Genomic DNA, 70,784 nt, shown 5'->3' on the forward strand with positions numbered 1-70,784 from the left:
CCCCACTGGTACTGTGCAACTCACAAAATATTGTAAAAATGCCCACTCTCTACACTGCTCACTCCTCTAGTCACCACCATCAGCCTTGCAGAAGTCAGGGGCCATGCTGTGCCTCTTGATGTAGGTTTTCCTTCAGGTACATAAGCTTTATCTTGGCTATGGGTTTCAGGACAGGACTAAACTAAAAGCAGGAGCCAGCAGCTTTTGCAGAGAGCCCCTCCTGATGGCAATGCCTTTGTGTCACCTCACGCACCTCACTGGGCTGCGCGCTCTTGGACTAGTCTGATGCTTTCAAACACAGATTGCTTCCCCTTTTTTTGTGCGGGAAAACAGAGTTCTCCCGTGTGAGAACTTAAATATTTTACCCTCCTGCTTTTGTCCTGACTGACTGCTGTTTACACAGGGGTGAAGAGGCCAGGAGGAAGCAAAGCGCTGTGGCTGCTGTGGTTTCAGTTCTCACTCCACCTCGCTACTGAGAAACTGGACCCGTGGTTTGGTTTGTGGCTGGGGGGAGGAGGAATGGTCCTTGGATCTGATCCCTGCTGGGAAGGCTCTTTCAGTCCCACAGAGACACCAGCAACACCAATAGGGGCTGGAGGAAGAAGAGAAGAGGAGAGGAGAGGAGAGGAGAGGAGAGGAGAGGAGAGGAGAGGAGAGGAGAGGAGAGGAGAGGAGAGGAGAGGAGAGGAGAGGAGAGGAGAGGAGAGGAGAGGAGAGGAGAGGAGAGGAGAGGAGAGGAGAGGAGAGGAGAGGAGAGGAGAGGAGAGGAGAGGAGAGGAGAGGAGAGGAGAGGAGAGGAGAGAAGACCCCCCAAAAAGCCCCACTCCAGCAGCTCACTGCTGGTGCATTAATATTCACCACAGAGCCAGGGTGTAAATTCACTGCTATCTCCTCGGAGTTTGCAGTTTATGCCGTTCATTTCACATAGATGTCACTACTGCCTTATGAGCCCTCCTCTGAGCCAGCCGCTTAAATGGACCCAGTGCATTATAGTAATGGAGTAACTGTATAGAAACAATGAAATCCAATCTCTTTAAACTGATTTGATGTCTGCCTGAACCACAACATTTCCTGCTAATGGCTTCCTTCATTTTGTAACCGTGATCTCCACCTGATCAGATTACAGCTGTTTTTAATTACAAAGCTAATAGAGTTTGTAGGCAGTGTCAGGCAGACAGCGCATGCCTGGGGTGGGCACAGGGTGAGTGGAGCTGGCAGGGGCTCTGGGTGACTGTTAACACACTCAGCTCATCAAGCTGACTGTCAAAGCACTGGAAGCAGGGGGTAACTAGGAGGGACAGTGATATATTTCAGCATGGAGCTAACATGCTGCTCTCCAGGTCAGTCTCTGTGACAGCAGACAGCCTTGGGTTGTGCTCCTGCTCCATGTTCTTGCCACCAGGCTGGGCAGCTGGTGATGCACAGAAGATTCATGACACGTGTTGGTGCTCCTGCAAGGCAGGTGGCAGGGTCACAGGGAGGCATGAGAAGGGCAGAAAGAGCTCTTGATGATGGAGTATAGAAAGAGAAAAGAAAGAGAAAGACAAAAGAAAAAGAACCAGACCAGAATAGGAATGCATGGTGCCATCTGACTTTTGCAACTGATGGGGCAGGAAGGAGCATTGCAGATAACTGACAGTGGAAAAAGCCCCCAAGATTGATGTCTTTCTTATGGGTTAGTGCAGTCAGCTGCTGGGTCTGCATCCTTTTCCTCAGCCCAGGCAGAGAAACCCCAGGGATTGTGTCCACAGCACAGCCCTGTCCCGACGGGCTTTGTTCAGCGCAGCAGTTTGTTTGTGTATTGATCACTCCATCCCTCTGGGTTAGGGACATGGGTCAGCATAGCTGCAGGGAAAGGAGCAGTTTGAAAAAATTGCTCCCAAGCAGTACTGGGCAGGGATGTTTGTATCCAGCAGATCATGTGCATGCACTGGCAGGCAAGCTCCAGTTTGACTCCCTAGTGGTGGAAAAAACTCCGTGCGTGTTACAGTAGTCCTGAATATCTTGTGTTGATGTGTAAGATTCAGCTGAGGTTGCTCTCAGTTGAAGCTGGGTGAAAAGTTTTGGCAAAGAAACAGCAGCATCTCCTTCTCACAGCCCTCTGTCCTGCCATGTGACCCTCTCCCAGGCTGGTGGAGCTACTCCTGTCTACCAGAGCATAAGGCCAGGCAAGTGGGATGGCTCGACAGTAAGGTACCTGATTACAGAGCTGGAGAAGTGGGGAGCAGGTAGGTGCAGAACCCCGAGGCAGCCCAGCCCCTGGGAGTGTGTTCCTGGGCAGTGAGCCACACCAGAAGTGCCCTGCTCAGTTCACTCTGCTGCAGGAGGTGCTCATCCCTTGCTCTTGCCATACCAGAGCTGCACATGTTGGGTGATGCACCAGCTTTGTAAATGATTTAGGGTCCACATCAAGAGCCCATCAATTATGTACCCTGGCACTTAATTATTTAGCTTGACAGGAGTCTCTCCCCTTAATTTCATTGTCTTCTCAGTCTCCCGTTTTACAAGAGAGCTGTGGATGCTCTGCTGGGAAGGGTGCACAGTCACATGTTTCTGCTTCTTCTCTATATTGCCCAAACTCATCTGTTTCCCCCTTCCCTCAGCAGATGAGGAAAACGAGACCCAGACACGATTCCAGAGCAAGGTGAGGGTCTGGGCCCTTGCACCATCACTGCTGTACTCTGTCCCTGAGTCATGTCAGGTACTAGGCTCTGACACTGGTCTAAATGAGCAATTTTAGGAGTTTTTTAGGGGGATGCTGTGGGTGAGATGGATGCTGGGATGAATTTCTGTGATTTCTGAAGTCCTTTCTGACAGCTGATCATCTACCAGCAGCCATTCCAGCAGCCCTTCCAAGTGTTCCCTGGCAGCACTGGGAATCCTGCCTGGGGTGATTCCTGCCTGTTACACTGAGAGCCATCAGCAAACGCCATCATTAGCTCCTCTCTTCCTCCCTGTTCTTTTCTCCCCTTCCATCTCTTCCTTTACCTGAACTTTTAAACTTCACTCTCTGTCTGGTGCAGATTTTTACAGTAACTCAAGCCTTTGAGAATTGTTAATGCTGGGCTGTTTTCACAGTGACAATATGCACTCTAAAAATGCCAAGTATCAGAAGACGGTCACTGCTGCTGGGTCATGACAGCAACAGAGCAGAGGTGAGAGCAGTGGTCATGCTGGAGGGGCACAGCTCAGGCAGGCAAGGCCCTGGATTTGACAGGATTTCCTCTCTGCACCATCTCTTTACCGTATCTTGGTATGTTTTTAAGCATGTTTATTTTTTGACCCTCAAAAACTACCTTTCCCTAAAATAAATGAAATTAAGACCAGGAGTCTAGGATTTTAAAGCAACCCTACAATAACAAAGCAGTGTGTGAAGATCAGTTGTCACCAGCAACCCTACGAAAACAAAATAATACACGCAACCCTATACAACGCTGAAACAACCGCTACAGGCATGCGAGGAAGGAAATACATTTTCTAGTGTCAAGCTTAACAGGACTTTGTTCTGCAGTAAACTCAGGGGTCAGAAGGGGGATGTAAGGACCAAAACACCTTGAGCAGTGTATCTTGAATGTCACGCAGCAGGCAGGGTTGTGGGACATGCGGCAAGCACCACTTCGTTAGCGAAGGGTTTAATAGTCTGGAAAAGGAAAAGAAAGCGAGGGTTTGTGATGAAACAGGAAGTTCCCTCAAATCCTAGAGCCTTTGAAGAATTGTCAAAGGAATGAGAAGTCTGAATGTTTAAAAAGGCTCCGGATTGTGGAGCCAGAGGGGGCAGGGGAACACAGAGAAGGAGGCATCGAGCACAGACCTTCTCCAGACCCACACTCTGCTCTTTGTTCCCCTTTCCTTTTTTCCTTAAATTATTAGCTGTTTTTTTTTTTTTTTCTCTCTCTCTCACACACATGGATTTTCTGAGGCCAGCAAGATTTTTTTTACAGTTTGAGCAAAGCCCCAGTCCTACAACGTGGCATTGCTGGTGTGTCATTCCCCACACCTTGCTGCAGAACAGCACGTGGAAGTAGCTCTGTGATCCAGGCTCTGCTCACGCATGACGCACAAACCAATTTTTTGAGGAAGTGTTTAGGGAGTTGAAAAGTCCTGGTTACCTACCTTTTTTATATTTTTAAATTAATTTTTTTCTGCTTCTTCTATTTTTAGGGTGTAGCATTTCTGTGTGGCTGCAGGAGCACACAGACAATGCCTCCACTTTCTGCTCATGCCTGGTCAGCCAAGAGCAATCAAAGAAAATTCCAGTATGATTTCTGAGACATTTTCTCAGCATTTGAAATGCATACATGCTGAAAAAGAGTAGTTGAGCGGCTTAACTATTACTAGAGGGCATCTGGTTGCAAAACTGGTGATAGTGATGATAATGATGATGAAAGGCTGGTTCAGGGTTGAATTTAATGACCTGTGGTGTGCTAGTAAGAGGGCCTGGAGACTAGACCTGAGAGAGTTTTTCAGCCAGCTGAAGGCATTAGGAGGATGCCCAGTGCTGGAAGGATACCTGCAGGCACATCTTCACAGGGTATGGGTTTCATTTCCTTTGAAGCCCAAGGTGAGGAAGATGAGCTTTTTCTTCCTATATACTGAGGGAAACAGGATCAGCCCTTCCCAGGCAAAAACTGCTGGTGATGAGTTGCCTTTTCCCCTTGCAGAGTGTCCTCCCCAGTGCCCAGAAATGGCAAGACATGACCAGTGATGTGGCTGAGAGGGAGCACCCAGCTGCTCTGCAGAGAGGGCAAGCCTGGTGAAGGAAGCCTGGAGTGACTGCTGGGACACTGTCATGAAACTGTGCTTTCCTCTATGCTAATTGTACACTTGGGACCAAATTTAGACTGGTGTAACTCTGCTGAAGTCACCAGGGATTAATTTGGCCTCTGGTGGCTCCATTGTTTTAGCTAAATGAGTCAGAAGAGGCAGCCTATTCTTATCTGTGCACAGTGGGGCAGTGGCAGTCATGGCTCAGCGAGGCAGACCCCAAAAGCAGCATGACTGGGACCTGGGATTGGGGCTTCCACGAGACGAATGGGGCTGCAAGAGGAAATGTTTTGACATTTGGGTTATAGATGGAGGCAGGCTCAGCGTGGGTGCGAGTGGTGCTCACCGCTGCTGCAGGCAGAGGGGAAGGGGGCTGGCAGGTTCCCTGAATATTCAGCGGTGCCGTTTGGAGTTCCTCAATTCTTCGGCCATCGGAGAGGGAAGCTGTGGCTCTGGAAGGGGCACGTGGTGTCAAAGGGGACTTCACACCACTTCCCGGCCTGGCGAGAAAGGGAGCCCAGGCTGGAAACGTTCAAAAAGCACCAGCTGCATCCCAGGCTGCTCGTGCTCCTGCCAGCGGCTGGGTGTGGGGAAGGAGTGATGGGACAGAGCACGAGCTTGCACAGGGCTGGAGTCGATGTTTTGGGCAAAAGTTTTTGACTGCTAGCTCAAGGCAGTGTGCTGGTTTAGCATGTTATGAATGCCCTCAAACTTCTGGGAAATTGAGGATGATCTGGAAAACCGCGATTTTTCCAGCCCAGGTCAGTACAAGCTGTTTCCAAGCAGAGAGGTGTTTGCTGGAGGGTCTGCAGGAACTGCGTGCCTCACCCAGCCAGCATCCAGCCTTGTGGCAGGCAGTTTTGGAGGGGAAATGGAGCAGGCAATGGAGATGACACGTTTCCCTTCCCATGCCTGTTGCTGCACCCCAACTCCCCTTTTCCTGCTGTACCCACTGGACAGATGAGCACAAGATTTCAGTCTCCAAGTCTGTCAACCTGGCACTTTTTGCCATGACCAAACACTCTTTAAAGCAAGTACAAAGGCAGATCTTCTTCTGAGGAAGGAGATAACAATAGGTAGGAAGGATGGGGGAGAGCAGACCTGGAGCCTTGCTGCTCCCACTGCTCCTGTACCTCCACAGCTTGAACTGGCGCATTCCCAGCGTCCAGAGCCGGATAATAAGCAGAGCCACAACAGCTATTCAGGAGGCTCTGACCCTGGCTAGGTAACTACATAATGAGCCTGTTTGAATTGCTCCCGTCCCTGCCAAAGGGGTGGGATCGGGGGATGCTTTTGTTTGCAATAATGAACCTGTAATTATGCTACATTTCTTGGTTTTAGCCACATTTTGTGTGTGTGTTGTTCTCTTTGTATTGACAGATTTATGGCCAGGATACGCTGCTGAACCAGAAGCTGTACAGCACCGTGTGGAGACTGTCTGACTGTCGTCTCAGAAAGGTGTGGGGAGAGGAGAAGGAGGGGGGTCTTTGCATTACCTCAGTCCCTGAAGGGTTAAATAAATGTATTAAAAATAATACAGATGGCACAGGTGCTGCCTTTCCAAAAGTCACAGGGCAGGGGGGGAAAAAAATCTTTTGGGCTCCAGGTGAATTTAAATTAAAAAAAAAAAAAATAGGGAACAAAATAAATAAATAGCACATACCAGACTTCAGCTCCAAGGCGCTCAATAAAATTACACTTTGAAATGCAAGGATTAAGTAGAGTAGGTGACAAGGTGACTTTGTTAACAGGCTAATCTCTTGCCTTAACAGAGACAGGGGATTTACATGTGACTGCACAAAACTGCTTTATGGTCTTTTCTCCAGCTGGAGAATGTAGGAAGGGGGAAGGAGCAGATGGGACAGGGTTGGATGTTTTAGAGCCATTCGTAAAATGGGTTTAAACTATGGGGGTTTTTATTCTTTTAGGTTTGTTTGTGGGTTTTTTTAGCAAGTCTGCATGGAAATAAGTCATCAATAATAAGCTGTTTCCAAATGGTCTAGGTAGCAGATGATGAGGATGTCACAGAATAATGAATAATTAGGTAAAACAAATTGTGGTGTGATTTCTTCCTAAATGGTTTTATTTGCTTTCTTACAAAAAGCCAACCATGGCCTATTCAAAATGCTATGTCAGGACTACTTTTCCCTGAGTCTTTCTCCAGATTTCAGCACTTCTTCACCAAGGAATGTGTGAATTCTAAATCCAGGGTACCTTTTTCAAATGGCTCCTCTGTTCTTGGCCAGGGAAGGGGAGAAAGAAATTTTTTTTAAAAATATTTTTAAAATTAGAGCTTTAGGTCTTTACTTTTCTGTCCATTTCTAAGAAGAGACAGTGATGAGCAAATGAACATGAAATCAGATGCCCCTGTGAGGATTTGTATCATACAGTACCCACTTCTTCGTGCCCAGGGTCCAGCCACTCCTGCTATGCCTCCCTCTGCAGCAGGCAGAGTGCCCTTGGCTTTTCCACTTAACTCCTTCAAGTGTCAGTGTGGATCTCCATGGTGAACCACGGGAAATCTGGGGAAGCAATCAGTTCAAACCTTACTCAGGCTTCTTTGTCTCTAGATAAAAATTGCAATGAGAAAACCAACTCCTGCATAGGGCTCATCTGAAATTCAACAAAAACCAGGCTGAGTATGTTCTCTGGTTTTAAATAGATCTGGTGAAAGTATTTATCTTGTTGTATTTGTTGCAGCATATCTGGGGTATTTGTGGTGACTGCAGACAGAGGAACAGATTCTGTATGGAAACTTACTGTCAGATCACCAGGCCATTTACAGATTCATTTGCTGGACCATTTCTGGATGAGATTTCAGCTTTTTCAAGTGGGTGAAGATGATCTCATCTATGAGGGCATGGAAACAGACATCCTAGTGAGGGAGGGGAAAGCTGCTTTTCCCTTTGCTTTGATGCTGGGGTAGCAGGAGGGAAGACAGTTTCATTCAGAAGAGTGGTGCACCTCACTTGAGTATGACTGTTTAAACATTTCCAAACAATCATCCCAAAGAGATGATTTGCTGAAGTTTGTTGTTTTGTTTTTTTTTTTTAATTATGCGGTGGAGCATTACCCCTCCAGGTATATCCAGTCTTGCATTTCAAGCTACCTTTTCAGAAAGGGAGTGTAAAGGCACAGCAGTCCATCTGCCAAAACAGCCATGGCCAGCCTGTCCATGGATGTGCCAGGAGGTCATGGAGCCAACAGGAATACAGGCAGAGGTCAGAACTGCAGTGGTGTGGTGGGAGGGGAAGTGGAGGGATGGGACAGGGCTGACACCCAGCATGGCTGTCACTGTTTCCCTTGGGGAGCCATCCGACTCCTCCAAGAAAATATTCAGCTTTGCATTCAATTCAACAAACTTGATGAAACAGCTGGTCGAAGCCACAGCAGTAACTTGGCCAGTGAGGACCTGCAGTATTGCTCTGAGTCCCCTCTGCCCCTCTGGATATCAGAGGCACATCCTCCACACAGCTTTTGGGTGACAATGGAACTCCTCTGCTCACCACTGCCCAAGGGTTTGAGATTGCACGGGGCCGTGCAGGCAGCCATGTGCCGGGTCCTAGCAGGGCTCATCAGAGATGGACTGCAGGCTGTGAGCACACCAAGCACTTTCTCGAGCATGGATGGAAAGGAAAGTAAAAATTACCCACTTTAAAAATCAGGCACAACCTCAACTCTAAAGTTTATCCACAGTTTGGGTGCTAAAACATAACCTAACCTAGCAGCAGACGCTTATTCTGTGCAGGAATCTGACCAATTGTTTCCCTTCTCTCTGTCCTTACACCTTAAATCATTTTGACCTTTAATTGGCCCTAATTTGCCCACAGACGGCCCTGGGACCCTTCAACACATTTGCTTGTAATTGGGTCTCTTTGTTATTTTTCTAGAGAGCCACTGTTGGTTGTTTCTTTTTGAAAACACTGTGGCATATCATTGAGAAGCCGCTTTTAAATGAGCCCTGCTGGAGGCCAGGAGAGCCCTGTGAAAGCCCAGCAGAGAGAGACAGGGCTATCTAAACGCAATTATCATATCACTGTGAAAATGTGAAACCAGCCTGAGCTTAAGCAAACATCACCCGCCCCTGGGCTGAGGGTGGTAAAAGCTTTGCTGGGAGGTGCGGGGTTGAACCCTTGGGAGAGGTTATCCTGCCATCACACCTTTCACCCAGCAAAGCAGGGAATGTCTCTCTGCCTGTTGCTTACTGCGGGTGGGCGTGTAACTGGGCCCTGTGTTTCCCTTGGTGGTTTTATTTAAATTCGCCTTATTTCAGTGTGATGGCTTGCGAGGAATTGCTCTGGTACAGCAACGGGGCACTACTCTGCACAGCAGGAATGGGACAGCCCAGGAAAGGACCAGCAACAGAAGCAAGATCCTGCCAGCAGACTGCATTTCCCCAGCCAGGCTCTGTGTGTGCCACTAATCTGACTGTGGCCACAGTTTGCCCTTAGCCCTGCTCATAATGTCATCAAGATCTTAACTGTCCAAAGCTAAGTTAGGACAGCGAGGGATAATACTGCAGCCAGATAACATCTGCACTGCCTCCTGCACTAATGGACACTTGCTCTGTAACCCAGCCCTGTAGCATGGAGACCTCTTCTTACTATTTGGTCCATGCAGATCTTCCAATCAAGTTAAACTACAGGGCTGCTGAGCCTCTGACCACAGGTTGTTGTGCCTCTTGGAGATTGAGGCTGGTGCCCAAGAACAGGGGAACTGCAGTGTGTTTCATAAAGCTGTTCTAGGGCCAGATCCCAACTAAATTTGCATCCACAGACTCCATTGCCTTGGAATAGGTTGGTGAACTACATCTCACATTGTACAGAAAGTGAGCCATAGATGGCAAGGCTGGAGCTAAGGCTGGATTTCTGCCCTTTGGAGGGCAGTTTTTGTATTGTGTCAGTCTGTTCATGACACTGCTGTTGTCACCTCACTTGTGGAGGTCAAATGCAATTGAGGAGGACGTGCTGCTCTGCAGAAGTATCAGGGATGATGATGCCTCCTGTTCCTCGAGGTCATGCAATGAGACAGGCAGGGCAAGATGGTGTAAAATGTAAGAGGCACATGTTCAGAAGGAAGAGAGTCCTGCTCTACCAGCATGGCTGTTAAACGTAGCTGAAACCATCAGAGACTGACCTTTAGAAAAAGGAAAACCTCAAAAGTCCTCCATTGCCCCTGGACAATTCTTGATCTGTGGGGCTGGCAGCCATAGTTTCTAATGGTCAAAGCATTTAACTGGAGTTAGACATCTAATTACATGAATAGAATTAGCTCAGTAAAGTGTGTATTAATAGTTGGCAGCATGACTCCTAGTTATTTAAATTTCCTACCATAGTTTGCCAGCACATAATTGGCTTTCAGGCGCTGGGGGAAGAAGCCCATCAAAGTGTTCCCCTTCCCTCCCCAGGTCAGATAATGCCCAGCCAGAACGGTCCTTTGCCCAAATCTCCACCAGCTGGAGCAGCTCACCCAAAATACCAAAGCTCCAAATGCAGCCGGCACAGAGAGACTCCAGGTGTGACCAAAGTGCTGGTTTCAGCTCAGGGATCAACTGTAGTCCTGCAAATGCAGGCAAGGAAATTGCTCTTCTAAAGGTAGCACGGAGCCAACAGGCCTGAGGGTGAAGTTTGGGATCCACACAAAGCACCCAGCCATGGCTGGGTCCTTCCTTGGAGGACAGACTGGGTATAGAGAGCACCATGCTGCCAAAGCAGGGCCGGACACTCTTGAGTCTGCAACAATGAAGCTGGGAAGCATTTTGTAGTTGTCTTCAAAATCTGCATCTCTCTCCTGACTTTACTGTAATATTTTTCCTACTGTTTTTCTGACCTTCTGTCCACGTTGCTTAAAATCCAATACATTTTATTTCTGCTAATGAGGTTCTGGTCAGATCTGGGTTCTAGCTGGGGTTCACCAGTGGATCCCTGCTGTAACACCCCAAAGCCTTTACAGTGTCCTGGCAGTTGATGATCCTCATAAGTATATTTAGATATGGGATCCTTGCCCTTGAGCTCCAGGTGCCCAGGGTTTTCGCATATGCAAATATTTTCAAAGTCAGGGCTCCATTTGTATTGTCTACTTAATAATTTAAGTTCATGTTTAAGTTTGTATTTAAGTTTCTGATGCTCATTGTTTTAAATCCAGCCATAATTTTAAGGAAAGAGGTTTCTTGCTTTGCTTTTTAAGCAGATGTCTGAAGTGTCACTTGTGAGTTCAGCATGTTGCTGCAGTGGGTCCAGTGGTTTGAGTTGGTGTCTCTAGTTTTGAGCAATAATGAAGGACTGTACAAAGTTAAATTGTCCCATCACCATTCCTGATATTCTTTTGTCCCAGTGACTGCTAGGACATGGTTTCTGCTATCAGAAAGGTCTGTGCTTGGTGCTGAGTCAGAAACCTGGTCAGATGTCCTGCCTCTAAGCAAGACAAACACACCAGGACATACCTGCACATGCCAGCTCCTCTAATAAGCCAACATCTCTCAGGGGGCATGGATACCATCCCTGGCATAGGAAGGAGATGTTCATGTCATGGACATCCTTTGCACCACCTGGGTCAGATGGAGAAAAAACACAGTGGGAACAGTGGCATAGGAGTTTGTTCTTGCTATTCTCTGATAGCAGTGCCTAGAGCAGCAGAGGGTAATGGTTTCAGGGCTGCTGCTCAGCACTAGAAAATTCCCCTTTCAACAATTCTCTGTTTTATTAGAACAAAAAACATTGAATGCTCAGGCAGGAAGAAGTCATTTTTCCAAAATAGACAGTGATGAATTTGGGAAAATTGGAGGGACGCCAAGGAATTACAGCAGACTGAAAGCTGGGTGACTTTCCTGGGAGTGACCAGAGAAGATTTCAAAGCCACCAACCCCCCTTTCCCCACCACTGCCACAGGAGAGCTGAAACCTTGGCGAGCAGAGGAGTGACTGCCACCACTGCTGCTTCCTTTTCTTGCTGCCAGATAAAGAGGACAGACTCTCCTTTTTCACTCCATTCTGCTCACACAATGGGCAAAGGGGATCAGCGCCAAAATTACAAGTGTGAGCCCTTAATGCATCAGGTTGAACAATGGGCTTTGGAGGAGTCTGCCTTGTCGGGAGAAGCAGTACAGCTAGTTCTGACTACCCAGTGCCATGGAAAAAAAACTCATTGTCCTGGCAAAATGCTCCCCAGAATGAAAACACCCTCCTCCTTCTTTCTTCAGCTTCCTAATGGGAAGCAAAATAACAAACCAGGCCCACAATTAAACAAACATGCCACTAGTACTGAGCCGAGCTCAAGTGTAACAGATGTTGTTGCAGTTGGACCAGGCTGGAGGCCTGGAGCAAGCCACGCTGGCTGGCTGCTGCTCCTGGGATGCTGTTGCTGAAGGGGTTTCTTTGCCACACTACAGCCTTCTCCTTCCAGCAATCTTTCTTCCTTTTATTCTGGTGTGCTTTTTTCCTTGCTCTCCTCCTTGTCATGGTGTATCCCCAACTGCTCCACCTCATCACATTTCATTCATCACTTCACCAGTTTCACTTTTCAGCACTCAAAAGCACAGGTTTTATTTCAGAAAAGCTCAAGAGATGGGGAAAAGCCATGCCAATTAACTTTTTAGGCCATGTTAGTATAGGAGAATAAAACAATTCTTTTTCTCCATTTCATTTTTCTTGATCTGTCTCCTCACTGGCACAATGCCACCTCCCAGTTTCTGCAGTCCCTCCCTCAAGTTTGATGGCTGTGGTGCAGGTGACTGTGAGGCTGTAGCTCACCACACCTGAGATTCCCACCCCAAAAGTGCTTCTCCTCCAAATATCACAGGCACCTCTGTAACACAAGAAATTTGGTGTTTGAGAGTTGACAGAGATGGCTAAAGAAGGGCAAACAAAAGGAAAATTATGTCCTCTTCATATCTGGCTGTATCCATTTTCTCTGCAGTTTCAGAGCTCTGGTGCAGTCCATGAGGGGAGTCTTGCTATCTCCAAGGCTTAAAGTCCCTGACTCCCCACCTAGCAGTGACTGATGTTTCTGATAGCCCATGCACCCCCTCATCTACAGGGATCCGTTCCTTCCAACTTCATGTCAAAATAATTTGGCACAAGGCAGACTCAGAGGCTGCTTGGCCTTGCTTCTTCCCCAGCAAAGCTGTTCCAGGCTTCTATTACTGCTAGAGGAGCAAGAGGGACTCAGGGCTGGGTGACAGCCCAGTGGCACTCCAGGGCTGGGGACAGATTTCACAGGCCTTTGGGTCATTCTCTGGAGCAGTCTCCTCTCATCCGAGAGCCATGGTCACCATTACCTTCCTGAGGTGTTTGGAGGAGGAATGCAGGGCTGTACATTGGAGCATCTGTGCCCACACACACCTTTGGCTTGTCTTTTGTTCTACTTGCTCTTCCAGTTACAGGGCCTTGTGCAGTGGGGTTTTGCTTTGCCCCAGGTTGCTGTAGCACTGCAACTTCTGTGACTATTAACAGAAGTCTAAGGAAGTAAGAAAAGTTAACCTCTCTTTCTCCTTCAAGCAGGGAAGCTGGAAGATTCCTGAAATCTTTCCTGAGGTGTCTCAGAACAGGGACTGTGCCAGCACAGAGGCCCTCAGAGTCACGTGTCACCAGCACAGCTTGGGACGGGAGCATCCCCCACCTGCCATGCTCAGAAATTCTATACAGTGTAAGGTAAGCAGCTCAGAATGAAACCTTGCTTGGTTTACCCTGTTTGTTGGGCAAGACAGGCTGGATATGCTGCGCACTGGCAATATTAAGCCAACACCACCTCTCAATGCTCTGCTGTGGTGAGAAACCAGCCAAATGTACAATGGTCATGAACCAGGGCTGCTAGTTCAGCACTCTGATGGTCAGGGTGAGAACAGCCCAGACACAGAGAGCTCCAGCCAGAGCAAGCTTTTATTGCTCCCAGTGCAGTGCTGAGCAGTATTTCCATTCAAACGACAAATTTATGAACAAGCAACAAGGAGCCTTTGGCAGAAAGAATCCCTGTTGTCAAAACCCCCTTCCAGGTGAAAATGAAAATCAGTTTCAGGTGAACATCCAGGTATTCCAGACCAGGAGAGTACTGGAAGTAAATCACAGCCAGCCAACCAACCACCTATCCCTTTACTTATCACCTAAGATTTGGGGATTTTATACTTTTGAACTGCTTACACTGAGATAAAGCACCTCAGATGGAAAATTTGATTAAGGTATTGGGTTTTAATTCCTTTTTCCAGTTGATAGACATAATGTATGCACATAATGTGACTGCACTTTGATAAATACAGCAGCAATTTTACAAGGTTGGCTCTTTTAGAACGGTTAATGACGTTAGCTAAAACAACTAGGAATTACCATCCAGAAGCGGATGTAAAATTACCAGACTTCAAGTAACTCAGGAGGTACCCTGTCCTATAAAAGTGGTGCTTTTTTCAAAAAATACATCCTTACTGTTCTTTATTCTTCACCCCACCCCCCTTCTCTCATTTAAAACACAAACTTACATCTGTTCAGTCCCATCCCCCCCACCCCTGTTGCCCACAGCATCTTTTATTTCACAGTAGCTTGGAAATGCAGATTTTGTGACTAAGACCTAGAGAGACACACCTTGTTACAGCAATGTATCTGGGATGTGGTTGCAGAGCAGCCTCCCTCCTCTCACCATCTCTGGGGCTCACTGGATGCTGCTCTGAGCCTGTTCAGGAAGCTGAGCAGCAAAATGAAAACAGTTTTTGGTTTCATTAGATTTTATGGCCAGCTCAGTGTACTGAAGCAGCTCTTTACAGCATCAAGTGAAAAGGAGGGGAAAAGAGGGAGACCAAGTAGGAGGGTGTGCTCAGCAGAGAGATTGGCTGGGATGCTGCAGAGCTGCTGCCTCCAACCCTGTTTCTTTAATGCTGGTACATCATACATCTTGTATGGATGCTTGCTTTGGTTCTTGCTCAACATATTGACCAGAACATGCTGTTTCACAGCAGTTCTTCCCTTAACCCCATCCCAGCAAAGACCTATGTGGTATCTGTATTTAAAGCCCATTAAATTTCAGTCTTCTGTATACAGGACTATTTTGGTAGAGCTGGGCAAGCAATGACACAAATAGCTGATAGCACAAATAGTTGTGCTGGCAGATCAGAAGAGGTGGCAACCTCTGGACGGGAGCCATGAAAAGCAGCTGTGGACAGACACCTCCACATGGAGTTTGGCTGCAGCTGGAACAGGATGCACAGCCTAGAGCTTTAGTTACCGTTCCATCAGGTCAAAGGAAGGGGAAGGGTGAATCAGTCCAGAACAAATGAAAACTATTCTGAATGCTGGCTCATAAAATTCAAGGCAACTTTTAAAATCTCAGAAAAAAAAAAAAACAGATTTGGCTAATCTTCCACCACTCTCTTATTTCTGTTGTCAATCCAGCACCTGGTTTAATTCCCATCCCAGACAAAAGTAGAAGTACCAGGATACCACAAGAAATTGTTGGTCCTTTAGCTCTTCAGGTTGGGAAGAAGCAGAAATAGTGGAGATTTCTCATTCATTATCCTATCAATTTCTAAAACTGTATCTGTACTGTCTTGAGTGTCTCAGCCTCTTCTACAGCAGACACTGTAAGGCACCAGCAATAGCACCATCTCTGATTGTGACTCGGTCCAGTATGGCTGCAGTATCTCAGATGCCTCATCCCATGATCTCTGGAGCTCTACACACATTGCTTCATGTCCAAGTGAGCATTTACTGGAAAGAGAAAGTAAAGTAAAGGGGTAGCACCCTCTGTGACACAGAGCAAGAAATGAAGGCAGGACTGAGCAAGACTAAAAATGCTGTCTGGTGGCAATTTTCAACCATTGTAACGGCCCTCAAGAGAGCTACTACAAACCAGAATAGCTTGTAACAGCCCGGTGGGGCTAGACCCAGAGTAAGGAAAGTATCAGCCACCTCTGTCCCCATCACAGAACTGAAGTTTAGCATGACTGGGAAAGGATCTGTTTTCTCTCTCTTGGAAATGGGGATTAATCGATGCCAGATGATTAGGGCTCTTCTAACAGAAAATTCAAAATAGAAGTATCGCATAACCCTGCAATCTGCTCACCTTTCAGCCAGTGATTACTTTCTCTTTTAGATCCTTCTTCTGTCCCTCCTGGATGGAGCATTCACTTTTGCAGAGCATTGGCAATGTGATGCCATGCTCATGCAGGCCTGGAGGAGCCTTACTTTTTCCATTGCCACCATCAGGACAAAAATGTGACTTTTTGCTGCAACCAGACCTGCCCATAATCCTCAGGTCAGTGGTGACAGCATGCTTGACATCCTTAGGCCTACAAACATTCCAGGAGATCTCTCTGATGCAAAGCCCCTTCGGCCATGCGCTGCTACCTAAGGCAGCCTCCATCTCTTTGCATTTCAATCCCATCCATCTACAGCCAATCATCTGGGAATCTTGGCACTTGGAAGTCCCCTCTGCTCCATAATTACAAGGGCTAAACTAAGGTCTTTAAATGGCTTGTGTGGTGATCCAGGTGATGAGGATGTGACCTAAGGTATCAAAACTTCCAGCAATAAAGGGGGCATCATCGTTAGCCCCCTTCAGGGGCTGGTATGTGGCAAGCACTGGAATGCACCACTTTTCTTCCTCTGGCTTGATATAATTACTTTCAGTGTTATTTAAAGCTCTGACTAATCACAGGCAATGGCCAGGTTTATAATGCAACAGTGTGTAGCCTGGAGCAAATTCTGACATAATTACATTGTATAAATTCCCCCATTAGAAATGACACTGCATTGGCATTGTGTACAAAGCAGCCATGGTCCAGTCAACTGGCTCTGTGAAAATTTGTCTGACAATTGTTTACCCTGTTGATATCTTATTGACACTTCTTACAATGATGAGACTGTTACATGACAGCAAATGGAAACCAAAGGCTGAAGAGTCTCTCTCCTTTTTTCTTTATGGCTTCAACTGTGGTTGTTTTCTTGCCTGGTTTTCTCTGGATGAGGCCTTGCTCAGTTCTGATCACTCTGAAGTAGAAAAAGAAGCATGTGGTTATGATACAAATCACAAAAGCCATAGAAATCCTGACCGGGGTTGCATCATCTGCTTCAAGGAGCAATTACTCCCCTAGGTCCTATCCCTTCCCTGCAGTGGGATTATGGGCCATATTAGGATTTGTTCCGACCTGGCATTGCCTTGCTCCATGGCAGGGTAGCGAGAGCCAAGCTGCTTTCCTGCTGGTTTTAGCTCATGCCAATGGAGCAGCAGGGTGTTGTGATGGGCTAATTTGTCAGATCCTGGTATGTTACTCTGCAAAGTGATTGCACGATATATTTGTTTCCCACTGCAGTGTTAGTGCTGTCACACATTCGGACAGCCTGAGAAGAGGAAGACTGCACCCTTGGTTGGGAAGACAATGATAGAACCCCCAGGACTGTGGCCAGTACCATTTGGGCAAAGGAAAGCAAACATATTTCCAGATTTGGAGCACTGATTCAATTTAGGTCAAGGAACGATTTTGACCTTTTTAGCCATTATCTTACATAAGGATCACAAAATAAAATATAATAATCTGAATAAATTCAATGAATATTGGTTATAAAAACAAAATCTTGTAGAGAACTTCAAAGCAGTTTTATCACCTCCCTGAGGAAGGTTCAGGAGGGACCCACTGAAAATGTATCTTAAAAAACAGGCTTTCTAGCAGCAGAGTAGCAACAAACGGTGATATGGTTCAGAAGTTGGGATAGGGCAGTATGATCCCAGCTTCCCTCTAACCTGGAACACCTGAGCTAATTTCAAGTATGGGGAATGGGATCTGGAGCCTTTTCAGATCTTCAGTTTCAAGCGGGCTCAGGAGACCAGCAGGTCTCCAACACTAGCAAACTTAAGAGATAAGTGGAGGGAGTTTTTTAGTTATAGCTGGAAAAAAAATCCTACCTGTAGAGGATTATCCCTTGCAGCATGTTGTCTATACCAATTAATTTACAAAATCCCAACAACTAAGTTTCATTGTGAAGAAAGTGAGAAAGACTATTCTTTAAGGGTGTTATTGACACAACATTTTGGGAATCTTTTGGGCTTCATGCAATACAAATAACATTGGTGGCATTTGTCCCTTTTCACCAGATAAGAGATTAACTCATTAAGCCCCACCCCAAAATCTGATGCAATAATGCCTTTTTTTGTTTGTTTGTTTTCAGCATCTTCAGGAAAGCTGTGATCTGGATGCACACAGTCTCCTTCTTAAGCAGTAAGTCATCTCTAAGAGATTCTTCTTAATGGTATTCAGAGGCTGGAGCAATGTACTGAGATGCTGTTGCATGTATGGAGACAGTGGGGTGGTCCCCTGCTGGTGTTTCCCAATCCCAATGTCCCCACACTGAGCTGGGTCCATATGGGAATAGAGTGTTTTCCCCAGTCCTCCCCTCTCTGGCATGCATACCCTTGCCTGGGCCAACATCAGCATGGAAGTTAGCACTGCTGTTCCCTATGGCAGACCAAGCTGTGGCTAAAGGAGTATTTGGATACCCTGGGCTGCCAATTCAGAACTTTCCCAAAACCAGCAGTAAAACTTGCCTCCGATTCCTTTTTAGGAAAGAAGGCTGTAATATAAAGTCTCATTTTCTAGGCATTAAAAGTTTACAACCCACACCATCAAAAGCAACATTCTGTGTCAAACTTAATGTTTGGTCTTCAGGAACAGCTAGGAGGAAAAGAGAAGGTTCCCTGTTTGTTCCACAAAATAGGAAAGTGGTTACTTTCTATACTGTAAATATGCATTAGAAAGCTCTTATAGGCTCGTGCTGGGGATTTGATGTTTTTAACTGACTGCATTCCTCACATTTTTGTATAACTGCCAAGAAAGCTAAATAAAATGGCTTTTTTAGTGTTTTCTCTAAGAATAGCCCCACTTCTTTGTAAATATAGCAAAGGAATTGTTGATAATAATTCTTCAGGAGAATAACTGGTGTTATTGATGTTAAAAGTAGAAAGATTGCTGTTTCTCTGTCTCAGAAGCAGAGCTAACCAAGCAGGCTGGGACTTCAGAAAGCCTGAGCATTCCTTGCCCAGTTACTGAAATTAGACTGGTTTCATTCCTGTGCCAGAAGGTGTAGAATCAGAGAAGTCCAACACTGAAGCTCAAGTAGAAACAAAAAACACAAACCCTAAGATTTGCATTTTCTTTCAGGATGCAAAACTGAACCTTTTTCCTCCTTGTTTGCACTTCTCCATTTGCAGATGGTTCTGCCTTATGCCAGCTTACCCTGAAAAACTGGAGTTAATTTACTCAGCTTGATTCAAATGTGCACAATTAACACTTGGGCACCCTTAAACCTCTGCAGTGTTAGGGGAAGTCCAACCCTCCTGAGATACCAACATGCAAAGACCAACATTCTCAAGCTGAGCAAAAGTTTAGACTACAGAACCCTGGCTATTGCTCGATTGACATCCATCATATATATGCCAAGACTTTAGATGTGTTTTGTGATGCCATGCAATTAACTGGGGGTAAAACCAAGACTGCAGCATGAGAATTTGAACCAGCCTGTGCCATGCTTTGACTGCTAAATATTCCTGCCATCCAGGATTACGAGAAGGTGGAAGACTCTTAATCCACTTGTATGTCACCTCCAGGGGAAAAAAAAGCTACAATTATTTTTTTAGGGTTGACTGAAAGCATCTGTCTTCCCTGTGGTTTGAGACAACCCCTCACAAAGGCTCCCTGTCATTTACCAGACCTGCCCTTCAGTTGAGCATGCAGAGATTTGGTGCTTGTTCAGCCCGGCTTCGTCAGGGCTGGTAGCCCCATCAGGATTATTTTTCAAAACAGAGACTCAGTGGGGCCAGGCTGTAGCACACAGTGCCCAGACTCTGCCTTCTGTTTGTTCTTTTGTCAGTGAGATTTCCACTGTGCTAGATGGCATTTGAGGGCAAGTATCCTGGCATCTTTTGAGCCAAAAGAAAGGGTCTGTGTTTCACCTACAAGCCTGTGCTTGTGCCACAGCTTTGATGATATCCAAAGCTAAAATATCTCAAATAACAACAATATTCATGCAGTCTGTAGCAGAAAGGCTTCTCATCATCTCTACAAATGACTTGTGAATGTGAGGTGGTGAAGGATGGAAGGCAGAGCTCCCACCCCATAAGGACTTTCAAGATTAAAAAGTTAAAACAGCTCCTAGTGGTCCCTGTATCTACCAATTAAAGCAAATAAAAACCCAACCAACTAAAAACCAACGCCACCAAAACCCACTTTGTTTTTATCAAGATTGAGAGATGACACAAGGGCTGACTACAGCATTTATAAGCTTGTCTGTGGTTTAGGAAGATTCAGATCCTTCTGCTGTTGTTTCCAGTATGCATCTGGGCTGGTGACTGCTCTGCTTGTGCTCTTCGATTTCGTGTTACCACTACTAGTTCCAAACTTGGGTGGATGTTAGCAGGTAGGACTTTGTTTGGGTCTAAATAGCAGCTAATTTAGCAGGTTTACAGAACTTCAATTCCAAATGAGGACAGAATTATGAAACCTGACTGTCTTATGAGATTTCTGCCATTCAAAGTCAAATTCACATGCTAAACTTGATTTGTCTATGCCTTTTACTACTTTTCAGAAAAGTCTGAGCACTGTGATAAGGACTGTGTGGAGTAGAATGAGAGCAGAATAGGTTAAATATTGCAGATGTGCTCAAATTGGGGTTAAGGAGAGACCCCAACCTTGGATCCAAACCACTTTATGACTTCTGCATAACTGGATAATTAAGCTGTAATGGGATGCAGAGTGTTTGCATGTTTGTCTGCCCATGAGAGACACAGCTTCTTTTAAGTTGCCTGGACTACAGGCCCCAAAAGATCTTGTACTAACTATAGGATAAAGTATCTATTGCCTCCCTGAATCCATCCGTGTGCCTTAGTAAGAGGGATGTGAGTGAGGGCTGAGTTCCCAGAGTGGGTGCAGGGAGCACAGTGTGAGAGCGTGCGATGCTGTTCAGAAACATGGCTTAAGGTCAGACTCCACTCTAAAGCTTCCCCAGAATCCCAAATCCTCTTTTTATATGAGTTTCACTCAAACACAAACAATTAAAGAATTTCATCTTCTCCTGCTACGGTGGGAAAGCTTGGATGCTTCTCTGGTCTCTTTATTAAACAGCCCCAGAGTATTCCCTAGATGAGGGTCCTGCCTGTCTTCAGACAACCCAAATCTTTGTGTTTGCTGTGGATAAGCTGGTCTCTGATGCCAGTTGGCAGTAGGGAAGAGAAACAACACAGCTTGTTGCAAAGAAGAAAAATAATGAGGGGCAGCTACAAGCCTGGTGTCTGCTCATATGATTGGAACGATTTGACAAGGACTCCCATCAATGGCAGCATTTCAGAGACCTCAGCATGGGCCATTGCACATCTCCACTATCTGTTTCCCCTCCTAAAGACAGCACCAGCCAGATTTAGAGCTTAAGCACCATATGTTCTGACCCCTGCCTGGAGCACAGGAAGGTGCTTTTTGTAGTTTTAATTTTGGAATTTGCCCCATTAATAGGCACGGTCTGGTGCAATGGAGAGAAACATTCCTCCTGGGCCAGATTGCTCTGGTCTCCATCAGCTCTCTCATCACCAGGGGTTTGTCAAAGCGTGCAGTATGCTAACATCCTGCCGGCTCACCTTTCGCAAGCTGTCTCAAAAGCATTAGTCCCACCAGTGCAAATAAGGTGTCTGCCACATGTCTGCTGGTTTCTTCCTGGTGCACTGAGGCAAAGCAGCCTTTCCTTGTCAGTCATTGACCAAAACTGTTGATTCTGGAACAACTGACTGTGCTGGTTGTAGAGGATGCCAAAACCTCTTGAAAGCTGGGAGGCAAAGGTGTTCTCTTTTTTAATTAATTGAGCTATAGAAGGAATTTTCCTGAGAGATTGTTTGATAACTGGAATAGAAATGGCTTTCCTTCTCCAACTCTACCTACTCAACATTGTGAGTCACATCCAGAGAGCCTTTTGACACATTTCTCCTCTCCAGACTACCAGCATTGGAGTTCCACTGCATTTATTTCTAGACAACTGACAAATATTCCAGGTGAGTCCAACTTGAATTTGCTTGCTGAGTTAGTGTAGTGGACTTAGTTCAGTCTAGGGAGAATGTAGCAGTTGGAGGGCATTTTCTGGTCTATCAGACACTTCTATTAGGCCTGAGCTGGAGGAAGTTTGGTCCAGTTTGGTTAAACAATTAAAATCACAGCCAGTTCCTGAACTGCTGGTTAAAGAGCAGGTCTGCTACATCCTACTCAGTGTAGATGTTTTCTAGGGACCCGTGCCCCCTCTGTTCAGCAGACAGTTCCCCCCTTCCATTCCCCAAGAACAGGCTGAGAGGGATTTCTGGGTAGCTCCAGGTCCCTGGATCACCCAGATACCTCATGACCTCCCTGCCTCCCACGAGAAACACAGCTGTGCCAAAGGAAAGCACAGCCCAACATCTGCACACGCCCAAAGCAGCATGGAACTATCACTGCTAAATGCTGTCACAGGTTTTGTGGCTGAGGAAGGACCTTGTATTGCAAAAAGTACACATAGCGAGCAACCCCATGATAAAGACTTTTAAAAAAAGAATTCTTATAGGGAGGAGCGGTAAGCCCAGCTCTATCTGTATCTAAAGACACAGATCCTGGTGGTACTGATAAACTGCTGCAGTGAGAGCCTAATGCCTATTGGCTTCTGTAGGAAATAGGACCTCTACTAACATCTGTAAATAAATATCCCCCTGTGTCTTTACACACTTAAATACCTTTGCAAACCTGGCTCCTTGCCTGTTTCCCATACTTGGCTGCTGCTTCTTAATCTTTGCAGGGTAACAGGAGCAAGAGCTCAGCTGTAATTTGGGATTGCATTTTGCAAAATGCTGTACAGGCACAAAACAGAAGACCTCTGACCACTTCCCAGCATCTTGTTGTTTTAAAAACAACCTCCTGTGTTTTGTGTTTTGTTTGTATGGGTTTTTAATATCTTTTATTCATTCTTTTCTTGTTTCCTTTGTATTTCTCATGCCTTCAAGCTAGAATATCTTTGCTGAGCTTCTGACTGAGCCAGGCCAAGGCTGTCACATGCAAATGACTTTTTACCTGTGTCCTGTTTATCTGCAAGTGGTGAGTGTGGCTGGAGTGAAGTTGCAAGGGTTGAAATGAAGGGTCTTAGGGGTAATAACTGCACAACACTATTTGTGCTTCAAGATTCCCACTGGGATTAGGGATTATTCACTGCTGGAATAAAAAGCAAAAGTTTAGATCACAGAGAACTGAGAAGATGCAAACATGTGATACAAAACTGAAAAACTGTGCTCCAAGAGAGGCAAATGCACTCCAGCTGTGCCTGGAGTGGGTGGGTCATGCTTTTCCTGTGCCCAGGCTGTTTATTCGACAGCAACTACCAGGATGGGATTTCCTCCAGGTTTATGTCAAGGAGCATGTCATGTCTCTTGACCCTTAACTAGGTAAAAGTTATTGTATTAATAATCAACCAACCTGCGGTTCCAGGCTGAGTGACAATTTGCATCTATTCCTAACTTACATAAACCTAAACCACCATAATTTAAAGAAAAACTTCTTCAGCTGGTGTTTCCTGCGAAATCTCAATAGAAGAAGTGTATCCTCTGGGTGCTTTGATGCACTTCAGGTTCATTTTGGGGCTCTGTAATTCATGGCAGCTGGTTCTCTGATTATTTTATATTAAGGACCAACTTCCAGTAACATCAGTGGGAGCAGGATTTCAGCTCTAAAGCTATTATTAACTAATGCAGCACAACAATGCCTGGCTTTCGTTCTGTTTTGTTTTCTCCCAGGGTCGGAACGTGTGTGTATCCCATTAACTCTGTCCTCACTGCTCTCAAGATGTTCCGCGCAAATGATTTTTTTTTTTGTAAGAAAATATATTTTACTAGGCAGTTTTATGAGAACTGACAAAATGCCTCGTAAATAACCCAGCAGGAAATATGGGGTAAATAAAATTTTTACAGCTTTATCATAAACCTGAGAAGTCTTTGGTTCCTTTTCGAATGGAATGAGCAAGGTATTTCATTAAAGGAAAAGACATGCTCTCTAAAGCCCAACAATTATAGACACAATGCCTTTTTAACCTGCAATTCAGTCAAACAGGTTTGGTGGCAGTGGAAAATGTTAAAGGCCCTGTTTTGACACTTTGGGTCATGCTCCCCACAGATCAATTTGTGCTGTAGGTTCCCTACACAGCAGACCTGGAGAACTGGTGTGCCTGACCTGTCCCCAAGTTATCCAGGACCTCTAAGGAAACATGTATCTGGGAGAACCTGCTCAGCACAGGCTGAGCCCTTCTGTTGCCTTTGTATATTTCTGAGTATGGGGCTGTGCATGGACCCTAAATGCAAAGGGAATCTAAACAAATATGGTCCTCAGGTCTTCAGCACAAGCCTGAAATGCAATGATTTGGTCAAAGACCAAGAGTCTGAAATAGAAGTGCTTGGAACAAGCCTGAGTCCTTTGTGTGAAGGGGGAGTTCAACTCTCAGAAGGAGGACCTTTGAGTGTGATATTTTGGTAGGGTGGGAAGACAGAAGGGGTTGTCACTTTTAAGTCCTTTTCACTTGTAAAAACTCATTGGCATACATTACTATTTTCTACTTACAGTAAAGCACAAATTGAGCAAAACAGTACCTGTTCCTGGGCGCATAAAAGTTAGGGAAACTATCTCCCCAAAGAAGTGATAAGGTGCCATTGTAGGCCTGAGGAGGTGATCTACAGTGAACACCTTTGCCATTTCTCTTGCCTCTTGTTCTCTGATCCCCACCCTATTTGCACCTCCAGCCTGGCTAAAAACCTGAGAGAGAGCAATCCTGGAAAGGCTGGGTTTCACAGAAGCATTGGAGATGTTCAGATACCTTTGTTATCTTCCCTGCACTGAGAGGACACCAGAGCTGACACCACCGCCCAGGCCTCACCTTGATGGCACCACAGGCTGCTCTCCACAGCCATGGTCCCACCTCTCCTCTGGGGCATTCTTGCATAAAGCCCACCACTCAGGGTGGTATGGGCCCCACCTTCCCTTGGAGGCACTGCTGCATTCCCTGCCTGTCCCTCCCTGCTGGATAGTCCTTCCGCACCTGTTCACCAGATTGCCTGGCTGCTCAGGACATCTACAGCACCTTCCTAGGGCAATGTCATGTGAGGAAAGCAGCTAAACCTTTTGCAGCTAAAATGCCAAGTAAACAAAGAGGTGGGCTCACCCCACCCCACACTCCAAAGCTCTTGTGATGTTGATTTTTTTAATGGTCAGGAACAGGACACCCACAGGAGAGCTGGTCCCTGCACCATTATGTGCAGTCCTTCAGCCTGAGCCTCCATAATGCTGAGTACTCGAGCCCCAGCTGGCTTCCAGGCCAAGGCAAGGTGTTCCTGGGAGATTTGCCTCTGTAGGGGCTCCAGTGTGTGGCACGTTGTCTGGAAAGCGCCGTGCAGAGAGACAATCACCCCAGCCCCTTCCCTAAAGGAAATCCTATCTTGGCACTAAGCAGCACGGTGGTATGGCAGAGCACAGCCCCGGCCGAGCAGGCTGGGCTGTGTGCGCGGCTCTGCCCTCCCCCAGCAGCGGCTGACGGCATGTCAAGGGAAATTGGCTTTTCGGTGGGACACAGTGCTTTAGCGAGAGCCCATATGTTCCTGAGTTATCTGTTGCGAATTCCCCTTATTATCCCAAAGCCTCGGCCGCCACGCCCCCGCCTCTTCTCAGGCCTCCACCGCGATGCAGAGGTTAAATGAAATATCATTTCCTTCTAATTTAGCCTTTGTCTTTGGGAATCAAAATGCCCTTCAGGCCCCTGTGGATTCAACCTTCCAGGTCAGGGTAGGACATGGGAAACCCCTTCCCAGGCATTTCACTGTAGATAATGTGGTTGATTCATGAGATCATTCCAAGCGCTGCCTTCCGCTGTGGCTGCTGCTTTTGGTGCCTGGGCTCTACCTCCTTTCCCCTCCCCACAACACCTCTCTCCTGGCCAGATTTTGCAAATCATCTCCTGGGAAATTGGGAGCCAGAGGACAATAAGAAAAATAAGAGCAGGTTAGAACTACTGCAGCTAACTCACTGTGCACAGGAGAAAAAAGCTGTGAGAATCCAGAGAGAACTCTGTCCCTGCTCTAGGAGGGGCTGAGCCAGGGAAGCATCAATACTTTGCAATTCTGCCCTTCATGTTTGAGCCCTTGAGTGCCAGCACGGACAGAAGTGGTAGGACTCAAGCTGTGATACTGCTGGGCAAATATAGCAAGAGATGGGAGAACACAGGCAAATCTGCCTCTAGAAGCATCACCTCTATGTTATTTGTTAGGTTGAGAGTGCAATACAAAGCAGCAGCATATATTTTTTTTAATATAAAATCCAGTATCCTATTCAGCATCTTCCTGGAGACTCCCTCTGACATAACACCTGACAGAGATAATGCTGGTAAAAGAACTAATGGTGTAAAGGGAATACCTATAAAGGACAGTATATAATTTATAATGGAGTGTTGTTATTTTAACCTTTCCTTCCCTGTTCAGTTTTATGTATTTGAGTTGAAAGTGCAGAGGCAGCAGGGAGATAGAGAGCATTAACTTCACCCTATAACGTGCAACACAAGTAAAAAGGGGGAAGGCTGACTTGTTCTGTCACTTGTGTGGTCTCCAATGTAAGTAGGATGAGTATGGAAGAAAAGCCTCTAGTGCTGGTGTCCCACGCATTTTCCTGGCAGTGTTTGTCCATTTCTGACATGGTCGAGTGCGCAGATGTGTGGCTGGGGAACAGATATGATTGTCATATGTCCTAGGACTTGGCCCCAGCTATCTCCTCACTGTCTACTCTCAGCAGGAGATGCAGTAGGGATGCTGAAAAAGGTAAGCACTGAGTAAAGGACAAGATACGAGTTTTGTGTGCGGCCATGGTTATCCATGGATTAAGAACCCTGTATCACTGCTTGATGGAGCTTAGGGAATTAGATCACAGGACCCTTTCAGAAACAGAATGAATCTATCTATCTGTCTATCTATCTGTCTGTCTGTCCGTCCATCCATCCGTCTGTCTATCCATCCATCTTAAAGCAGCAGCATCCTAAATATCTATTTAAAACATTTCAAAAAGTCAAGCTGGCAAGACATGAAAATCAGAGGGAGACCGCAGGGTGGGGAAAGCGCCTGAGAGCCCGGAACAGAGGACAAATGGTCCCCACCCCTGCAGTGGTCCCAGCCCCCATTCTCACCCTGCTAGCATCCCTCCCTTTGGTAAACAGAGACAGGCAGGTTTTCACCTTGTCTCCTCAGACAAAGGAGCTGGCCCTTTGTTTCACTGTGTGACTCCCTGGTAGATGGAAGGTGCCTGAGGGGTCTTGTTCAAGGAAAGGCTCCAGTGTGCAAAACGCGCCCACAGGCAGACAGGAGAGGGGTGTGTTTCCTCCTGTGAAAGAACTGGGTGAAACAGTTTTTGTCTCCTGATGGTTCTCTTTTGACTTTGAGAAGACATAAGTAGCCTGTAGTTTTACTGAGTCTTTTGTTTTAATAGGAACTGAGAGGGAAACCTGGGGGTTAGAGCAAAGTTTAGTTGTAAAGGGGGAGAAAGCCAAAATACTGATGTCGGAAGTGTGTGCATATTTCAAATATTTAAAATTCTTGTGCAAAATTTCTTAGGAGGTGAGAATCTGACCCATAAATCAGTTCAATGCAAGCTTTTCAAAGTCCTAATATTTACCAATCCTTGCTTTCAACCCCAGGGGATTTACTGGTTTTGATTCTTGTTGCTTTCAGTGGAAGTAAGAGAGGCAGACAGAGGAAATAGCCAAGCAAAGGAACAAGAGTTGATGAGAAGCCCATAGTTAGTTGGTCATTCAGTGCTGTGTTTTACCAGGTCTTCTTCCAAGGCCATTGCACCACATCTGTGGCCTAAGCTGGATGTATGTGCTTTCTCCAGCCTCCCACAAAACAAAAAGCCACGCTGAGGCAATTATATCTCTGAAAACATACTGATTTCTGCACTGCATGGGGAGATTCATTTAAATACCCAGCTCTCTTGTGATGGCAGCTCAAATCTGCCGCTGTAGATGAGCAGTCTCTGGGTTGAAACCAGTCACCAGAAATGGATCTGTTCTGCTGGTTTGGAGGGTATCAGACTAGCTGGTAGCAGGAAGATGCCAACAGTGCTGGTGGCATTATTTGACCCCTTTTTCATTATTTTCCTTCCCTACTCTGACCTATTATTAACAGACCCACCTTCTACCTAGTGTTTCTGTTTCTCCTGATATATTTGTAAAAGGCCTCTTATTCTCCTTAATCCCTTTGGCTATAATTAACTCATTCTGCATTTTTGCTAGCCTTATCTTTTCCCTGCAAGCCTTAACTGACTGAATATTCTTGTTTGGTTGCCTCCCTGTTTTCCATTTCTACTAAAGGTTTTCTTTTTAAGCCTCTGAGCAGGCTTATTTCTTGCATTTTTCTTCTTTATTTACAATTCTTTTCCTCTCACACCTTGCTGTGTAAGGTAGACTCCATCTACTTACACACATCTCAGTACGTGCAGATCTCAGGACTGCCTCACGTGGCACATTACTTGCTCCATTTCTTAATTCACTTCAACTCATTCACCTTTTTCCTTTGGCACTATGCTATTATTTTTTTTTTTTTTCAGTGCTGGATTTGCCCTTCCTGCTTGGGAGATTCCTACATTCTCAGTTTCCTTCTTTCACCCAATACCTTTTGTTCTACAGAAAACATGCAAAGTAAAAATTATTTCTTTTTCATAAAATATTATTTATGCAGGGTTTATTTTTGACCCAGAAAACCAGAAGGGTGAATGTGGATTCAGAGCTTTCCATCACTGTGTGGCTGTGGATTGGGGTGCTAAAAGCCCACAAGGGATGGTGCAGAGCTGTTCACCATCGCCATGCTGAGGCAGCCTGTCCTGCCTGCTATTTTAGGGTGCAGAAGGAAGGGACTTGGGCCACCCTCTCATTCTTCACCCCACTGCTACCACCTCCCTCAGGAGCAAGCACATCGAGAGGATGATTTCACTGCTAACAGAGATATAAACAGAACTGTGATCTCCAGCCATGCTTTACCTCCCCCTTCCAAGGACGCCTGAAGGAGAGGCCACCAGGCCATGCAGGTACACGTGTAATGAATGCAGTGAGTGGCAATGGGGATGAACAGCCCATTCGTTTGTTCCTGTTATTGTGGAAACAGAGGCTAAAGCAGATGCCCTTGGTGGAGAGGGCTGGCTGCCTGTTCCACTCTATGCTCAGTCCTGGGTAAGGGAAGCAGCAGCTACCCATGGCCATGCCCACAGCCAGTCTTGCTGGCCTTGGTCCCTGTCATCACTCTTAACAAAGCCCATGGCCACTTTTTTACCCTTCACTTTCCTCCAGTTTCAGGCTTTGCTGCTCTAGCACTGTGGTTCGGCAACGTAGAGTGGGTGAGGGAATGAGGAAGAAGTTTCGGGGGGGGGGGGGGGGGGGTTATTTTACAGAAAAAAAAAAGAAAACAAAAAGTGAAAAGGCAGTCCTCCGGGGCCTGGGCATGTTGGTGTTTTTGCTACTTCTGTTGCCTGACCCACCTTTTCAGATGGATGAGGAAACTTCTGAGAACAGCCCTGAGCCAACCCAGAGAAATCCAGCACAAGAGGTGCCCAGCATGCCAGGAAGGGGAGCAGCGAGGCCAGGCTGCTCCCAAACACACACTCACGCATGCACACCTACCAGCCTCCTTCCACAAAAGAGGCTTCTTTCATTTCCTGCGAGAGGAGGAGGCGGGAGAGAGGGAACTTGAAGGCTGCAAATTCCTCAGCCACATATCTCGCCTCCCTCTCCTTTCCTATGCTGCCTGCCAGCTCCACGTTCAGGAGCTGCAGCTCCTGCTTCCCATACACATAGGCAAGGCTCAACAACTGTGCTTTTAAACCTTGTGAGACATTCTGTTGCTTTGGGGGCTGTTTTCTTATCACAGCATTTGTATGCTTTGCCTGTCAGAGCCACCTCAAGGCTGGTCTAACTCCAAAGGTCCAAGTTGCCAGGTGGCTGGTTTGGAGCTCAAGCATGCCTTGTACTGTGGTTTAAGCATTTTTTACACCGGAGCTGCCCCCTTCTTGCCCCCAGCCAGCCTTAGGAAGCTTGTCTCCATGCATATGGACGATTACCCTGTGCTGGAGCAATGCTTGTCCAAACCTTCAGCTCTGTACCTGCCGTTTCAAAGGGATATTGTCAAGCACCCAGCTTGTCACAAAACTGTGAGCTGGAGACTCTAAAGCAGCAGGTGGCACCCAGGTGTGTTGGGCTAATCCTCGGCTTTTCTAAGGCAGGGTTACTTTTCATGAGTCATGAGTAACTAGGACAAGCACAGGAGAGGCAGACAGTGTTTCTGTTTCAGTTATGTGGCGCTTGCAGGTTTTCCCCTATTTTTTTAAGAGGTAGGCTTTATTGCTTCTCCTGTGTCAGGGACAGACATTAATGGGTGAGATCTTATTCTCTCCAAAGCTGTGGCAAAGCAGCTCACACCAGCCACCCCTGGGCTGCTGTGGCTGTGAGGAGGTGGTGGTTTTTAGCCTGTTCAGAGCATCCTGATGCTGTGCTGTGGCTCTGTTAGACCAACTGCTGATGCAGGAGGGAGTCAGCTGCCTCTTCTGCTTCTTTGCCTGACCCTGGAGGCATAAATGAGTGGTGTCAATCAGAAACAATGCCTGAAAGTCAAGTAGATTTGGTGTTCATCTAAATAGGGGAAATCCTGTGCACCGAGATTTCAGGACCTGGTGGCTGGAGTGCAAAACGCATGGAGAGAAAGCACACTTCTGCAGAACATTTCCTAAGGCATCCAAGGACTCTCTGAAACCCACAAAGCCTGCCCTAAAACCACAGCTGCAGCAAAAGAGGAAGAGTCCACAGCAGAACTGGGAGCATATTAAACCTTGCAAAATCGTTCTCTTTCTGTGGTGGGGAGCATGTGTATAAATACATACATACATATACACGAAGAGAGAGCTGTGCTTTTTCAGCATCAGGGCTAAAAGTGAAGGCAGGATGTAGGAATACTGAGCAGCAGGGGTAGTGATTTCAGGCAGGGCTGGATCAGGTGCAGTGATGGCTTCACAAGGAGAATGACCAGTCTTCCCAGGACCTAGTGCAGTGCATTGAAAGGATTCTAGGTGGTTTGTAAGCCACAGAGGCAAATTCAGCAAAGATGTAAATGGGAGAGTGAACCATCAGAAAGAGAGCAGCAAGGATGAGGGTGCAGATGAAAAGATGTCCAAGTGGTGCAGAGTGCATAGGGCAAAAGGAGTGTAATTTCCAAGTGACACTAAGGAAGAACATAGGAAAAGAAAGTTAAAAGACTTTGTTAAAATATAGCCAGCTGTCTAACATTCAGTACTATCTCTGCCCTTGTCCCAACACCACTGAGTGCAGTTGCTGCTGAGTTCCAAGTTGTGCAAGGTCCTAAGAAGGCAGTGTTCAAAGCTGACCCCAGTGAGGCCGCCTCAGGAGATCCTTGCTACTGTCTTAGTTCTGAGCACAAGGTCAGCAGAAAAACAGCTACTCCATGCTATGTCTGGACTGCAGGCAGACAGGCTCCACTGGGCAAGCCATAGCCCTGTTTCCCTGACCACCTCATCCAGGCCAGGGATGTGGTTGGAGCTCCCTGACCTCCTTTAGCCCACACACGCAATCTTTCCTCCCAGGAAGTCAGATCACAGCTGCTGTAACCCTCAAGATGGAAGATCCAAGGAGTGGCTGAGACCAGGGGTTACAGCAGTGTTTCTGTCTTGGGGATTATCCATGTCTTGCCTTCCACTGGAGCAAAATTCACTTTCATGTCTCTCAAAGTCAGCTTGCTGTAGAATTAGTGGAGAAAGAGAGGAAAGCCAGAAGATAATGCAGTGGGGGAGCATTTCTTTGCATCTTTCCTGGGTAGAGGCATCGTCCCTGTTCCCATCACTTGCAGGACCAGCTGTGATTTCTGGCAATGCCAGACACAGCCATCACTCTCTGGGTTCCTTTCCCTTTCATTGTCCCTCTGGAGAACAGGACTCTTGTTAAAAACCCTGCAAGTATCATTGAGAGCCAGCTCTATTATTCCCTAGCCAGTGAAGCAAGACAGGCATACTCTCCCACAACCTAGGGATGCCCCTCTGATCTATTACTAATGGGGCTATCTTTAATGGGATCAGAGCCTGCCCTTTTTCACATCCCACAGGGACAACACCTGCCCACCAGAGAACAAAGAAGAAACCTGTTGTGATGGGAAAAAAGACAGAGTTCTCTCCAGAGAGGCAGCAATGCTGTTTGATTAAGAGCATCTTTCTTCCAGCCAGCTGGTTTGCTAGCAAAACAACCAACTAGACTTCATCTTTATGCAAGAGAGAAAATCTCTGTGGAGCAAATGCCACGGGCTCCATTTTATCCACCTATATAAACCACAAGAAAGAAGAGAAAATCTTTGCAGAAAAAGACTATAGAAGCAAGATGGAAAATATTTCTGCCTACACCCAATATTTAAAAAATATTTTAAAGGGTAATTTCAGTGCAGTATTTGAAATTCTGCAGCAAAAAGATCTATCTAGAAGCTTTATCTCTAGAGCTTGTCTTCCTCAAAAGACACAACAGTTACCATTGCTGTACATTTCTCTGCAGCCCCTGTCTTCACAGAGGTGCAGCATCCCAGTCAGGCAGGGATTCAGTTCCAATTCCAGCTGTGTTTTCTGCGTGAATGTCCTGTGGACACTGTCCCATGTGTGTACATTTGCCCAGGAGTGCCCTTTATCTGTAGCACTTCCAGTCCTGGGACAAGAAACCAGAACAGGACCAAACAACCCCCATCTCCTTGACAGTGATGCCAAACTCCAAACCAAACCATGCCTTTTATTTCTCTGCCTCTTTCTCTAATTGGAGACCAGGCTTCATTGCTGGTGCTTATCTCATAAGCTGCCCAGAGGAAAACTGGCATGTGAGCACAGGTGCAGGTTCCAAGGTGGTCAGAAGAAGGTTGCCTATGACACAGGGGCCTTTGTGGTACATGGTTCATTAGCCCAGTCCAGAATTGGAATAGAAGGACTTAGGCATGCTTGGGTGTGTTTGTGCATTCCTAGTTTCTTTGGCAGTTTGGTGACACTTGCAGAAGTGTAATTGTGAGCAAAGTTTTATTCCACTGGATGCAGCATGTAGCAAGAAGTTCACCTTCAGTTAGAGAGGATCTTAATATGACCTTCGTGAAAAAAGGGGCATTGTTTTGAGTTGTTAAACAGCTGCTGTGTTCCACCCCACTAATGGTTGCAATTCAGGAGTGAAAAATATAGGCCTTAGATAAACACCCGGTAAAATAATTGGGATCTTTCCTGGAGGGGGGAAGCAAGCAAGTTACTCAACAAAAAGAAATTATTATTCTCACTGGGTAGGAAATGAAGTACTCTCCTTTTCATCATCAAGTGGGCTGTCACACGAAATCTCTCCCCGCCCTTCTGGAAGCAGCCCAATACCATTTGCTCTCTTGCCATCTTCACTCTCATAGGAAGCAAGAGACCGTTTTAGTTTGGATTCTTGTATCTTCTCTGTTTTCCCTTCCGACCTTTGTCTCCTTCTCCGTCCCATCCCCTGTCTTCTTAAAAATAACCCTTGCAAGTGCCCTTCCAGTGTTGTGTGTGGGAGCAGACGCCTTCTCGTTTCTTGAGGCATCCGCGACATGACTGCAAGAGGAGCACAGGTTTTCCCCGGCCGCTCCCTCCTGCCAAAGTCCGTGTGTCTGTCCGCTGGGTACGCTCTGTGTCTGCTGGGCTGGGGCAGGACTGCAAAGCACCGGGCCTTGGGTCTTGGCCTCCATCGGATGAACAATTTCCCGTTGAAGGTTACTCACTTCCTGTTTTCCGTATTTAGACAATCTGGGCCTGTTGGGAACTTTGATTTGTTGTAAACTTCATCTGTTTTGAACGTTAAGTCGCAGGAGACTGAGGTAAGGGGAAGGAGGGGGAAAGGCCTGGAGACAAATTAGGGTTATTTCATAGCAGGACTGTGTTCTCTCTGCAGTGTTCTAGTGACCATTAGAGCATGTGAAAGGAAGGTCAGGGGCTGACAGCATGGGAGATGGCGAAAGGGCTGCTTCACAAGGGGCCAGGGCTGGAGGTGCTGCGTGCAGCTCTGCGTGCGCGTGGGGCTCTCCCTGAGCGCGTGTGGCCAGCGCTTGGAAACAGCCGGGGGGGGATGCACTCCAATGACTAATGTCTCCAGTGTGTCATTTGTGCCACAAACAGCTGTGTGGAGGTGGTAAGAGCAGTGCAGCAGCTCTGCAGCAAAGGTAGGGAGGAGCTTCTAACCCAGAGAATGCTGTGCCCTTTCCCTGTGCCTATCAGTACACACCACATACTGACATTTGTTAGAACTTGCCCTGAAGTTTGCTAGGCTGGAGCAAGTTAACTCTTGTATGTAGCTGATAGGGCAGGTCATGTCTTCTTTATGCCTGCTTTGCAAGGGTAAACTGAGGCACGGAGCGCTGTAATTCTGCTCGTTATCAAAAAGTGAGTGTGTGAGGGAATGGGATGAGCTTAGCACCAGTCAGGCAGTGGTCTGCCTCCAGAGATGTGCTTTTTCATCAAGAACATCTTTCCTATGCTGCTGGGAGTAATGCTTGGAAAGAAGACAATAGCATGCAGTCTAGAGTACCAGTGGGCTCAAAGGTTATGTGAACAATTTTGATCTGTTCCTTTTTGCTCATCTAGTTCTCTTATATCTATGGTTAACTCTCAACATGGGGTGTTTTTACTTCCAAATTTTTCAAGGATGCACAAAAAAGAAAACAAAAATAAAATACAATAATGGATGTGCTGAATTAAAGCAGAAGATGGTAAAATAATCTGTATTTTACAGCAAAATCCAGTAGTGATTGCCTTGAGATCATCCTAGCAGTATAACCTGCTGCCAGAATGCCAATGTGGGCAAGTGGGAGTGAACCAAAGAAGCAGAGATAAAAAATCATAACCAAATAGACAGCAAAATGTCCCAGATCAAGAAATCTGCCATGTACTCTCTGCCTGACAGAGCAGGCAGGAGCTGAATCAAGAGCCAGAGGAAACTAAAATTGGGGAAGACTTTGGTGAAGCAGGTGTTAGAAGAAACAAAGGTCCATCTTCACACTCTGGCATTGATAGGCCCAACTCCAAATGATTTACACAGGCTCTTGACCCTCCTGAGCTAGAGTCAACTTTCCCCTAAATAACTCCCTACAGCCCAAAGTGCAGAACCACAGAGGGAGGTGCATGCAGGATACAGGCAAGTGGCTGTTTTCTGCCTGGTGCTGCTGTATAGGCTGGGTTAACGTTATACTTCCCTGATTCAGGTTTTTATAGACCAAACAGTAGCCGTTCCCTCCCTCAGTGGTATGTGGAAGCCTTTCCCTGAAGGAGGAGTTAGTTTGCTATTGTCTTTCTACCTCCTGGATGTTTTCTCTGCTGTCTCTCTCACCCTGCAACCACGTATTGTTCAGATGCGCTTTCGGTGCTCAGAAATGCAACTTAGTTCTTACTGCAAATGCAGGGCAGTTCTGCAGTGTCTCCCATAAGTTTCCTCTGATGAGAGTCCTAGACCCTCCCAGCAGCACCTTGGTGCAATGTGAGCCCTGGATTTAGGACAAGCTCTGGGTCTGACAGGGACGCATCAGACTGAACTACCAGGGTTGACTGCAAAGCTGGCACCACAGAGAATTGCACCCAAAGCTGTTCAAGCAAATGGTGTCTCTGAACTGGCACCAGCAGGTTGCCCTGATGCTGAGGTTTGATCTGTTAGACCCAGAGAAGCCTGGTTTGCACTCATATCATAATGCTTAAAGAACAGTCACTTACCCTCACTTAGAAATGTTTACTTGCAAGGACCAGATGGCCCAGGGAACTGGGCTAAACAAAGCATTTTACTTCTAGGTCATGCATTCTAATCCAGTCCAGGTTGGTGATTAATGAACATACTTACCTGATAGCCACTTTTGGCTTCATTTTTGGTTGTTTTTCAGGCTAATTTCCAAGAGGAGATGCCTCACCACACAGTCTCCCTCTCTGCCCTGCCACAGTTGGTACTGATTTGACTGTCTCTGTGGAGAAGCCAAGGATCAAATGCTCCATGGCGCCAGACTGTTTTCTTTTGCAGCCTGCAGGTAAGGGGAAGTTGTCCTGTGTCTGGCTGTGTCACGCCTGCACTGTGGATGGGCAGGAGTTCAGTTTGTAAATCTGCCACCCCAACCCCCTCCACCAACATGATTTTTTTTTTTAATGGGAAAATGTTTAATTGCAGTTGACATATAGGCACTCTGCTATGAACTTTACATGCAATCACAGATAACAGCATCAAAATTAATGCCTGTTTCCCACTTGTCCTTCTATAAGCAATAAACGTTTGGCAAGTCAGTAAATAACAAAATTCTCATGTGGCCATCTACAGGTCACCAGGATACTTAAGAAGTTTGCGTTAATTATACCATGTTTGCCATCAAAGAGGGGATATTAACCCTTTCAAGCTGTTGCAGGAAAGCAGTGGAGTCATTTGAAAGTAAGTAAATAAAATCTTGTCACTAAAAGCGCAACCTTTGCAAAATAATAATAAAAAGGGATGTTTGAAGCAAAAATCTCAGTAGACATCATGGAAAATACAGTACCTTTTCAGCTTCCCTTTTATTTATTTTGTATTTTGACATCAAACACTCCCTGTAACCTAATCTTGGCTTTTGATGTGGCCGTGGAGACATGACAATTAAGCACCGCTTAAAACAATAATCCCAACAACAGGAACCAAAGGCAAGTAATGTCAGGGTTCCCCCCTCACAAAAATCCTGTCCCCCAGTGTTTGGTGGTAGTGAAAGGACTATAAATCCAAATTTGTTGCCTTGATATCTGCTCTGTGCTTACACTTTACATTGAACTTTACACACTTGCTCCATTTCCATTCCCTGCTGTTTGTTTTTCTTCTGCTATGCGAAATGTCTGGAGACAAACACAGTACACATATTGCAGAGAGATGGTTTGATCTTTCACAGATTAGTGCCACCTGACAAATACGGGATTACTTATTATCTGTGTTGCAGGAACTGCTGAAGCCCCTGCTCAGAGAAGCACGCTCCTCGGGGCACTGGGGGATGCAGCACCCCTCCTGACAGCCTGATGGATTATGGCCCCAGTTCTGTCAGCAGATCCAACCAAACCAGCACAATGACGGCAGGGAGACAGCCCCCAGGTAAGCCACCATCACAGCCTGAACGGGATGGGTACTGTGCAACCAAAGCAAACAGCTTGATTATTCCATATTTTAAAGAGATGTTGCTAGTTCTCTTTTCTCAGCTATTCAAAGATGGAGGGAGACTGAGTTTAGTTATAATCCTGTCGTAAACCTGCCTGAAAAAGAACATGTTTCTTTTTAAATGAAGCTTGCACAGTATGCTATAAACTGCCTCATTTTTCCTTTTTTTTTTTTTTAATGGGTGTTTGCACTAAGCCTTGCTGAACAAGTTAGAGAGATGATTAACTCGTCTGAAATTATGCAGGAAGGCCTTGTCCCAGCTGGATGTTCTTCCTTCAGCACATGGAGAGCTGCTGCGACTCTGTGGTATTCACAGGCAGGGCTTGCAATAAGGGCTGGGCTGGAGGCTGCAGGGGGAAAGAGAAGCACAGCTAGAAAGGGCTGGAATTTACACACACACACACACACACACACACACATACACACACACACATGGAAAAAGGAACCCAGGTTATTTTTTTCCTTAGTGAGTAAAGAGTTATCCCCAAGCTGGTTTCCACAGGGGATCAAAGGAGGAAACCCAAAATTCCTTAGCAGTTTTCTTGAAAATTTTGTTGCAGCAGCAGCAATGCCCATCCATCCCTACACATGGCATTGCAAGACTTTAGTCCCAAGGGTTTCCTTGTGTGGGTCAAACTCCCGTGTGATGAAAGCAGCTGCAAAGCTTTGCTCATGGAAGATCTGCTTGTCCATGTGCATGGCTCCCTGAACCCAGGGCTGCAGCCCTCATTCCCAGGGCAGCACTGAGCAGCTCCAGGCTGGCCATCCCCCCTTGCTCCCTTCACGCCACTGATAAAGACAAACAGCAAGGAACAGGTTTTCAGGTGGAGAGTGTTCCTTTGGAGAACTTTCCCTGGTCTAATCCAGGTCCTGCCTTGAAATTAATTAAGCAGCTGGCCACTTTTCTACATTTACAGTACTTTAAAAATGAGTTTTAAATGTAAAAGTATTTCTCCAAACACTTTAATAAAAGAATCAACACCAAAAAAAATTCAAAAGAAACCACAGTTCACCAGCTACAGTGCAGCTGCTGCCTCAAAATTTAAATTAGTTTAGAAACTTAGGCACACTTAACTGCATGACCTCATCATCCCAAAACAACACTGGAGAATGAGCTTTTGTACCTGTTCTTCTAATACTAAATTGTTCTTTAACTACCTTTTTTTTGTCCTACTCTGTTAGGTTTTCGAAATACCAGTAGATTTCTCTGCATAAAGTATAAGCTAATAATTCTACTGGGCAGCAATGACGATAATTTTTCCTCCCTCCCTACTAAAAGCAGCTTTTATGACATAAAGCAGGGCACAGGTAGTTTCACAAAAAAGGTATTTATTATTCTTAGCAATATTCACCTTGAAGGAATATGAGGAAAGCATACACTTTTTACAGACAATATATAAACATGTTGTACATAATTAACAATAATTTAGTTCACTAATCCAAAAATAAGCAAAATAAAAATTAAAATAAAACCAGAAAATACTGAAGAATTTTTTTATGCTGATACAAGTACAAAATAATTTAAATCTCAACTGCCGTTGTCTATGCTGCAGTGACTGACAATATATTGCACTTTGTCAACTGTATCAGTAATCCCTGTCTTTCACCCACATCCCTTCCCCTCTGCCCAAATCCTACAGAAATTTGAGTTGGGTACAAATAATGTACAACTGTACCATTGTAAAAGGTAAAAAGTAAAAAGGACCTAATTTTTTACCTCAGTAGATTAAAAATTCTTATGATTTCTCCCAACCAATTTAGTTTCCCATTTATTTCCACTTCTTTACAAAGTGCACCTATATGCCTACGCAGACAAAAAAAAAAAGGAGGAAAGCAGGATTTTCATGGCTGCTTGGTTCTTAATTATAAAACATTAGAATTACAGGTTTTAAAAAGAATTTACATACATCCATTTTTTGTTTCATTCTGTTTTTTTCTTTAAAGCAGGACTTTTGCAGTAAAGATACAATTTGGCTTGATCCAAAAAAACCCAAAAAAACAAAACAACAAAATAGTTAAAATTTAAAAAAATAAAATAAAAAGCTTGTCACAGAGTTAAGCTTACGTGGTTTACATTATCAAACCCCTCTGTTCATTGGGGCATTTTCATCAGAAGTATACCTAAATATGTACACTGTATGTTATACTGGAGCTTGTGTTCACAAGAGGCATCAGATCATAACAATCAATAGAATACACTTCACATTGGCAATAGCTTTGTTTTCGGTCATTTACGTACAATAAGGTTTAATAATGGGAGATTTAATTTTTTTTTTTCATTTTCTTTTTTTTTTTTTTTTTTCCTCACATAGAATCCTCTACAGAAAACAGACGTTCCGCCTAGAACGATGCTTTCCCTCAGCTGTCTCTGTGTCTGGGATTTGACTGATGTGTGAAGCTCCAACTGATTGTCTCTTTTTCCCCTCTCCAGTGATCTCAGCCTCATTTCTGCCCTTCCTCCCCGTGCAGTCCACCGGGGCCTGGATGCCTGAGACAGCACACGCTGGCTGCATGTGGATGTGGTGGCCACACTGCCCAAAGTTTACCCAAGCAGCTAATCTGCATTTTTAAACGACAGCTGCCAACACAACAGAACAAAATGCTTCAACCTCTAAAGTCTGCAAGCAGGATGGTTTCTGCGCCCCATTATAGTTTTGGCTATGCTAGAACTTATACAGGCATTTACCAAAATTGTGTTGCAGCTATCACCCCTTGCTAGTGCAGGATTGCCTTCCCCAAAGTTTTTTCCCAACAGTTTGTCTGACCTAGGTTGTCTGGTTTAAGGAACTGTAGGGTAGTTGGGAGAGGGGCTTTTTAAAAATAAATTTTTCATGTTAGGGAGAATAACAAAAGAATTGTGTCAAAATAATCACCATCTTGGGCATATTAAAATTCCATATTATGGCTACATTTTTGCTTTGTTCCTCACCCTCGCAATCTTTTCCCCCTTCCTAGTAACTTTGGTATGGAAGAGAGATGGAGCCAATCCAAGAGGGCTGTTGAGTACATTTCCCCTCTCCTTGTTTTGAAGGCAGCTTTTCTTACAGGGTAGCCATTGCAAATGACAGCACGAAAACATGCAGAGGGGTTGAGGCTTTTTGTGGAAAACAAAATAAATATGACTTTGTGTCTGATTTTAAAAATTACAGTTTAATAAAGATGCCCTTTTCTTTCTTATTTTTTTCTTTTTCTTTTTCTTTTTTTTTTTTTTTGGCTTTTTTTTCTTCTTTTTTTTTCCCTATCCCAAACAAAGTCCGCAACAGTAATCCAGCATGTCTGGCTTCCAGTGAGCCAATTCCATCCTGGGAGGCTGCTTATATCTCTTTACATTATTCACAGTAATAACAAAGAGAGAAATGAAAGCCAGTTCCAAGCCTTCTCCTTCAGCTTCTGCCATCTTTTGCTTCCTGCTGGACCATTAAGTATCGAACAGGCGAGTTCTTTTTTCTTATACCTGAGGGGGCAAAGTGCATTACAGGCACCACTACACATTTCTGCAGAAGACCCATCATTTGCAAGGTTTTAGTCCAGCATTAGGAGTTAAACCACATGGGAGCAAAGGTCTCCTTTTGCCATCCCTATATTCTCCTCTTGGCAGAACGTTGTTTTACTTGGAATCATCTTAGGCAAAGTCCCATGTTCTTTATATCTGGATGGGTCTCTTGGTCATCAGGTTTTATCCCATGGCTGTAACCATGCTGGATGGGTGTGGGTGTCCAAATGAGATGCTGGAAGAGGGGTGGATGGGGGTAGGTGTTGGTAGGATGTGTCCAGAGTGGCTGAAAGGGGGCAAATGCCCCATGGGTGCCATGTGACTGGCAAGGGCAGCAGCGCTGAAGGGAGACGACTTCTCCTGCATGCACTTGGACAGTTCCTCAAAACACTCGGAGCCTTTCTTGCTTTTCTTTGATTTGTTGGACATTTTCCTATTCCTGGTCTGAATTCCTTCCTTTTTCATGGTCAGAGGCCTGTTCACCTGCAAGAAATGAGAAAATCAGGCTCATGCAGACAAAATGACCTTATTGTGCAAAAATGAAAATATTTGGACAGCCCCCATGTGTTTTTCCTGGATGGAGACCTTTTTCTGGCCAAAAAAAAAATGGTGTTTCTCTCTGCAGAACTTGTTTATATTGATTTGTTTAATAAAACCACACACAAAAAAACCCCCGACATGAAAAACAAATTGAACTGAATTTGGCAGCTGATGACTCTCTTTCCTGTAGGTTTACCCTCAGTCCTCATTAATTTCCTAATAGAAGATCAAACTGGGAGGCACATGCTGACCCAAATTCAGTCCTCAGACATGAGCAATCTTGTACCAGTAACCTCTGTTACCTACAGTGTAAACAATGTTCCAACATATCAACTGTTCCATCTTAGGATTAATTATTTAAAAAAAAAATAAAATAATACAACAAATCCTTAGATACATTTTTTTTTTTTTTTACAAGTCAAAACGAAGATACCCCACCAGGATTAATTTTTGCACAGAGCCCATCCCAAATGGCCTCTGTTTCTGGAGGGAAACGGCGCACAAAACCCACTTAGTTAAAACCAAGTGTGGCAGCTCTATTTTGCCTGATTTGCCCAGGCGTTAGAAGCCAAGCTAATACATTGTAATGTCACTGAACTTAGCATCACTATGCTGACAAAGAACGGCTGTCACTTCCCAGGGGAACCTTAGAGACGGGGAAGGAATAAAACAACAACCAAACCCCTGAAACCAATAAAAGCCTAGTGTACACCATGCAGTTAAGACATCAATCCACACTAGGCAAGCAGCGACACATGAGATGAGTAAATACTCACATTGTGCAATTTATAGTAGAGTCCGCAGGCATTACAAACTGGGTCCCCGTTTGCATTACGTCGCCATAAGGTCGTGGTGGTTGTCTGACAGTTGGCACAACAAGTCCCTGCTCTCCTGGCCGCTGACTAACCAAAAGAAAAAGAAAATTAAAATGTATCACCAGGTGGACGGAGATCATAAGAAAGGTCAAATTTGACTCAATATTTTTGGTTTGGGGAGAACTTGTTACTAATATTTTACAGAGCATCTCAGGGCTGGAGGAAAGCTGCTGTCAGTTTTCAGTTTTATAGACATTACGGTTACGTTTAAATTTAAATATTCTCCTATGCAAACTTTCAAGCCCCGTGGCACTCGTGTGCAAGGGAAGTAAGGAGAGAAACAATGAATCTCCAATTCCACAAACAAAAATTTTAGAGGGGTGAAAGAAAAGTAATCTTGACTTTTTCAAATTTTCCCTTTGCAGGATTCTAGAATGCATCAAGAAAATGCATTTGCCTTTTTCTTTAATGACCAGTTTAGTCTGTGCCACTGTTGGGATGGGGTTTGAAAACTGGGAATCTTTAAGAATGTAATTTTTACCCCTACCCTGGCTCTTGAATGTTGGGCACAAAAGAAAATGAACCACATTACTTAGCTGGGTGCAGTATTTATCAGAGCCATCACTGACAATTCAGTTTGCATTTACAAGTGAAAGGGAGAAAACAAAAACGGCTCCAACTTTCTTTAAATATTTAGCAAACCAAATTTCATGCCTTGCAGCAATGATTCCCTGACCCCGTCTGCCGCCTCTGTCCCTACTTAGTTCCTTGGCTGACAAGCCCTCAAACAACTGTCTTAAAATTAAACAAAAACACCAAAAATCCACCACCCTTTCCTAAAACTATTGTTCTGCTGAAACCAAGGTGAGGGGAAAGAAAAAAGCCCAAACATTCACCCACCTCCCAAAACAAGAACAGGAAAAGTAGAACAGCAGGCGCCCGTGATTGCTGGACGGGCCCTTGTCTAGCAGACCCCATGAAAAAGCGTCCTTTGTGCATGGACAGTGACATGTAAAGTATTATGGACAAACTAACTGCACCCCGTATTTTGGGAAATTATTTTGTATTAGAATCCTTCAGCCCTGCCTCTAGAAGTGGTCAAAATACCAAGTCCATTTTGTGCTGCTGAATTAATGCTGACGACTCCATATTTTCTTAAATTGGAGTTTACTTCCTAAAGCGTATCAATCGCGGTCGTTCCCTGGGGGCCTTGCTCCCTGGATATTTCTGCAATTAGCCATGGGGTGAAGTAGCAAAGCTCACAGTAATACACAGGGCATCTCTGTGAGCACAGAGCCTGTCCCAGGGCAGCGGGATTCCCAGAGAACTCCATGCACTTCCCTACCTGCCACCCCCAGTGGGGACCAGGCGCCGCTGGAACCACAGCTCGGCCCGCTCACCAAAGAGGAGCACAGGGGTCTGTTCTCACTTGCTCCTGATTTATGCCATGGCCCTCTGAAACTTTCTCAAAGCTGATGGACGGTTCAGCAGCTCTAGGCAAGAATCAGGCCCTCGGAGACTCATGTATTTCGGTGCCTTACTTGCCTGTGAGAACAGGCCAAAGGCAGAAAGAGGGGGTACCCCCTACTGCAAATGCACTCATGCAACCCAAACACAATTAATGCCAGACGTCCAAACACTGACATTATTAATACAATCACTTTGCTATTGCATGGCAGATGAACAAATTCCCAAAGATGGCCACCTCCTCTCCCCTGCAAACAAGCAAACTACAGTGGAAAAAGGGGCAATAAACAAAGCTGTAAATCAAGTAAAACAAAACAAAACATTTAAACATCTAAACACTAAAAGAAAACCTCTCTAGTGTCCCCCAAACCCGGCACAGTGAGCTAAGTATAACAGTCTCCCAACACACTGAAGGTGGAGACCTGTGTTTGCATATTTGAGATGGCTTACTGATACTCAGCTATGCTGCTTAACTCTATGGCCTGTCCCATTCAGTCTGGAAAGCACTTGAGCTTGAGAGACCGATAATGTTACACTGTTGTCTTAACATTTTTCTATATGTCAGTCAACTTTAGAAGGCAAGTCATTAAGAAGCTTGCATAGCTGAAATACTGACTCAGGACAGAAATCTTTTATATCCCATCCCTCCCAGTGTTAGAACAGCAACGTCAATTTTCTGCGCTCTAAACCTCATTCATATTTGACCACGAATAGCTAGGAGACTTAGGCACCATAAATCACAAAGCTCAAAAAAAATATATTTATTATTCTTAGCATTTTACGCATTATTTGCAGAGTAGAGTGTATTAGAAATTTCAAAACAGCAAGCATGACTGGCAAGGCTTGCCTATAGAAACTCTCTAAAGCTTTTAGAGTCAGGAAACAGATACACAAAGTTTCATTATCTTTAACGTACAGATATCCGGATAGGAAACTACTACCAGGAGCTTAGAAAGGACTTTTTTTTTTTCATCAGTCAAATGAAAATACAAAGTATAGGTGACTCCATGGAAAAATAATAGGATTTTTTTTAACAGTAGGGGAGTCTGGGGAGGGAACCAATATTAATATTGCCAGAGAATATAAGAGTGAAAATTACTTCATGGCTTTTATACAAATAATTTTCAAGTAGGGAGCAGTAGCTTTGACTCATCTGATTTGTTTTGCTTTTCTGGAGCTGGAACTTTTTTTTAGTACATGGTGGAGGACATTCATGCTCATAACCCTTTCGCTCCCAGTGTGTGCCCAAACGGTCCCAAGAGGCCAAGTAAATGGAGAATTAAATTAAAAGCTGTCATCTGAGGACAAACGGGGAGAAGGACACAGATATCCCGCTCGCATTGTGAGCGGCAGGGAGGCTGGGGACAGAGGCAGGCTCGGTGGTCCTGCCGGGATGGGGGCGGAGGGGCAGAGGGGGAGATGTGCCCCGAGGCACAGCAGTGACCTCGCAGTGACTGACCCCCGTGTACAGTACAGCTCGGCTCCACGCAGGGGCTGAGCAGAGAGGAGGCACGATTGACTCGTGCCTGTGTGTGGTCCCGTTGCCTTATTTATCCCCAAACCCAGGAGAAATAAAGACACCTACCAGCCTTCGCTTAGGTTTAATGAGAGGTCGGTTTTGACCGTTCATTTTGTGGTAGAGCCCGCAGGCGTTACACAGGTAATGCCCGGTGCCATCTCTTCTCCAGAGAGGGGTAGCAGTGGCTCCACAGTTCACACACTCCCTGCCTTCTAAATGGAAACACAAAGAAAACAGGTTTCTTTCTTCAAAAACAAATTCACAAAATCTTTTTGCATTGTACTTTACGCATTTTTCAGAAGTCAACATAGTGTGTTAATTCTGTTAATTAAGCACAACCAGACAGCAGTGACATCTACAGTACAGGCAGCAAGGAGCTCAGTGTTTCAAGAACTCCCAGGCTCCAGTGAGTATTTAATGTCATGATCAGGAATAGGTAGCACTCTCTGCAAAGTGAGAAAGAGTGACATTCTTATTGTGTCAGATAGAAGTTATCGTTTCAGCAAGGAGAACTCCCTCAGTCTTCAATGGGCACCACTCCCCTCCCGGATCTATTGCACTCCAGTGGTGAAATCCTGTGTTCCCCTGCCACAAAAACACCCATGCACATGCACACAAACACACACACACCTGCAAACACAGGAGAGAGTCAGAGGAGGAGGTTTTCTAGAAATAAATCTAAGCAAAAAGACCTCCAATTCTGCTCTTTCTTTTTTGTTGCAAATGCTACAGTATGAGAAAGTAGAGCCGAACAGGCTGGGAATGGATACAGAATACCAGGGTTTCAGTTATGATTTTTGTTCTAAAGGCATAAAAATGCTGTTGATGCTGTTCTTTGAAAAAGTTTAGTTTTACCGGACATTACTGTAAAAACAGGCATGAGTGCTTTTCCTCTTTCTGTGATTTTTCAATAATCCAGTTTGGATTTGGTAGGGAGCAGTTTACCTTAATTATTAGTTTTAGTACAATGTGGTAAACATGTCACTGTAGAATAGCTGCATTAAATAAAACACAACATCTAACTCCTAGATATCTGTTTCTGCATCAGAAAGCTTCCTGCTAAAAGTTCATTTGCTTTGGATGGTTTGAGGGCACGTCTGCTTAATATAGAAATCTCTCTTAATACTGTTCATGCAAATCCTACAGTATTTAACTGGAAAGGAAATTCTTTTTGCTAATAACTGAAGCAGGCCATGTCGAGTTCAGCGGGGCTTGTGTCTGCTTTAATCTAGGGAGTGGGTAGCTTTTAAACAACACAGTCTAGAGTGAGAAATGAGGGGAGCTCTGCGGCACTGCATTTGTAGCTTTTGTCCCTCCTAGGGCAGGAAGCTGCAGGAGTCGTCCTGTCGTGAGTCTTAGTTTTCCTACAAAAACACTGAGTGGTCACGAACTTTCCCCAGTTCCTTGCGCTGGGAGCTCCCTTACAGAGGGGAAAAAAAAGAAGGAACCGTAAAACAAAAGAAAAAGGGTCCTTGCTTCCCCCATCTAAAAATCAGCAGCAGCTATGGGACAAAAATTTATTTAAAAGCTACTCAGGATCCGTCTGTCTTTAGAGACCTGGATCTTGAACCAGTTTCCAAAACTCAGGAGGTTTGGGCTACCCATTGCCTCTAGTTTCTCTTCTATGCACTATGTAAAAATGCATACACATAATAGCAACTGCCTGGAAGTAACGGCAGAGCAAGAATGTGTTTTTCCCCTCCGAGGAATCATTTGAAACAGTACTGATGAGCTTGTAAAATAGCTGGTATTTTTGTTGCAAAACTCGTAAGAGATCACATTTCTAAATTATTGTCTACTTAAATAAAAACATGTAGTGTATTCATAAGCAAATATGTTCAATGGAATACATATGCAAATGCCTATAGGGCCATTTATTTTTAAAGGGCTGTCCAAATTCAGTCCCAATATATTGCAGCTAATTTCCTTCCACTGGTGAGAATATTAAACCAAGAAGGTCAGCAGAATTACATAATTTCTCATAATTTGTGTCTAGCCGTATAACTACTGTGATTTTAAAGTGGGGTCAAAACTTTGTTCATCGCCTGCTTTACAGATTTAGGACTGCACTTTTAGAAGAAAAGCAAGGAAGAGTTGTGTACGTGGGAAAGGTCTGCAGACAGTCCTTTGGAAGCAGAGATATGACTGATTCAGAAAAAAGAAAGGGGGGGTAGTGTTTTCTAGTTAAAAGTTAGGCTGGGTAAGTTGGTGACTGGACACCTTAGTCTTATTCACTGGTATGTAAACTGTATGTGAACTTCTGCTCTTGTAAATTGCGAAGGGAAAAAAAAGGCCCTTTGCGATCTGAAGGGGACAGGCCAGGGAAGTTTCGCTTTCATCTTGCACCGCGGCTTTGGGTGGTGTTAATGGAGAGACGTGCAAATTATGGAGGGAGAAATACCTATCGCTGGAAAGTCCCCATGTGTCATCCATGCGGGTTTCCCTGGCTTGAGGGAGCAGGGTCGAGCCTGAGCCCCTCGGGAGCCTGAGGCCTGCTTTTCTCCGATGAAAAGGGTTCGGGTTTCTCTCTCCATATAAATCCCTCTTTGTACAACGCGGTCTGCTAGCTCAGACTGCCCTGGTCCCCGTGCCCCGCGGCCCCTTCCAGCGCCCTGTGGCCAGTGCCTGGGTGCATTGGCACCCACAGGAGCCCCGTCCAAGCTCTATCTCCTACTTTTAAAATCCCAGAAAAGCAGAACCAAGCAGTCACCTGTCCCTCTGTCCCGCAGAGGGCCAACACAAGCACGCAGCCTCGCCCCGACAGCCGGCGCAGCCAACCCAGCACCCGCACCGGGAACCCGGGAGCGCGGCCCCTCCGCCCGGGACACAGCGGGAAGGCCACGGGCTGCGACACTTACCCGAACAGGACCTGGCCTTGCTCCGCGGCTTGGGGGTGAAGCTGGACGCGGGGCCCCCCAGAAAGCTGCCCGGGTGGAAGAGGCTGCTGCTGTAGTCGTGGGCCGCCGGCACGTAGGAGGGGTAGGTGGGGATGGGGTGGTGGGTAGAGGGCTGGGCCCCCATGCTGGTGAGGCTGCTTCTGAGTGGGCTGGCGCTCTCCATCTTCATGCCCTCCGACAGCGACACTTGGTACTTGATGCTGTCTTTGTCCTCCTGCCGAGCCCCGGCGGAGGAAGAAGGGGAGGCGGCGCTGGTGGAGTTGGGGTCTGGGGACACTTCCTTGGGAGGGGTCGGGGGGAAGCCGAAGAGGTGAGAGCCGGAGTGCGAGGCCGGAGTGAGCGAAGACACGGAGGCGGTGCTGGAGGTGCTGCTGCCCGGGTACACCGAGATGGCCCCAGGCGCTCCGGCCGCCGAGGGGTGAAGGGGTGTCTTGGTGAAAGGGCTGACGGTCCAGGGGTTGTGGTGATGGGCAGACAGTGCCGCCTTGCTGCTGTCCAGCCAAGGGATCCCGGGGCTGTGGATAAGATGAGGCCGGCACATTTGACTCCCGGTCAGGCGGGCTGTAGGAACACAAGAGCGTTTGGGGTCAGTTTGGGGCGGCTCAGCCCGGAGCGGCTCTGGGGACACCCCAGCTCCCCGGGGTTGGGCAGCTCCTCGGTGTGCGGGCAGCCAGAGCACTTGGCCAAGGGAGAGAGCAGCCAGGCTGGTGCAGCAGCCCCTTCGCCCTGTCCCATCAGAGGGAGATACCAGCCAGCCCGGCCAGAAGGAGCAAGGGGAGCGGGAGGGGGATTCAGGCAATCCCTTTCCTCCCACCCCATTCCTGGGAAAATGCGAGCAAACCCCTTTCTGCTTTATCTTTCTGAGCTGCCATAACGGTGTCTCTTTGGTTCCTAAAAACACCCCCAAATAAAATCCATCGCCGTTTTGAATCGGTTTGTATTTTGCATCCGGGAAGTAGCCGTGTCTGAGAAGGTTTTTGGCCCGTGCGCACACTGTTTCCCCTTCCTCTCTCACCTCCCCCCTTTCTTTCCCTCCCCTCCGCTAGTCCTTGGTTATCCCTAGGGTTAAAATCCACCCGTGCCTGCCTGTCTATCCTGTTTTCGCTCTCCTTTTCCCCGGCTCGGACACACCGAAGCGGCCCCGAGTGAAACTTCTCACCCCCGCGCAGGACAGCCGCGGCTCGCACGGAGGGGCCCGGAGCGCTGCCGAGACGGCGGGGAGGGGGCCGGGGTGCTGATTTACCGTGTGCCTGGCTGTAGGAGACCCTGGCCCGGGCATGGGCGGAATTGGCGTAGTAAGGGTTGCCCTGGGAGTCCAGGTGGTTGAAGAAGACGTCGACTTCATCCGGAGGTAGGAGCTGCGCTGGTTCCATGTAGTTGTGAGCCAGCCCGGGGTGGTGGCTATCGGGGTGCTGCCCGTTGAGCACGGCGTGGTGGGCCATCCAGCGAGGCTGATCCGTGGCCACCTCCATGGCCTTGGGCCTCCCCTCTCACCCAGCCCCAGGCCAGGAGCGAGCAGCGCTCGGTGGGGACGGAGAGTGCTGCTCGGGGGGGGGGGGGGGGTCGCTTTTGACGCTGCCTAGTGGGTTTTGAGAGATTAGGGTGGCTTTTCTTAGAAAGAAAACCGCCGGGTGACTGGAGCGCGCCCTCTGAGGCGTGGGAGAGGACCCCTGAAGTCAGCGTGTCCCTCTGTCAACAGGCGGGTAGAGGAGGCAGGTCCGGGGAAGCGCCAGGGCAGCACCTGTAGGGAGAGACGGGAGGGTTTAGCAGCTTGGCCGCCCTGGGTGCGCTGCTCGACGGGCCGGCTCCCGGCCGGCTTCTTTACCCGGAGGTACATGGATGGGGAGGGGGAAGCAGAGCCCCTCCTCCCTTCCAAAAATATCCTGTCCCCAAAACTCCTTGCCTTGCTCTCTCCCTCCTCATTGCTCCACAAAATAAACAGAGATACATTTCAAACTCTTAACTAAAAGCAAAAAAAAATAATAAAAATAAATGAAAAAGGGAGGCAAAAACAAAGGAAAAAAGAAAAAAAAAAGGACAAAGCTTCGTTTCCCTCCCCCCCTCCCGCTAGAAACGTCAATAGGAGTTTTTCCAGCTGGCTTCAAAAGCGGGGTGAAAAAGGAAGAACGGCAGAATTAATACAGCGTAGTTCTACCAAGAACTCCAACTGACACAAAAGGAAAAGGAGGGGGAGAAATAGGGAGGAGGTAGAGAAGAAGAGTGGAGAGAAGGGTGTTCAGAGAAAGCAGCGAGTGCGCCCGGCAGTGCCGCGGCGACCCCCCCCGCGCCCCACACTTACCCCGCGCGGGAGGCCGGGTGGCGATGAATGCCTGCGTGGAGGATGCGAGCGCAGCAAAGAGGGGGAGAACGGAGGGGGAATTTAAAAAGCGAAGAGGGAGAGGAGGGGGGAAAGGCAGAGCGAGCGCGGGAGGAGCAGAGGTTGGATGGAGGGTGTTACTCAGATGGCAAAGCCGCTGCTTTGGCCGACTCGGTCCCATCCCCGCGCATCCTATATGAGCGCTGGCGCCAGCTGGCCGCGGCGCCGCAGACGGGCCGGGGCGCGCAGGGCCGGCGGCCGGGCCAGCCAATCCCGCCGCCCCACACCGCCCCCAACCGCACCCCCGGCCCCAAACGGAGCCGGCCCGGGGGGGTGTCGGGGGGGAGAGCGGCAGACCCCCTCCTCCGCCCCTCTTCCCCTGCTCGCAGCATCTCGCCCGGCAGCGCCGTGGGGGCTTTCCCCGCCCGGGCGCTGCACGCCCCTGCGGGGCGGGGATGGTAGAATCGAGGGGGTCCCGCCGGGGAGTGCGGAGAGGGGAGACGGGGGGGGCGAACGAAGATGGAGTGCGGGAAGCGCTCGGCGATGGGGCCGACTCCGCCGGGTGCTGCCCCGCCGCCAAACCGTGACTTTCAGCGCCGCCGCCGGGATGCCCGGGGCTTGAAACCGGCACCGGGAAGATAAAGATGCTAAAATCTCTTAAATCAGGCACAGCAACGTGCAGCCGGGAGCGGGACAAACCTCAGCCTGGTCACATTAGTTTGAAATAACTGTCTGGATCGGGTAAAAAAGTAATTTGAAACAAATAATTGCGAGGCTCCGAGCCGACCCCGGAGACTGACGGGACGAGCAGGGCCCGGGCAGCGGCGCCGCTCCGAGCCGGCGACAGGGCAGGGACGGACCCTGCCTGCTCCCCGGCCCGTAGTGCTCGGACCGGACCCGGGCTGGGGTCGGCTGGCGACCCTGGCCCCGGGAAGCCCAGCCGAGCCGGGGCGCAAGGTCGCTAGGACGGGGTACAGCCTTCCCGGTGGGGCCGCCGCGACATCGCTAACACTTTTTTCCCCCGCTATCTCACACTTTTTTCTTAAAATAATTTATAGCAAAAACCAAACATCACAGTTTTAATATTTGTAAATACTCGTGTGCTTTGGGGCGGGGAGCAGAGGTGCATCCCGAATCAACAGGCGTTTTCTTCGGAGTTTGTGGTGCAGTTCAGCGGCAGCAGCCGGGGCACCGGTCTGGCTTCGCCACCCGCGAAGGTGCGGATAAACCGGTCCGCCTTGGGGGCGGAAAATAGTAATAATGGGAAAGGCACAAACAACTCTCCAGAGCGCGGCGGGCTCTGCAGCAGGTCCTCGTTTCCCAGGCGCTCCTGTCCCCGTCCTCAACCGCTGCTTTCGGGGGAAAAGGGAAAAACGCTGATCGCAATCCTTCAACTCTCCTATCTGGGCACGGAGCGAGGACACCGTCGCTGCGGGGGGATTAGGGCGGGGGCGGTGGGGAGCAGCCCCTCCGCTCGCCGGGCAGCGGCCGCGGCTCCAGCCCGACGGCGCGGCCGGGACCGTGCGGGCTTGCACCGGGGCGGACCGGGGGGCTGCGTGCGGGGGGAGCGGGGCGATCCCGAGGATGCTGCTGCTGCCCCCGGGGCCGTCCCCGCGGCGGGCAGCGCTGGGGGTTGGGAGCTGGAGCCGGCCTCCCCCGGCCCGACCGCCCCAGTCACTACGACGCCGGGGCTCTGACGTCACCCGTCACTGCCAAATTCGCCAGGAAATGAACTTTTAAAAAATAATAATAACAATAATAATAATAATGACAGTAATAATAATAAAACTCATTTTCCTCACTGCGGAGCACGTCTGGTCGAAGCGACATGGGGCTCCCGCTCTATTTCCCCTCCACCATTCGTCGTCCCCCTGTAACCTTCCCCCAGGGGACCCTCAACGCAGCCCCCCGGGGGAAACCCACAGCGAAGCCCGGCGGGGCGGGCGAGCCGGGGCCATACTGGAGGAGCTAAAGGTTGGGACACGGGGAGGCGAGTACGCTCTCCCCCCTTCCCCCTCCCCATGCTCTCCTCTGACGCCTCCTCCACCCAAAGCCCGGGTGTCCCGCTCCTCCCGGCCCCCTGACCTCGGGGCTGCGCGGTGGCGCCGGGACCGCGGCGCCCCTCGCCCCCTCCTGCCGCTGCGGGGGGGTCGCAAGCGGTGGGGCCGGGCAGCTGCTCCTCCGGCGGCTGCCGGGCGCGGAAGGGGCGGTGGAGCCGGCTTCTCCCGAGATGGGCTGGTTGGTCCGGGCAGGCCGGGGACAGGCACTGGGCCGGGCTTGGTGGGAGAGGGGCCGGGGTTCGGGAGGGCAAATGCCCCCCGCTCTGCAGAGCGTGCCCGGGAGCCTTAGTCCGGTGGTGTCCGGAAGGAAAGGGAAACAAAGCAAAAATTTTTTAAAAACAATTAAAAAGGGAAAGTTAAAAGGCAGAGAGAAAACCAAGATAGCTTACAAAAAAAAAAAAAAAACAAAAAACCGGCTTCTCCCTCCGAAGCAATTTCTTTCTACATGCACCAAAATCACCAGAGCATCACCCGAAAATGGATTTTTTTAATGTTTTGAAAGAAACGTGATTATGAAATAATCTCGGGCCGTTGCAGGTAGATCCCCCCTCGGTCCCTCGTTCTACCTACCGCCGGAGGCGGCCGGGGCCGGGGTGTGCCGAGCCCGGGGAGTCTCGGCCGGTGGAGCAGGGCGGCGGTCAGCCGGGATCACCCGGGATCACCCGGGCCTCGCCGGCTCCCGCTCCCGACCGCCAGCGAAATCCAGCTGCTCGCTACATGCTTATTAATTAATTTGGATGTTTTAATTACTGCCCTCCTGCCATCAGCACGGGTACGCGATTTTTGGGGGATTTTTTCTGGGGGGGAGGAATGGGGTGGGCTGTTTGTTTTAGGCAGGTGATAAAATCGCAGTTAACGAGCTGATAATTCGTTCGTGTTTGTTTTAAAAGACAAATTGTAAAGATTAATCAGTCGGCTTGATTTATGGCGAGGCAGACCCCGGCGCTGCCCGGCCGGGGCTCCCTGAAGCCCCCGTCTCGGGTTACCCGAGGCCCGGCAGGCGAAGGAAAACAAAAGCGGCGAGCGGGTGGCGGCGGCGGCTCGGGCCGCGCCGCCTCGGGACCGGCTTCCCCGGCGCCCGCCCCACCTCCGGGCCGGGGGTCCGGCTACCAGTTCCCCGCCGCCGGGTGCTCCCCTCCTGCGGCCGGCGCCTCTCCTCGCACCCACCTCTCGCTTTCTACAACCCCTCCCATTAAAACCCTTTGAAAAATAAATGACCCCTCCAGCAGGGATGAAAGATTCCTACGGAGAGACCGGCTGAGCTGGGAGACTTCCCTAGCCGGCCGGCTCTCAGTATGTTGGTTTATTTTGTTCTATTTTATATTTTTTTAAATTTTTTTTTTTCTTTTCAATTCCTGACGTGTCCTGTCCCTGCTGCCTGGGTCTAGCGAACCTAATGCCGGCTCTGGTCTCGGCCGCTCAACGCCCCGGCGGCACGGCCGAGGTTTTTAATTGAATTAATTCACCCACCGGGAGCAGCAGCGAACTGCGCTGGCTGCTGGAGTCGAGCAGCTTAGCTCCGCTCCGCAGCCCGCCGCTCACACGGCTGGTTAAGCAACTCTTCCCTCAATTTTCTGCCAAAGCTTCCCGGGAGAGGGTCCGGCCGGGCCCCACTCCTTCACCCCGCGCCTGCCAACCCCCTTTTACCTTCTCTCCCCCTTCTTCCCCGGGCACTACGAGCTCCGTTTTGTTAACTTCCTTTTTTTATTATTGCTCTTGCAATTTATTTTTCTCTTTTAATAAGGAAGCTTTCCCAGATCTGGAAGCACAACTGGTTATTTTGATTTGATTGACAAGTGATGTCATATCGTTAAGGGAGGGGGGAGACGACAACATGTTTTAGCAACAGTTAGTGGTGCCATGTGATGGAGTTGACACCTATTCTTGGGCAGAGGAGAAGGCAGAAAACAAATAAGCCGGATCCTCACAGGGACCATTTATTTACATGTCCGGAGAGAGGATTCTTCCACTTTTTCCTCTTCTTCATTCTGGGTGTTTGAATCTGGGAAAAACTGTACCTGAGAAGAGCCCGCAGACCCCAGGGCACGTTCCTCCAGACACCCCTTCCTGAGGTGCCCCCGGCGGCCCACCGAGGGCCACGCTGTCTCCGGGTGAACGGAGACCTGGGGGTCGAGAACTCCCGTGCAGCACTGCCCCGCTGCCTCCCCGAGGTGCAACCTACAGACGCAAGCAGGGAAGGCAGGAAAACTCCGAGAAAAGAGACAAGAGGGAGAGAAGTGCTCAGTGCTTAGAACCGCACGGGGCAGCGGCGCTCCCGGTGCCGACGGGCGATGTGCTAGCCCCGGGCGAACTGGGGAAAGCGGCTGCTCGCCGGAGGGGAGGGGGCTGGGAGCACCGGCTGTGGGTGTCCCGCCCCGACCAGGCTGGGCACCGGCCGGCTCTGCCAGCGGCTCCCGCAGGTAGGAGCCCCGGACAGCCGGCCCCTGCGAGCAGCCCTCCCACCCGTCTCGGGTTTATTTCTTAGGATTTTTTGGGGGAGAGAAAGTTCTTGCTTTCTGCCTTTCAAAAAAAAAAAAAAAAAATTGGGTGTTTTCTGCCCTCTGGTCCTGTCTCCGCTTTGCTTTTCTTCTCCCCCGTCCTGCGTTACTAGCACATATTAATGGCTCCTGATAGGGTTATAAAGTGACAGAGTTACCTCGAAACAAGACCCTTACTTAAACTGCATTAAGGAAAAACAAAAAGAAAAAAAAATAAAAAAAAGCTCGAATGATGCTATATGGGGAATAAATCACGGATTTTTTTTTTTTTTGCTTGTTTTTGTAAATACGCTATCCCCATCCCACAGAGGATTTCTGCGGGTTATGTACCCCACTGTGGGAACCGTCGGTCCCAGTCTCGCTCCCGACACGCTTCCGCACACGCCTTCACCTGCGCTTTATCCGCAATTTACTTGGTGCCCGCAGCCCCCCGGTTCGCTAGGCTACAGAATAAATGGGAGGAAAAGACTCAAGCAGACCCCAGCCTGCCCACAAAACCGCCTTTTGTGTAAGTTCCCGAAGAGAAATGCGTGCGTGGGGAAGGGAGAGGTTGCACACGGGCAGCTTAATGCAGAAAAAGGTGTAATTTTCTTTTTCAGGCACTGCCAGGAAAGATTTCGTTTGCAGGATCTTTCTTTAATTTTATGGTTTTTGGTTTTTTTTCTTTTTCAAGGTTATTTCGGGAGCAGCTGTTGTAGGAAGGAGGAACGAGGCCGACCCCGCAGGTTTGATTTGTTTCTCCTCAGGCAAAACTTTGCTGGGGAGAGACCGACCCGGCACGGTCAACGGGACTCGACTCACGCCCGGCAACGGCGGTGTCCCTGAGAGCCGCGGGGCTGAGTCAGGCCGGAGCTTTGACTTCCGAGGAAAATATATTTGCTTTTAATAAAGATGCTCCATGCGCCGGGGAAGAGCAATCCCCGCGACCGAAACTCGCACCCCCTTAGTCAAATCGCTTTTCTTATTGAAATCGCATCAAATCCAGGCAGGCTTCGCTCCTGGACGCTTCTCTTTATTTTTTTTTTTTTTTCTTGCCTTCCAGCCTGAGCACCCCAAAGCAAAAGGAGGATAAAGAGGGGAACTTTGCACATACAAAAACAGAATTAAAAAAAAAAAAAGGCGAAGGGGTGAAAGAGTCGGCAGAGAGGAGCGGCCGTGTCCCCGATGTGCCTGGGTAATTTTAAATCATGCAAAGCCCCGTAAAGCTGCCGCACGGGACTGGGACGGGAGGACTCCCCGGCAGGCAGGTGCAGAGAGAGCGGGGCCGGGCCCTGCCGGCTTTCGGGGCAGAACAAACCCTCGCATCTTTTTTTTTTTTCCCCTTTTTATTTTTAATTCCCAAATCTGCTAACAAAGAGAGAGAGGAGATAGGATGTAGCTGCGGGGAGGAGACGCAGGGCTCTCTGCACACCCTGTCTCCGGGAAATCTCTGCCTGGCTGCCCTGGGTGAAATGCAACTTTCCAAGATGGAGATTTAAATAATCACCCCAGTGACAATAGGAAAGAAAAAAACCCCTCAAAACAACTAGCCTCAGATCCAACCACGGCCCGGCGGCCCTGCTCCCCGCGGGGTGCGGTGCGGTGCGGGGAGAGCCCCGCCGCCTGGCAGAGCCGGGGGAGCCCCGCGGTGCCCCCGGGCCGACGGCACCGGGCTCAGCCCGGCCGGCTGGGAGTCGGTAGCCCGGGAGGTCCTGCCGTTCTGGGGACATTTTTTTCGTTCTTCACAAACCCTGCCAGATTTGTCCCTGGGGAAAACCGCCCCGAGAGAAGCGCTCCCGCAACGGGACCCGCACCTCTGTGCCGGCAGGGTCGCGCAGAGCCGCGCTGCCGCGGCTCCTTACCTTGCCTCTCGCCTGTCCTCGTTTTTCTTTCACTTCTCCGCACGGTGCATGGGAAGCGCAAGCTCTGCTGTTCTCGGGGCCGCTCCGCGGGCTGGGAGGGGTCCGGCCGCCAGAGCCTCCCCGCTTGCCCGCGGCGGGAGCGACGCGACTGCGGCGGGCGGAGGGTGCGATCAGCCCGCGGAGGGGCTGCCGCCAAGCGCGCTGCTCAAAACTGCCAGCAGTTTCGAGCTGAGCCCTTTTTTTTTTTCCTCCCTTCCCTCCTTCCCCCCTTCCCTTCCTCCCTCCTCCCTCCCTTTCCTTTCCTCTCTCCCTTCTTTCCCTCCCCTTCTCTCTCTCCCTCTCCTGCCTTCACGGATGGCACAGCGAGCCACTGTGTATTTATGTACATAATACGGCAGCTCGTCCCCTCCACTTCATTTGCATCATTACAATATCTGTACAAGCACATCACATTGTCTGTTGCTTGCACCTTTTGTTACGGTTGCTGTCACAGTCTACGCGACTTGACTTTCATATTTTAAATGAATTGATATTATACCAACAACGCGCACTCACATCCCAGGCGCTGGGAAACCGGGCTCCGGCTCGGCGGGCGCCGCAGCCCCAGTCTCTCCCGAGCCTCTCGCTTTTTCCTCTGATCCCAAGGAAGGTGGTCTGAGGCGAGGTGCTTCGTAGGATCAATTATTCCTATAAATTACTCCTAGTCGTGCTAATTTTCTTTCCCTCTCTAATGAAGGAAATTATTTGGGACTCTTTGGATTTATTTCTTTTCCCATTGATCAGCCTGGTTTTTGTATAACCTCGTGTTTCTTCTCACACCTTTCCCTTCCAAATTCAGCCATTCGGGCTATGCACCTGCACGTAAGTGAGACAGCGGAGAAGCTGGAAGAGGCACGAGCAGATATTTCGTGACGAATCGTTGTTATAGCTAGGAGAGAGACGGTAAAATACGTATTTGATAGAGCACTAAGAAATCCAACCAGAACGAATGTTTTCGGGAATATTTGCTCGCCCCAGCCCTGTCTTGACAGTCCTCACCTGCCGGGTATTTTCCAGCCGGTGCGTGTGTGTACGGGTCTGGGGGCTTCCCTCGCCCAGCGCCCGCTGCCTGCAATGGGGTGTCGGGCACCGGGGCCGCGGGGGCCGCGTCGAGGCGGCTCGGGGGGCGCGGCGCGATCCTCCAGAGGGGGGGGGGGGGGACGACAGGAGGGACCCCCGCCCGAGGCTGCAGGAAAACCATATTAATACAGAAACAAAGGCCGGACCGTCCGGCGACGGCCCTACGGGAGGTGGGGAAACGAAATACGGTTCGGGAAGGGAAGGAGAAAAGTTTCGCGGGAGAGGAATTATCATCATAATGGAGGTAAAAATGTGAGCAGGGAAAAGAGGCGGGGGATCCTATTCTGCTGGCATTTTCTGTCTGTCTTTGTGATATGGTTCGGGGGAAAAAGGGTCCTTGATATGCGGCAGATAATTCTTATCAGCCTCACGCAGCCCATTTCCAAAGTAAGTGTTTTAATTACTCCTCCTGTATTACCCTTCATCCTCTGAGAGAAGATACATCACCAGATTTATGCACGGGAAAAATACAAAAGAATGTGGTATTAAAATACATACATATATATATATCCCTTCTATTTTCCCTTGTGCCCAGGAAGAGGGAGATGCTGCCGGCAGCCGCGTCCTGGGATCGCCCTGCACGGAACGACTCCAAAAGGAGGAACTGTCGCTCAGGCGGAATAACTACGGGAAAAGTGGGGTCTGAAGGCTGCAGATTTTTCCCCAAGCGGGGTCAGACTGGGGTGTGCGAGCCGGGGGCTCAGGGGGCTGAGACCGGAGCAGTGCCCACCCGAGCCTCACCGCGCTGTGCCAGCTCTCCAGCCGCTCTGTCCCGGGACAGCCGGGGTCACTCCTCCACGTGCCACCAGAAACACTGAACATTGGGGGTCGGAGGGGCAGCGAGTCAGGATTTTCCCCTCGTGCCCGCTGGAAGAGAAGGATGTTTTTCTTTCCTCTTAAGCTTTCGTACTAAAGATGTCATCTGAAAGTCTAGGAGGAAGGGGGACCGTGCTCTGCTCTCTTTCACGGTAACAACCATATCATATTGAAAAATATGATAGACAGTGGGGGAAGATTTCCTCCCCCATTAAAAAAAAAAAAAAAAAGAAAAAGAAAAAAATCCCAACCTTTTCAATATAGATTCAAAAAAAAAAAAAAACAAGGAGAGAATTTTAAAAGAGAAGAAGCAGCACCAGCAGCAAGGAGAATATAGGCTCAGCAGCTCTCCAGGTTCGCTTCTTTATTATTACTATCCAGGGGTAATTTTTCATCTCTGCTAGCTAATCTTTGTTCCTTGTGAAGATAATGAATAGCCCAATCCTTATCTCCTGGGCTCCTGGAGGCTGCTGGAGAATGGGGTTGAACAGGGTTGAAAATTGGTTCCAAAGTGCTGCTGAATAAATGGTGTTCCTTATCTCTCGCTTCCAGATTATCGGAACCCTTTCAAAACTCACACAACAAATACAGCCACCGCATCTAATGCATCATTTACCAGAGCAGATCTCCGCGTTTGATCGGCAGATAGGCAAAATCTATGTATTCCTTGCTTTACTTAGTATGCATGGATGCGGGGCTGCTGTGCACGAGGGTTGCCCCCAGCCGGGCCTGGGACACCCCCGAGGCTCTTCGCACACGCTGGTCTTTGCTGTGGATTCCGTGGAGTGACAAGAGAGTCCCCTGCCCATCCCCGGTCCGGGGAAGCAGGGTGGGACAACAGCTCACCGTGCAGGGTGCTGCCACACGGCATGCTTGGAAACTTGGGGTTGCTCTGCTGAGGTACTGCTGGATTTGCAGGGAAGGGAGAAGAGTTGTGAACATCATCTTGGGCATCCCAAGCACCTGCTGGCACTCACACCCACTCCTGCACCCACAGCCACCTCCGCCTGCATCCATGGGCAGCCGCTGCTCCAGGAGTGATGAAGTGTGTGGCAGCACCTCTGTCCCCACCCAGAAAGTCACGTCCAGGCTCAGCCATGTCTCAGTCCTGCCCCAGCCCTCAGCAGCTCAGGGTCCAGCTGGGTCAATCTAGTAAAAACTCCCAGTGCTCCCCCAGCTCGTTCCCCCCAAACCCTGGCCGTGGAGCCCTGCCAGTCCCTTGGGTCCTCCACGGCTGGCTTCCAGCCCTCACTGTCAATGTTGGGTGATCCCTTCACCTCCCAGCCACAGACAGAACAGGGCACCTGAGGTAGCCCAAATTTGGGAAGCAACTAGTGATTCTGAAGGGCAAAAATAAACCTTAGATAAAGCAAGTTATTTGCTCCTAGAGTTGGTGTGAAATCTGTCCCTTCCAGCTCAGGGCAGTACCTGATTTTCCATCCTTTCTTTCTCTACTTCTCTCTTTTTTTTTATTGTTTCTTATTCTCTCTTTCTTCTTCCTCCTTTTTTTTTTTTCACTCCCAAAACCTACCTATATAACAGTAAATGCCCCCCAGTCGGGGTGTGCAGCCCCCAGCTCCAGAACACGAGATTCCCCCAACCCAGAGCCAGGGACAGATGTCCCTTTGGCTCACCCAACCCTTCTGTCCTCTCCTAGTACCTGAGCTTGTGCCCAGGAACCAGACAAAGAAACATTTTATTCTGCACCCCTACAGCACATCACATTGCTATCACTGCCCTGGACCCCCAGGCCAGGGGGACAAGATTCTGCATTGGGGACAGGACACCCACAGTCTCCTGGTTCCCTCTACCTGTCCAGCAAAGCACATCTCATCCCTGCCTGGAAAGAGAGAGAAACTTTCGTGGGATCTTGCAGGCAAGCAGCAGCCCCTGCCCACACTTGAGAGTTTTGCAAATGTTCAACTTGTACTAATTTTGTATGGCTGTATTCACAGTTGCTCTCTGTAAAAAATGGACCTGTGTTAGTTTATTAATAACCTAAACATTACGCATTAAAGACCTATGAGTGACACAAGATGACAAAAAGCTGTATTTTTCCAATATACACAAGCACACATTTAATAACCTTCTATTGCATCTCAGCTAGGCCTTCTCTCTGATGGTTCCCATGGCAACTGAGATAAAAAAGCAGCCATTTTCCATATCTCTATGAAAGTCTATTATATTGCAGGATTAGTTCATCTTCTGCTAAGGTCAAACACAAAGTCATACAACCTGAAATATTTAGAATCCATGTACATTCATTTTTTTATATGCCCTTTCATTTTCCACAAAAGACTGGGCTCCTCCGAGGTTTTATTCCCCAGAAAATGCTAAGCAAAGCAATAAAAAAAATCATGATTAGCAGCTGATGAAAAGTTCAATTGTTTTTTTTTTTTCTCTCTCTTTTTTTTCTCTCTCTCTCTCTCTCTCTTTTTCCCCTTTAAAAAAAATAAAGAAACCCCACTATTGTTGGGCAGATAGCGCCTTCCCAATTTATCTCTATCAGCAGCCGTGATTGCAGCCGATACCTGCCGCCTAATTGGGCTGGGAGCGATTCGCAAGCGGACGGCGGCACCTTCTGGCAGCGGCGGGCGAGACGCGGGGAGCCGGGGCAGCCTCTCAGCATCCCCCCGGCGAGCACGGCTTGTGTCCCGGGACAGCACCGTTCAAATCTGCGCCGGATCGTAACAATTAATGTAATCCCGCTGCCGGCTTGAGCACTCGAGAGTCTGCGTCCTCTTCTTTCCGTGATTAAACGTTTTTATTTAGTAGTGCAAGTAAGTTTCCAAAGTATTTCACCTGCAAGTTGTAGCTATTGCAAGCTTGCAGGGGGAAAAAAATAAAAAAAAAAAGGAAAAAGTTATATGCATCTGAGTGGCTCCCATGAGCTCTGATCTCTGCAGGAAAGCAAAGTCACTTTTTTATATTTTTTTATTAAGGAGTTGGCAACGTAATTCAACCGGGTCTTGGTGACACCTCGAAACACAATAAAATAAAACTTGGGCAGCCTTCAGACAGTTTGAATGGTGACAAATACGTTATCACCCATGCCATGAGGAACTACGGCTCACTGTTTTTCCAAGGTCACTCCTGAAAACCTGGGAAATTAGGGGAGTGAATTTGTGCATGTGGCCGTTCACACTTGTGGCTTTGTTCACAGATATATGCTGCAATGTGACACTTATTCCAGCCCCCTTTAATGTGGAAAAGTAGACACTCTGGAAATATATGGAAATGGGTAGAAGCTTGAGGATGGCAAAAGGATGGAAGAATTTTTTTTTCCCTTCTTTTCCCCATCCCTCCATCCCCAGGAGGCCGCACAGGGGTGTCCCAGTGGTCCCAGCCATGCTGTTGGAGCAGCCCAGGAGGGGCCAGGTGGGGGGTTTAGCAGGGATGGTGTATTCCCTGGAGATGATCGACACCTGCTGCAGAGGTGCAACAGGACTGGGAGATAGGAGCTGGTGTGGGCAAAGCCAAATCCCAGCCTGACCCTCCATTACCCCTCTGCCTCAGCTTCCCCCAGACTGGGTGAGAGCAAAGAGGAGTTGCCAGAGGTCAGCAGGTGCCCGAGAGTGCTTTCAATAAGCTGTTTGCAGGCAGGTGCTGCACAGCAGCTGCCAGAGCCATGCCCACCTTCTGAATGCAGGGAGCAGCCCCTGCTCTCAGCAGCACACCTGGCAGGGGGAGGCCAAGGTGGCTTCTCCAGCTGGGGACCCACTAACCCAGGGAACCTGTGCACCCATAAAAGCCCATACCTACACCTTCCCTTCCCTTCCCCTTCCTTTACTCTCTGCTTCCTTCTGCTCCTTTGGGTGTGGAGCAGATGGCTGCATTTTTAGGCCAAATACAAATTTACATATTTTTAAACTTTGCATCCTGGGATTTGGATGTTTGGGAGTTTTTTTAAGGTGGATGTATTTTTAGTCTAAAGGTTTGGACTAAAGAGAAGAAAGCTGGAAATGTGTCCTGAGCTAAATATTTGGAGGAATTTAGCACATCACCAAGCACAGGTGGGTTTCTTTTTTAAGTCTTGTGGTTTCTTTTCTCCCCTAATTCATCCTTGCCCTTCTGGTCAGCAGCTGTCATGGTGGTTGCATACCTGAGGTCTGTAGTCCTGAGAAAGCCTTTAGAAACCTGGGAGTAATTGTGTCCTTCAGCTAAAAAAACCACATTCCTTTGATTATGGTGTTAGCACCTTCTTCTTGAGGTAGTGGTGTTGGTCTTTTCTCACAGCTCTGGCTCTCTTGTGATAGCATCTGCCTCTGACAGGTAGGGGCTGAGCTGTCCCAGTGCTGGTAATGTGGGTATCATGGAAGGACTGTGACAGACTTCCCTATGAGTGTTCCTGTCCTCCAGCAAATGGGGATGTTGGTGTCCACTGGGTCTTCTGGGAACTGGAGCCATGCTGGGTGCCATGCTGAGTGCTGTTCAAACTCAGCAAAAATAGGGAAAACAAACAAGTCTCCTTTGGGCTGCAAGTATTTAGGTTATTTCCAGTGGCCAGTTAGTGTTAGGGGGACCTTGGAGGATGTGGGTCTGCTGGCTTTTTCCAGGAGCAGGTTGGCTGTTCATGCTGGGAGAAAGGGGCTCCCTCCAGCCCCAGGGGCTTGGGAGGCTTGGCAGTGCCACCAAGTTAGTCCTCTCTGCTTCCCTCCCCAGTGAGCCAAATGCCATGTGGTTCGTTCAGGGCCATATTGAAATGCCCCTTTTGGCCCCTGGTTGTTTTTCTGTCTCTCAGTGACATCTGGTGCATTGTTGTGAGTTCCCAGAAAGAGGCCCTGATGGAGGATGTCAGGGTAGGAAGAAAGGAATTGACCTTGCTATTAAGAGGCAGCAGAAATGGGAATGTTTCAGGCTGTTTCTAGCAGACATGTCTGGCAAAAAAAATCTCCTTGCTCTGTTACATCAGGCCCATGGATAGTTTTTCTCTGCTAATTGTTCACGTGATACTACACTGGAGATGCTTAATTTATCCTTGTGCCATTGTATGCCTGAAAAGATCTTGTAGTGTTTGAGAGGGATTTAAGCCCTACTGATCCCCCATGACTTTGTATGTTTCTGGTCTTATAGTGACACCAACAGCCCTGATGCTCTTGGATCAAAGATGTTGGTCTTGAATGGGAAGAGTTTGGGCCCCAATCCTGCTTTGAGTTCTAAGCAATCCTGTTGAATCCAGTTCAGCAACTCCAGCAACATCTCTTTGAAGAGGGAATTTCTTGCAAATCTCTGATCCCTGCCCTGAGCAGGGTCCTATGGAGGAAGGAAAGCTTCCCATTTTATATCTGTTCCTTGTGATGCAGGAAAAGTCGAATAGTTATTGAAATTAGTGAGATTAAGCTTTGCTTACAGTTTGAGATGAATTAATGTTTTAAACTCTGATGGCTTTTTGGCTGAAATCAAATGTGGCATCAGTGTAACATCTGTATCCATTATCTGGGGAGTGGAAAACTAACCTTTCTTGATGCAGGGTGTGAACTTGATTGAAAAGGGCTTTCCTTCAATTTTGTTGCCCAGTTCTGAGCTATCCTGCTGGGTGATACTGTGGGAAGCAGGGGCGGCTCTGCCTGCCTGGAAGGGAAGGGAAGGGGAGGAGGGAGAACAGAGAGATAGCTATCCAGTGCGCTGGATATTTGGAGAATAACGAGAGCGGCGCATGTGAAATGTGACTGGGAGTTGACCCGTGTGCTGGAGGACAGAGTGGGTATGGTGACAGCACAGTGACAACAGGCAGCCATTGGGATGGAGATGTACAGATAGTCCCTGCTGGCCACAAAGCGATCACCTCCCTGCTTCTTAAGCCTCCTTTGAGTTGTGTCTGACAGCCTATCTCCAAAAACCCAAAGAGTACCTCAGCAGCACAAGCATAAATCATCCCATGTGCCACCTCCCTGTGCCCCAGTGTGTGGTGCACAACACTCTGGCTTTGCCCTGGGAAGCGCAGGGCCCGGAGTGAGCTGACAGCCAACACTCACCCAGAGTGTGGGTGGTGCAGGGGGCTTGCTGGCAGCCACCAGAGCCAAGGATTTAAATGAGTAAGGCCAGGAGCACAGGCAGCTGCTCTTGACTTCAGCCACAGTGCTTCTGTTGTTCAGACCAGTGTTCTCCAGCCACTGCCTGTGGACACATCAGTGGTGCTGCCAACAGCTGTCCCACCAGGACTATAGCACTGGGAAGCATCAATGAAGAAGCTTCCAGAAGCCATGAGCACAAAGCAGGGACAGCCAAAGGCTTTCTGAGCTCTGCCTTCAAATGCTTTTTGATGATGAAAGTGGCTCTTGTGAAGTATCATCACAAGCTCTGTGGTGCTGAGCATGGGTGGGCATTGCCTGGGCTAGTGGCTTGTGCTGCTGTGGCAGTAGCCAAAGTTGGGAAGTGAGGTTAGTGTGCCCCAAATGGAGAAGACTGATGCGCCCAGGGCAGGAGCTCAGGGGTAGGCTCTGCTATGGGGCTTTTCCATCCTTGGTGCATTTAATCTGTACTGGGGTGAAAGCATCAGCTTCACTGCTGTTTTTACTCCATGTGTTGGTCTTGGTCTGTTCCTTCTGTTCTTAACAGTGACAAATCCCTGAACAGAAGAGTACCTAATAATTTTGTTTTCCACTCCACACAGAGGGGACATGGCATTTAAGAGACCTCAGGAGCCTGGCCTAGGGCTTGTTGGAATAAATCAGCCTGTCCTTGCAAAGTGAACCCCATATGTATTGGAAGGAGGTTTTGTTTGCTGGGTCAGAAAAAGTGGAACAAAGCCTGGGAGCCGTGCGGGAGCCCAGCTCACCTGCCACACTCAGGCAAATGGCACATGAAGGGGCAGAGCCTCATCCCTCAAAGCCCCTGCACACCTGAGCCACTCAAAGGGTGCTGCTCCAGCCCTGCACAGCCACCAGTCAGGTTGGTGGGTGTAACTAGAGGGTCTCCAGGAAGGTCCTTTCTCCTTCAGAGACTGAGAGAGCTGATGCTGGGAGGCAGAGCGTGTTGCCTTTGACTATTGTGGGCTCTTACTGGAGCATCTGGTTGGGCCAGTGCTGGGGACAGGATATGGCAGCAGGGGATGCTGGAGCTGCTCCACCAGCCAGTTCCTCTGCTGTGCAGGTGTGTAATGCACACCAGCACAATATACACTGTGCAGAGTGTGTGACTGTGGATGCAGTATTTATTTAGGTGTTGAAGGTGAAATCAATCTCTGCCATTTCCCTCTGGGCTGAATCTTTACCTGCTCTCCCAGCTGAAAGACAACACTGCTTCTCTGCACCATGGGAACATCCTCCCAGCTCAGCGGGATGCTTGCTGGATTTTGGGAGTAAAGCCCTTTTCCCTCCACACCCACTAATGCCAGCACTCACTCCCCCTTACCCCCCTCCTCTTTCATTTTTGCCTTCATTATCAAAGGCTGGTGGGGCTGCTACTGCTCTGCCCCTTTCCCTTGTTTTTCCCCGCTGTTTTGGAGCCCAGTGGGTGGCTTAGGACAGAAACCTGCCCAGCTTATGGAAGCCATAGAAATGCTTCCTGTGGGGCTGATAAAAGCAGGGTGGTGGTTTTCCCTGTTTTTCTGTGGTTTTTTTTTTTTTTTTTGGGGGGGTGAGGTTTTTTTTTGTTGTTTGGTTGTTTTTTGGTTTGTTTTTTGTTGTTGTTGTTGTTGTTTTTGTTTTGGGGTTTTTTTTACCAGAATCCAAAATAGCTCTTTCCAGTGCAACAGATACATCATCACCAAGTCACCTCGGTGCAGTAACTGTAAATCTTTCTGGACAATGATTCTTGATCCTCTGGAGGAGACAGCCAGGCTGCTGTTCCTCCCCAGTATGCACAGTGGAAGTAGGACCAGTGGCACTGGGATGGGTGGAGCCACTGGGAGCATCGTTCCTTATGCTTTCCTTAACCTGTTGATTTCAACTCTTGCCTGCTGTGCTGGTCTCAAGGCTCCTAAACAAAACTCGTCCTTCATTAGGTAATGTGGCTACATTTTTTTTTCCAGAATTGAGGGGTTTTTTTTTCTTAAATCACATTTCCACCAAACTAAGAGGGAAGGGAAGGGAAGGAAGGGAAACTCCCCAGCTCTTGCCTTGGTGGCTTGTCATGCCTGCTTTTAATTGACAGACCTTATTAATGTTTTCCAGCCACCTCTCATCCAGGGCTCAAACCTCCCTTTTAAAGCCCTGTCATGTTAAAAATTGACATGTGTTGACTTTGGCCTGGAAGAAGCCAGGCCCTGGCTGTAGGTAGGAACTGCATGTGTTTAGTCTGGCATACATTTTATTTTCTCCTTTCATCGAATTAGTTCAGCTGTATTTTTTTTTTCTTCTGAAGGAAAGAAAAGAAAAATTGCTTGACAATCTGAGGCTGTGGGTTAGAATTGCAGCATTGTGTTAAAACAACAAAAAATAGCTCACAAATGTGGGCTGTGTCAGGCTGGGTGGAGATGGGGCTGCTGGAGCAGGGATGGGAAAAGCTACTGCAAGCAAACACTATCTCTATGAAGGCACAGAGACTCTTCCTGCAACCCCACAGCCCTGGATGCTTGTCTGATTTATTCCAGTTGAGCTTGTTGCTTTCAGCCTTGCTAAAATTAGTGCTGTCCTGTGGGTACTTCAGTTCTCCAACCTAAAGCTCAGCCAGGGATGTGCTGCAAGTCCAGAGAGTGACCACTGGGCTGGGAAAACCAAGGAAATCCTGCTTCTTGCTCATTAAACATCTGGGATTAGGAGTTAGGTAGCACATTTCATTAGGAAAGCAGGTAAGATCCAGACTGCATCCATCAGGGATGCTCCTGTCTCTGAATGTGGAGTGGAGGAGTACCCAGACACAGGGAGAGCACGTCCTGCCCCTGCTGTCCCAAACCTTAATGCCTCATTGTGGGAGACATCTGATTCCCTCTTCCTGTATGTTTGCCCAGGTGCTTCAACGTTAAATGCACCCAAAATGTCCATGGGGTTCATTCAACACATAGGACATCTCCCCAGCCCCAAGTCAGTGGGGCCCAGGGAAGCACCAGGTCCTGTTTTGGTGCCAAATGAAAAAAAGTACCTGAAGCTTCAGTGAGTTACTAATGGGCTCCTGTCACCATCCTGCCCACACTGAATTTTCCCCTGCCCTGCCTGGGGCAGATGAAATGCTAGCCTGGGGCTAGAAGCAGTGCTGGGGGTTGGGGCGGCGGGAGGGGCTGCCAAGAGGTTCCATGGGGGCAAGGGGGAACACCACTCCCACCCCCTCAGGGGCATGGCAGTCCTTAACAGTGACAAATGCCTGAGCACAAGAGCATCTAATGACTTGGTTTTCCATTCTACAGAGAGGGGAGATGGCATTGAAGAGAGCTCAGGAGTTGGTATTGCTTCTGTAGGGAGTGACTGCCCTATCATACCCAAACAGGAGAGTGAAGTGGAAAATAAACAGAGAAGGATCCTCCTTTGGCCCAGGGCATGTTGCAGACCACCCATCTTTGCCTTCTGCAGAGTCTTGTGGGCAGGTGCTGGTTTAGCATCTCCCCTCTTAGCAATTCCCATGTATATCCTTTTTTTCCAGCATCTTGTGATGGGTGTTTCTATGGGTCCCATGGGATTCCCATCAAGCAGACCTTTATCCTCAGTGCCCACTAAAACTGTGCCAGACCCACCATCCTGGCAGTCACAGCACCCACCCCCCAGCCAGGACTATCTCCCCATTTTTTTGTCTGTGTGGGCAAACAAGAATAGTTCCTATCTGTGATTCTGGCTGCCCCACCGGTGTCGCTGCAAATCGGGGGAGCCGAAGGTTTGCTGGCTCCCTGACGGACCCATAAAGAAATGGTTGCACCTGGGAAAGTGTGAAGAGATTTGGCCCCAAGACCTCTTCTGCCCGCAGCCACAATCCCTTTCCAAAGAGCCTCCCTGGGCAGTCCATGGCATGAGGACCTGACTCCTCATGGGGGGGCTGAAATATTTTCTAACAGTTACTTTTGTAATATTAGTGAAATCAAAGCAAAACGTGTCAAAATTCCCATTAAGACACATTTAACTTCCCTTGTTCCGAGACAAAGTGCCTTTGCCTGGAGGCAGGTTTCGGGTTTGCTGCATAGCCGTGGGAGACTATTGGATTACAGACAGCACCGAGCCAGAATTTGCTTTCTTCAGGGTAAAGGCTTTTCCTAATCAGGATCAGTTTAATTCTGTTATCTGAATTATTACCTTGGCTCTGTGTCTGGCCTGTGCAGGAAGAAGATGGGGGGAAAGGAGGCTGTTGCCAGAGGAGGGGAGGGGAGAGGGTCTGAGCCCCAAAGGGCAGTGTCTGTCCTTGTCTGGGACCTGCTCTTTGCACTACAAAAGCTCTGTGTTCGTGTTGTAGACAATGATGGATGGTGGAGTCTGTGAAGGCCCTCCAAGGGCTTTGCAGCCCCAGGTTAAGGCTGGTTGTCTGGCTTTGCCATAGGTGAGTGTCAACCTGATTTACTGGTGGGGAAACTGAGGCATGGGGCAGCAGTCAGGAATGTGGAGCTCAGCTGCCCTCATCTGTAGAGATGTAAGATGAATTTTTCAGTAAGTGGAGGATACAGCAAAATCCCTCTGGAATTCTTGCCTCCTGGAAAAATAAAAAAGCATCTCTGCATCCTGGCTCATGTGTCAAGGGAGAATGTTTGGGCCTTACTACATCCTTGCTTTGAAAAGGATACTTTTTTCCCCTTCCTTTCCTTTCTTTCCCCTTCTTCTCCCAGGAGTCAGGGTGTGTATGGAAATTTGAAGGGAGTGTTTTCCATGTTACTCCTCCAATGTCCTCACTCTCTGTATCACAAGGTCTGTCTGTGGTCCCTACTGGACCTCGATGCTTGAGACATACACAGTTACACTGTTTTGAGGCCAGCCCCCCCCCCCAGGAAACATTTTGGCTGTCAAACCTGCTCACAGGGTACCAGACAGCAGCAGCAGAAACAAATAACATGTTGGATACCCCTGGTGGCATCATAAGGAGAGTGGGATGGGGAATGTTAGTGTGGTGGTGCTGGGAAGGACTGGCCTCGAATGGAGAATCTGGGTAACGCATCCTGAGTGGACAGGGAGTGAGGTTTGTGTTATCTGTGCCTCTGAACAGAATGAAACCAGGCTGGACTGAGGCATCAAAGGGAAGCTGGAGCTTGCCCATGCAAGCAGCCGGCAGCTCTGCTGCCTGAGTGTTCCCAGGTGGTTCCTCAACATGAGGGTAAAGTTGCTACCACAAGGATGATCCCAGTTTTGTTTCACTCATGCAATTCAGGGCTTCACTTCAGCCCATGAGCTGGACACCTGCTCATGGTGGCACCAAGATACTGAAGATGAGAGAACCCATGCACAGGTGGTGTGGTCAGGACTGGCCAGGTCATCAAGGCACCATTGGGACTACTGAGACTTAGCGAAGCATGCCAGGATTCCAGTGCATCTGAATTAAGAGGTAATTCATGAGACTTTCCCCATCCTATAGCAATGAGACCTCTCTACTTAATAAACTCTCCTGTCTTTGATTACAGTCAGGCCATGGTTATTCCAAGGTCTGAGCCCAGTTAGGACAGAGGGTGTGTGCTGGTAGTGCTGTGGAAAATTGAAGAGATGTAAAATACTTGTGGAGCCCTTAGCAGATCTACCACTGAGATGTGTCTTACTGAGTTTTTATAAGGCTTTCTTAGCACCCATGAAGAGCAAGAATTGCTGGTACATGAAAAGTCTCCAACCCATTAGATTTGGGGAAAAAGGGCTGCTTGCTCACTTGGGACTGGGGATAGGGAGATCCATCACAAGGCAGGGGAGTGATGTAAACAGCACCATTTCCCACCAGTGTTGGGGAACATATGACTGGACCCATATTGGTCAGAATTTAGGGATCCCACACAAGGAAGAGCTCAGCTCCAAGGTGATGGAGGCACTGCCATAAAGTTTTCAGCTTTGTATTTTGCTGGCATAATCAATCTTTTGCAATAGATGCTCTCTGCTCAGCTTTCTGACATTATCTCATCCCCACTGTTAAGTGCAGGTTGAAAAAATGTCCCAGCACTTTAATTTTCAGCCACTTAAAATCTGAGCATCTTTGAAGCCTTGGTTCTATGGCTTCCCTCTGCATCCACATCTCCTTGCTGATGAGAAGCTGTCACACAGGGAAATCGGCACCTGTCTTTGATGTCCTGTCCCTGTAAGGTGCTCCTGTCCCCCATGGCCTGCTTTGGTCTATCAAGTCATCTCTTGTGTCAGAGATAATCTCTTTCCTCCTAAATCAGAAGCTGATGGTTTCATGTCTGAGTCCAGGTACACAGTGATTCCTGGAGTTCTCTTTTCTTGGTCTCCTTAACCTCATGGAATCAACAGCCTTGGCTTTTCTGCTGGGCCCAAATTTTTCCAAAGAAAGTAATTCTGTGGGGATACTGCTGTGGGGTGTGCGAGCTTGCATTTGTGATTGTGCTGTAAATTTTAATGTTGTTGAGGGGTT

The 70,784-nt window shown here is 48.0% G+C and overlaps 1 protein-coding gene across 4 annotated transcripts; it reads right to left on the reverse strand.

The window, feature by feature from the left end:
- Positions 1 to 40,647: 40,647 nt before the first annotated feature.
- On the reverse strand, positions 40,648 to 49,266 carry GATA2 (GATA binding protein 2). Of its 4 annotated transcripts, none has more exons than XM_062500781.1 (5): positions 48,960 to 49,266; positions 47,678 to 48,277; positions 44,886 to 45,028; positions 41,795 to 41,920; positions 40,648 to 40,961 (listed from the first exon to the last, which is right to left on the reverse strand). In XM_062500781.1, exons 1-5 carry the CDS (start codon positions 49,186 to 49,188, stop codon positions 40,662 to 40,664), a joined length of 1,398 nt encoding a protein of 465 aa, XP_062356765.1. In that variant the 5' UTR covers positions 49,189 to 49,266; the 3' UTR covers positions 40,648 to 40,661. The 4 variants fall into 4 exon arrangements, with proteins under 4 accessions (XP_062356765.1, XP_062356766.1, XP_062356764.1 ...); XM_062500782.1 differs by having other exon boundaries at positions 41,795 to 41,878; positions 44,886 to 45,031; XM_062500780.1 differs by having other exon boundaries at positions 44,886 to 45,031.
- Positions 49,267 to 70,784: the final 21,518 nt, after the last annotated feature.

Source organism: Cinclus cinclus, chromosome 12, assembly GCF_963662255.1.
Source record: "Cinclus cinclus chromosome 12, bCinCin1.1, whole genome shotgun sequence".
Classification (NCBI taxonomy): Eukaryota; Metazoa; Chordata; class Aves; order Passeriformes; family Cinclidae; genus Cinclus; species Cinclus cinclus.

What these genes read in the sequence shown, in the direction of transcription:
- GATA2 (XM_062500779.1), bottom strand. Translation starts at nt 49,188, where the DNA reads ATGGAGGTGGCCACGGATCAGCCTCGCTGGATGGCCCACCACGCCGTG. An exon ending in CAAGGCCAGGTCCTGTTCGG is followed by an intron (nt 45,065 to 47,677) that starts GTAAGTGTCGCA and finishes TTGTTTTTGAAG; the next exon opens with AAAGAAACCTGTTTTCTTTG. An exon ending in TTAAACCTAAGCGAAGGCTG is followed by an intron (nt 41,921 to 44,885) that starts GTAGGTGTCTTT and finishes TCTTTTGGTTAG; the next exon opens with TCAGCGGCCAGGAGAGCAGG.